This window comes from Dendrobates tinctorius, unplaced genomic scaffold, assembly GCF_039654945.1.
Source record: "Dendrobates tinctorius isolate UK_male_01 unplaced genomic scaffold, ASM3965494v1 ptg000133l, whole genome shotgun sequence".
Taxonomy (NCBI): domain Eukaryota; kingdom Metazoa; phylum Chordata; class Amphibia; order Anura; family Dendrobatidae; genus Dendrobates; species Dendrobates tinctorius.
Window position 1 is genome coordinate 7,678,648 of NW_027361801.1, and position 72,089 is coordinate 7,750,736.

General features: G+C 44.5%; 1 protein-coding gene across 1 annotated transcript; it reads right to left on the reverse strand.

The window, feature by feature from the left end:
* Positions 1-6,072: 6,072 nt before the first annotated feature.
* Positions 6,073-50,249, reverse strand: IL13RA2 (interleukin 13 receptor subunit alpha 2). Its single transcript, XM_073543454.1, has 10 exons — positions 50,213-50,249; positions 46,420-46,575; positions 42,868-43,019; positions 31,710-31,863; positions 29,223-29,340; positions 25,105-25,289; positions 24,248-24,393; positions 23,821-23,968; positions 14,150-14,258; positions 6,073-9,788 (listed from the first exon to the last, which is right to left on the reverse strand). The coding sequence occupies exons 1-10, from the start codon at positions 50,232-50,234 to the stop codon at positions 9,710-9,712; spliced, it is 1,269 nt and encodes a 422-aa protein (XP_073399555.1). The 5' UTR covers positions 50,235-50,249; the 3' UTR covers positions 6,073-9,709.
* Between the last annotated feature and the right edge of the window lie 21,840 nt (positions 50,250-72,089).

Sequence of the window (72,089 nt, forward strand, 5' to 3'; positions counted from 1 at the left end):
GGGGGGGTGACTGGGGCCTGTATATGATGAAGGGGGGTGACTGGGGCCTGTATATGATGAAGGGGGGTGACTGGGGTTGTACAGGATGAAGGGGGTGAGTGGGGGCTTCACAGGATGAAGGGGGGATGAGTGGGGGCTTCACATGATGAAGGGGGGGTGAGTGGGGCTGCACATGATGAAGTGGGGGGTGAGTGGGGCTGCACATGATGAAGTGGGGGATAAGTGGGGCTGCACATGATGAAGTGGGGGATAAGTGGGGCTGCACATGATGAAGTGGGGGATAAGGGGGACTGCACATGATGAATTAAGGGGTAAGTGGGACTGCACATGATGAATTAAGGGGTAAGTGGGACTGCACATGATGAATTAAGGGGTAAGTGGGACTGCACATGATGAATTAAGGGGTAAGTGGGACTGCACATGATGAATTGGGGGTAAGGGGAACTGCACATGATGAATTAAGGGGTAAGTGGGACTGAACATGATGAATTGGGGGTAAGAGGGACTGAACATGATGAATTGGGGGTAAGGGGAACCGCACATGATGAATTAAGGGGTAAGTGGGACTGAACATGATGAATTGGGGGTAAGAGGGACTGAACATGATGAATTGGGGGTAAGGGGGACTGCACATGATGAATTGGGGGTAAGGGGCACTGCACATGAAGTGGGGGTAAGGGGGACTGCACATGATGTGGGGGTAAAATTAACTGCACATGATGATGGGGGAGTGGGGCTGCACATGAAGTTGGGGGGGAAGGGGACTGCACATGATGAAATGGAAGGGGGGATAAGGGGCTGCAAATGATGAAGCGGCACTGCAGATGAAGTGAGTGGGTGATAGGGGGCTGCAATGGATGAAGTAAGGGGACTTCAAATTAAAGTGGGGACATTAAAGTGGATCCCCTATGGCCAGGATCACGTTGGGCGATTTTGTGCGTATTGGCCGTAGGCCTACAGCTTATGTGCAACGTCTTTTTAGGCCATGTCCACACGTGGTGGAATGGTGGCGGGTTTTCCGTATGGACCCGCAGCAAACCAAGTGCTGCTGTCCGTACGGCTGTCAATTCCCGCACGGGGACCGCAGCGCTCAGGTGGGAAGGGGGGTACAGGGGCCCAGGTTTTATGAACAGCCCCGGGCCCATAGTCCACTTAATCCGCCACTGATTCCTTTGATCAGCTTCTGGACCTGAAGACGGAGCTCCTCTGTTGGATCTTTATCCAGGGTCTGGGCATCAGCCTCCACAGGGATGGAAGGAAAGGATGTAGCTTCCTGATGGTAGGTGATCGCTGGGCGCCTAGGGGGCACTGGACGGCTGTCTGAGGATTCCTGCAGTACCCGAATAGCCCTGTCCTTGAAATTAGCAAAGTCCAGATCAGGGTCTTGCAGGGTTAGAATACGTAACTGCCCTCTGTGGGTATTGGACAGGAACCCTTCAATGAACTGCTCCTTTAACAGTTGATCTTCTTCCTTTACACTGTCAGGGTCAACTTGTTTAACTGCTCACAGCGCCTCCTGCAGGTTGAGAGCATAGTCTCTGATACTGTCCTGTGCCCTCTGTTTACAGCCAAAGAACCTCATCTTGATTTCAGCTGCAGTGTGGGTGTCAAAAGTACTCTTCAGCTTGGCCAGGACCTTTGCAACAGTCTCTTTATCGGTGTCCTGCCAGGCTTTCACCTCCCTCAGTGCTGCACCCGTTAGCTGTTCAATCAGGATATTCACTTTCTGGCTTTCAGACAGGGGGAAAACTTTAAACAAGCTGCACAGTCTTTCTTTAAATTCACTCAGGGTATGTGACTCACCCGAGTACTGCGGTAGCCAGGCCGCTCCCGGTATGTAGGGCATGGATAGCGGCATTATGGGGACCGCTGCGGCGGGTGCTCCGCCTGGCGGTACCGCGGGGGTGGCAGCGGCGTCCGCTGCTGCATTGGCTTGTGGTGCAGACATTCTCTCCCCCCCAGTTAACGTTAGCCAGGGCCGGGGGTTGCGGGAGCTCACCGGCAGCCGCATTGCAGGCCCGGCGCTTCAGGCTGTAGGCATCAGCTCCTCCTCCTCTCGCGCGCTGTCCTCTCTTCCCGCGCGGCACTTCACTTCTTCGCGCTCTGAGGCAGGCTCCGCCCATGAAGGCCCGCCTCTTTCTTCCCACGCGTGCCAAGCAGCGTGGTAATGGCGGCAAATGGTGCTAAATTCACACAGTTCACAAACACAGTCTATGGCACACAGTACCCAGGGATACCGGGCTCCGTAATCCTGTTCGTGACACCAAATTGGGTCACCCTCCCAGGGTTGTGGGGTACTCGGTACCAGGCCGGTGTCAGGGGAATGTGTCATAGCAGCGGTGACCCGGTCTGTGGCCCTGGGCGCCCAAGCAATGGGGAGATGTAGTTAATGGTAGAATAGTTTGTGATGCCACCCGTGGTGTTTGGCAAGTATGGTGTTAGGCCAACGCTGAATACAGATCTGCTGGGACTGATGGTGTGGTGTAGCAAAGATGGTGTAGCTCCCACAGGCGGAGCTGTAGTCTCAGGGCAGTGTAGATGTAGCCAGCATGGGGATGTAGCAGTGCCGAAAGTGTAAGGAACAGACAAGACACAGCGGTTTCTGTACCTTTACTGAGTATATGCAGTCCAGGGTCCTGATCACAGATGGTATTGGGGCTGGTTAGCCTGGAAGCAGATCAGGATTCTCTCTCAGCAGAAGGGCTGTGCAGTCTCCTTAGCGCCTTGTGGTGTTAAACACTCCAGTACTTAGTTACTCTGAAATGCCTCTCTTCAGATGTTCCTAGAACTATACTTGTATGACAGACAGCTGTAGCCTCTCTCGGGGACTCCTCTCTTGAGTCCTGGCTCTCTATTCAATTGCTGTTGTGTCCCAAGTCTTTACAGCCTCCTACTCCTCTGGTATCGGTGGCAGGACCGTCAGTATCCTTACCACCGTGGAGACCAGACTCCAGTTACGTGCGCTCTCAAGCTGAGGGAGCTCGCCTTCTGCACCTCAGCCTCTCAGCTTCGTTCCTCCCATCTGCACACTTCACCCTCCGCAGACTATCTGACCCTTCTTCCTCCTGGCCCTCAGAGGACACTCCTCTCCAGAATCCTGGTTCAGAGTTCCCCCTGCTGGCCTGGAGTGGAACTGTGCTGCATGCATTAACTGCTGGAGAGACCCATCACTGCTTCAAAGCCTGGCATTTACCCTCCCCTGGAGGAAGGCAAAGCCAGTGTGGTGACCATACCCCTGGGGGCGCCACACTCCACTGTTGCTGCCCCATGGTAAACTACTATAAATTCAGACTATAAGACAGACCCTTATTTAATTAAAATACAATTTCTTTCTATTCTCCTCCCCAAAACTTGGGGTGCGTCTTATGGTCCGATGTGTCTTATAATCCGCAAAATGTAGTATATATGTAACAAGGTGGCATGGGGTCGTAGTCATGGCTGAGTTCACTAAGACACAGTCAGTGAGCACCCCAGCCCCTTGCACATAAACAACCAAGTGAAGACCCAGTCCTGCGGTACAGTCAGTTACCTCCATCACACGCTTACTCCAGCCGCTGGGGATGAGCACTCAGCAAGCCACCACAGGTCACAGTTCTGCTTCAATGGGAAAACTTTACTGCAACAATACAATGCTTCCTGCTCTGTCCCTGCAAATTCCTGAGACTGCACAGTTTCAATAGTTCCCATCCAGGTTTGGGAACCATAAAAACCCATCTGGAGGCAGTCCCACAACACCAGGGCCCGTCCACACTGCACGACAGTCCGTGGCAGCTTTTGTCTCCCCCGACCGGGGTACTTTTTGTCCCTGGTTGTGAAGAGCGTCCTGCCTCGGGCAAGCCTGCCCAGGCTCTGCTGCAGAAACAGGAAATCCCTTCCCTGTCAGCTTGTTGGGTCGCCTTTTAACTTCTTCTGTCCCTGAACTAACTTTAGACAAATACAGTCACATGGCAGGTACAGCACATTACACATTACACTTTTTACATTACACATAAAACATGAGGGAACCATTAGGGTGCCACATGGACTCAGTGTGTAGGAGAGAGGAGGCAATTGAGGTTCTCCCACCTCCTTACATATATACAGTGGATATGGAAAGTATTCAGACCCCTTAAAATGTTTCACTCTTTATTTCATTGCAGCCATTTGGTAAATTCAAAAAAGTTTTTTTTTCTCATTAATTTGCACCCCATCTTCACTGAAAAAACAGAAATGTAGAAATTTTGACAAATTTATTAAAAAACAAAACCTGAAATATCACATGGTCATAGGTTTTCAGACCCTTTGCTCAGACACTCATATTTAAGTCACATATCCATTTCCTTGTAATCCTCCTTGAGATGGTTCTACTCCTTCATTGGAGTCCAGCAGTGTGTAATTAAACTGATAGGACTTAATTTGTAAAGGCACACACCTGTCTATTAAGACCTTACAGCTCACAGTGCATGTCAGACCAAATGAGAATCATGAGGTCAAAGGAACTGACCAAGGAGCTCAGAGACAGAATTGTGGCAAGGCACAGATCTGGTCAAGGTTCCAAAATAATTTCTGCAGTACTCAGGGTTCCTAAGAGCACAGTGGCCTCCATAATCCTTAAATGAAAAAAAGTTTGGGACCACCAGAAGTCTTCCTTGACCTGGCCGTCCAGCCAAACTGAGTAATCATAGGAGAAGAGCCTTGGTGAAAGAGGTAAAGAAGAACCCCAAGATCACTGTGGCTGCTCCACAGATGTAGTATGGAGATGGGAGAAAGTTCCACAAAGTCAACTATCACTGCATCCCTCCACCAGTCGGTCCTTTATAGCAGAGTGGCTCGACGGAAGCCTCTCCTCAGTGCCAGACATATGAAAGCCTGCATAGAGTTTGCGAAAAACACATGAAGGACTCCCAGACAATGAGAAATAAGATTCTCCGGTATGATGAGATGCAGATAGAACTTTTTAGTGATAATTCTAAGTGGTATGTGTGGAGAAAACCAGGCACTGCCCATTGTAATCCCAACAGTGAAACATGGTGGTGGCAGCATCATGCTAAGGAGGTGTTTTTCAGCTGCAGGGACAGGACGGCTGGTTGCAATTGAAGGAAACATGAGTGTGACCAAGTACAGACATATCCTGGATGAAAACCTCTTCCAGAGTGCTCTGGACCTCAAACTTGGCCAAAGGTTCATCTTCAAACAATACATTGACCCTAAGTACACAGCTAAAATAACAAAGGAGTGGCTTCAGAACAACTCTGTGACCATTCTTGACTGGCCCAGCCAGAACCCTGACCTAAACCCAATTGAGCATCTCTGGAGAGACCTGAAAATGGCTGTCCACCAACGTACACCATCCAACCTGACGGTACTGGAGAGGATATGCAAGGAAGAATGACAGTGGATCCCCAAATCCAGGTGTGAAAAACTTGTTGCATCATTCCCAAAACGACTCATGGCAGTACTAGCTCAAAAGGTTGCTTCTACTCAATACTGAGCAAAGGGTTTGAATACTTATGACCATGTTATGACCAGTTTTTCATTTTTAATAAATTTGCACATTTATGTTTTTTCAGTCAAGATGGGATGCAGAGTGTACATTAATGAGAAAAAAAAGAACTTTTTTGAATTTATCAAATGGCTGCAATGAAACAGAGTGAAAAATTTAAAGGGGTCTGAGTACTTTCTGTACCCACTGTATATATGTTTAAGGTGAGAACTATGTTTATCTTTAAAATCAACATTTTCTATGGGATACAAAACTACAAAATACTGGAAAACAAAACATGATTTGTTATTTTGCACACCCAAAATGTAATTTCCTTCACAAATTCATTCAAGACCATGTTGCAAACAGGAGTACACCCCAATGAAATTCTTAGTAGCAAAGCTAAAGTTTGGACTACAAAATACTAATTAACAAGAATTAAACCACAGGTAAGTCTCATTATTCATTAAACAGTTGTCCACAGACAGATGACCATAAAAGGGCAACGCTTAACAAAGAAAATCCCTTCCCATTTAATGCTGCCTGTCAGCAATGGCACCCCATGATGAGAAATGTCACAAGACCTGAAAAGAAATATGCACACGAGAGAGTTGTAGATTGGAAGATCAGCAAAACTTTATTTACATATGAGAATACTGTAGAAAAATTTGTACAATAATTTAACAGAGATAGAACTGCAACCAGCTCACATAGAGGTCCAGGCCACAGAAATTAAAACCTAAATAGGAGCATCTTCTCATAAGAATTGTTAAAGAAAAGTGAAATGCAAGTTCACTGCAATAAGCTAAAAAACTAGAAGGCCAAACCAATCAGCATGAGTGTTTCCCATCACACAATAAAGCATACACTGCAGAAGAATGATATGCATGGAGTGTCAGTCACGAAGGAAGTCTCTCCAAAACCCATACACAAAAAAGCCACCTTCTATTTAAATCATAGAATCATAGAATCGTAGAGTTGGAAGGGACCTCCTGGGCCATCTGGTCCAACCCCCTGCTCAAAGCAGGATTCGCTAAATCATCCCAGACAGATATCTGTCCAGCCTCTGTTTGAAGACTTCTATTGAAGGAGAACTCACCACCTCTCGTGGCAGCCTGTTCCACTCATTGATCACTCTAAGTGTCAAAAAGTTTCATCCCATTGCTTCTAGTCTTTCCTTTTGCAAATGAGAATAAAGTTGATCCTTCTGCAGTGTGACAGCCCTTGAGATATTTGTAGACAGCTATTAAGTCTCCTCTCAGTCTTCTCTTTTGCAAACTAAACATTCCCAAATCCTGCAACCTTTCCTCATAAGACAGGGTTTGCAGACCGGTCACTATTCTGGTCGCTCTTTTCTGAACTTGCTCCAGTTTGTTGATGTCTTTTTTAAAATGTGGCGCCCAAAACTGGACACAGTATTCCAGATGAGGTCTGACCAAAGAGGTGTAGAGGGCAATAATGACTTCACGTGATCTAGACTGTATGCCTCTGTTAATACATCCTAGAATTGCATTTGCCTTTTTTGCTGATGCATCACACTGTTGACTCATATTCAGTCTGTGATCTATTAGTATACCCAAGTCTTTTTAACATGTGCTGTTGCTTAGCCCTATTCCTCCCATTCTGTATATGCTTTTTTCATTTTTATTACACAGATGTAGTACTTTGTATTTTTCCCTGTTAAAAAACATTCAGTTAGTTGCTGCCCACTGCTCCAGTTTATTTATATCTTTTTGAATCCTCTCTCTCTTCTCTAGTATTAGCTATCCCTCCTAGCTTTGTGTCATCAGCAAATTTAATCAGTTTACCCTCAATTCCTTCATCTAAATCGTTGATAAAGATGTTGAACAATACAGGGCCCAGGACAGAGCCCTGTTGTACCCCACTTGAGACATTCTTCCAACTGGATGTGCAGCCATTTACGACCACTCTTTGGGTCTGATCACTAAGCCAGTTATGAATCCACCTAACAGTTGCCTCTCCATTCCATACTTAGTCATTTTTTCAATAAGGATTGTGTGAGATACTTTGTCAAATGCTTTGCTGAAGTCAAGATATACTATATCTACAGCATTTCCCTGATCCACCCAATCAGTGAGTCTGTCATAGAAGGAAATTAAGTTAGTCTGATATGACTTATTAATTACAAACCCATGCTGACTCTGTTTAATCACTTCATTCTTACCCAGGTACCGAAATACATGTTGTTTAATAATTTGTTCAAAGATCTTTCCTGGTATAGAAGTCAGACTCACTGGCCTATAGTTGCCTGGGTCCACCTTCTTCCCTTTTTTGAAGATAGGAACAACATTTGCTCTTCTCCAGTCTTCTGGGACATCTCCGGTTCTCCACGAATTTTCAAAGATTATGGAGAGCGGTTCAAAAATGTCTTCTGCTATCTCCTTCAATACTCTGGGGTGTAATTCATTTGGACCTGGAGACTTGAATTCATTTAGGTTAGCTAAGTGTTTCCTCACTATATTCCTGTTTATAGATATCCTGGATTCTTCTATTCCCTTAATAGGACAGTGAATATTTGCCAGAACCAATGCTGAAAAATATGAATACTGCTGAGACTTTATACTCTGGATTGATGATACCAAGATAAATATTTTTGGAACTGATAGCTTCAAAACTATGTGGCGTCACAAAGGTGAGAAAAATACAATGTGCCTATAGTGAAACATGGTGGTGGCAGTGTCCTTATGTGGGGCTGCATGAGTGCTGTTGGTGTCAAGACCTACATTTCATTGTTTGTATCATTAATTCACAGTTGTACTGCAATATATTGAAAGAGAATATGCTACCATCACTTCATGCCCTTGATAGATGTACTTTTCCAACATAACAATGATCCAAAACACATATGTAAGGCCATTATTGCAGTTTTGAAGAAGAACAGGATGAAAGTGATTCAGTGGCAAAGTATCTCCTGATCTGAACTCAACTGAAAAACTTTTAGGAATTCTGAAGAGACAAGTTGTCATCACTTCTCCATCCAGCATTCAGGATCTAAAAGAGGTTGTTCTTGACAAATAGAAAATGATAGATTTCGCAATATGTCGCCATCTTGTTCATTCCATGCCGAGAAGACTTAGTGCTGTCCTTAATAATCATCAAGGGCAATCAAAATACTAGATGTAGTTGTTTCTGATGTGGTAAAATTGAAGATTTCATGAAAGTTATATTATGAACCCTACTTTCATGTTATGAGTTAAAAAAAGTTCTATAAAACACAGTCAAGTAAAAATTTGGTAAATTGTTCTTGTGGTCAGTGAGATATTGATTAAAGTCTTAATTTTCAAAGGAGGTGTACTCATTTATGCTGAGCTATATAACATACATATACATTGTACTTTGCAATTGTTTTGTTCGGATATGGGAAAAATGCAGCAATTTATGAACACTTCTGATCACCCATTGCCTCCCAACCATCAGTGATATTGAAATCGAGGCTCTGTAGGGTTCACATCATCACTTGCAAAACTCCTTGTTCTTCATTAACGATGTCCTCAATGGTGAGAAATACAGGCAGATATTTATCCATCATGCAATACTATAAGGGAGGGTTCTGAGCTCCAAATTTATTCACAAGCAGTACAATACTCTCAAACATACAGCCAAAGTTATTAAGAACAATCTAAAGTGTAAAGAACAAAGAGTCCTGGGAGTGATGATCCAGCCCCCACAGAGCCCTGATCTCATCATCCAGTCTATGTGAGATCACATAAAGAGACAGAAGGATTTGCTCAAGCCTCATACACAGAAGATCTGTGGTTAGTTCTCCAAGATGTTTGGAACAATCTACCCGCCGAGTTCCTTCAAAAACTGTGTGCATGTATATCTAGAAAAAATTATGCATTGTTGTTGTTTGGAAGGCAACAGGCAATCACACCAAATCTTCATCTTATTTAGAATTCTATTTTGTTCATTCACTATTAACATTCAGTTTTTTTAAATCATTTTTGAAAATTTGCAACATGTTTTCCCCATTTGCCTATAACTTTAGCACAGTAGTGAATATATTTAGATTGCAATTTTACATTTGAACTTGATGACCTGAACCAGCTGTTAAACCCAACCAGTAATGTGTGCTCCTCATTATAAGTGTCATGTTAAAAAAAAAAAAGTCTTCTGGACATTTATAGAAACCAGTTTTTTTCAGTGCAGTTTAAAAAATAAAAGAACTTTTCTCTGAAAAGAACTGTTCTCCTACTCTCAGGACACCTATAATCCAGAAAAGTGAGATCAACACTTAAGGTTATGTCCGGAATCAATTTCATATACCAGCTCTTTTGCCTTGCATTGCAATTTCTTCGACCACTGTCTAAAAGAAAAAAAATATAGAAACATTAAAAATACATATCATTATCATTGCAATGGCTAAAGGAAACCTGACATTAGATTCATACAGCTACAACCAAAGGGAGCATGATTCAGACACTGACTGCGCTATTTTATCTATGTATATTTTACTCATGTTGAGACATTTAATAATTTAATAAAAAATATACTGTGAAAAGTCAGTCAAGGATTATGCATCTCAGATGACTAGTCCAAGGGAAGTCCCTGATAGCGTCTCATCACATAGCTCCCCTAGATTGACTGGTCTCTCCCCATACACACACATACGGGTGGCACGGTGGCTCAGTGGTTAGCACTGTAGCCTTGGAGTCCTGGGTTCAAATCCCACCAAGGACAACATCTGCTAGGAGTTTGTATGTTCTCCCTGTGTTTGCGTGGGTTTCCTCCGGGTTCTCCGGTTTCCTCCCACACTCCAAAAAACATACTGATAGGGAATCTAGATTGTGAGCCCCATCGGGGACAGTGATGATAATGTGTGCAAAACTATAAAACGCTGCGGAATATGTTAGCGCTAAATAAAGATTATTATTATTATTATTATTGGGAAAGACCTGTCAGTTTAAGGATGGGTAAAAGTCATAGGGGACCTGGCTCAGACATCCTGTGAGACACATAGTCCCCAGATGGCTTTTCAGTGTTTTATCTAAGGCCAGAGTCATCCAATTACCTGGGACTAGAGGTGGGCAAACCCAAACAAAATGTTTGGCGTTCGTACCAGACATTGACTGTTTGGGCCTGAACACGAAACACAGACTTTATGTGGAAGTCCGATGCAGTGTTTGGGTAAGTCCACTGAAGTCCGATGCAGAAGGAGAGAGAGAGTTTTTCTTTTCTTACCAGTTTGGGTAACCATATGTTCAATGGGGTTCAAGTTCTGGTGGAAGTTTGGGTACTGTTCTGCTACCTGAACCAAACATTCTAAAAAGTTTGGGTCAGGTATCAGAGTCCAAACTTACACTGGTCTGCCCATCCCTACCCATGATTGCTCCGTTCGAAGGTTGTGTTGCCCACTGAGATAACCCTCTCAATGTTCCCATTTATGACATGTGGGGATAATTGTAGAAATGAGCGCATCAGGCAAAATCCGAATTCGCCCATTCACACAATTTTTCCTCTACAATTCGAGTTATGGAGAAATTTACATAATATGTAAGAAGTGAGGTAGAATGAAATAAAAGCCTTATATTCACCTTACTGCTTATCTCTCCAACCCCACTGCATCTAACCATCACCCATTCCGAACTCAAAGGCTCTTCTGTTACAAGCCACTTGTGATGACACTCTTCAAGCCTCTCACATATAGCTGTGACTTCCAGTTCTGACAAGGCCTGGGAAGGTTCAGTGCAATTACGATGTTACTATGTGCAAGGTGACAATGTTATGATGTCACGACCATGCAAAACCAACCCGGGCGTCATCAGAGCCGGAAGTTCTGGGTTAGGCCGGGGTCACACTGGCGAGGAATACGGACGAGTGCGAGGCGCTAAAAGCACGCATTAGACACGGACCAATGATTCTCTATGGGGTACCTCGCGCCAGCCGTATATTTCTCGTGCGTATTCTACGGTCCGTGCCAATCGCCACATGCTGCGATTGTCAGCGTACTACGGCTATAGTATGCCAATGCAAGTCTATGGGTGTGCAAAAAATACGGATTACACACGGACCACATGTGTGACCTGCGAGAAATACGCAGGTCTTTTGGCTGGTGACAGGAAATGGGCCAATCCATCATCAGGAAGCCTAGACATGCAAATGAGCTCAAAAAGTGCTCCAGACATCCAGGAAGTACACCTCCACGGAGTACAGCAGCATCATGGCGTCCACTTACATTAATGTGGAAATGTTAATAGTCCTGGTGCAGGAGCGTCCCGAACTATGGGACCAACGTGATGCCCATTATGCCAACCAGGCAAGAAAGGAGGAGTCATGGAGGCGTATATGTAGGCAAATGTTCTATGACTTTGGTGATCGGCCACGTGAGGAGCAGCAGAAAATTCGTAAGTACAAGCCAATAAATGAGTAAAAGTACCGCACAACAAAAAATGAATATAGAATCAGCACTCCCCTTCCTGTGCTTGTACTTTTTTCCTCATGAGGCTGTTAGATTTGGATGTGACACGTGGTTTCACACAGTCATAATTTGGGTTTAGGCCACAAGCTCCTCATCCTCCTAGACAAACAAATTATTAAGTGTAGCTACTTGATACATCAACTAAAGAGACCCTGTGTATCTGCCCAATTAGATATGCCACCATGGACTTTTCTGTGTGTGTGTTAATTTCTTTTGACTACATCAACCACTGCACCAGGGCAATTGGAAAGAGCAGAGGCTAAGCTGAGGGCTAGAGTTATTAGTCTGGAAAGTGGCCAAAAACCATCGTCCTGCTCAGCCTATTAATATCAGCCAACAGCTGTCTATTTAGCTTTTGCTGGTTATTAAAAAGAGGAGGGACCCCACATCATTTTTTGGGGGGTTCTCTTTTTTAATAACCAGTAAAGGTAAAGCATGCAACTGGGGGCTGATAATAATAGGTTGGGAAGCTCCATTTTTATTGGCTGCTTGCCAGACTACTTCGACCAGCTCACAGCTGTCTGCTTTCCCTTAGCTGGTTATTAAAAATAAGGGGGTTCCACACAATTTTTTCATTTATTGATTTATTATCTAAATACATGTACAGTAAACTACACACAAAAATTAATGATTATATATCTCACTGACATATTTCTGTTTACCGTATATACTCATGTATAAGCCGACACATGTATAAGCCGACACCCCTAAATTTGCCACAAAAAAAAAAAACTGGGAAAACTTAATGACTCACGTATAAGCCTAGGGTGGAAAATGCAGCAGCTACTGGTAAATTTCAAAAATAAAAATAGATACCAATAAAAGTAAAATTGAGACATCAGTAGGTTAAATGTTTTTGAATATCCATATTGAATCAGGAGCCCCATATAATGCTCTATACAGTCCATTATTGCCCCATAAGATGCTCTGTACAAAATACGCCACATATAATGCTGCACAAAGGTTAATAATGCCCCATATGCTGCCCCATAAAGGTTATGGCCCCATAAGATAGTCCATAGATTATGCTCCATAGATTATGCCCCCATAAAATGCTCCATAGATTATGCCCCCATAAAGTGCTCCATAGATTATGCCCCCATAAGATGCTCCATAAATTATGCCCCATATGCTTCCACATAAGATGCTCCATAGATTATGCCCCCATAAGATGCTCCATAGTTTATGCCCCATATGCTGCTCCATAGATTACGCCCCCATATGCTGCTCCATAGATTATGCCCCATATGCTGCTCCATAGATTACGCCCCATATGCTGCTCCATAGATTATGCCCCCATATCCATATGCTGCTCCATAGATTAAGCCCCATATGCTGCTCCATAATTATGCCCCCATATGCTGCTCCATAGATTATGCCCCCATATGCTGCTCAATAGATTATGCCCCCATATGCTGCTCCATAGATTACGTCCCCATATGCTGCTCCATAGATTATGCTCCCATATGCTGCTCCATAATTATGCCCCATATGCTGCTCCATAATTATGACCCCATATGCTGCTCCATAGATTATGCCCCCATATGCTGCTCCATAGTTTATGCCCCCATATGCTGCTCCATAATTATGCCCTAAAAGGCTGCTCCATAGTTTATGCCCCAATATATTGCTGCTGCCGCTGCAAATAAAAAAAAATGACATACTCACCTCTCATTGCTGGGGGCCCGGTGCCAGGGCCCTGAGCAGGCGGTGACAGGTTCTGATGTCACCACTGGCTCAGGACCCCGGCAATGGCGATAGTTACCGATCCCCGCTCCATGGCTGCGCATCGCTCTGTCTGCCGGGTCCCTCTATCAGTGACATTCAGGCAGAGGGCATGGCGCGCACTAACTATGTCACCGTACCCTCTGACCTGAACATCACAGACAGAGGATGCGGAGGACAGAGCAGTGTGCAGCGATGGACCGGGGACAGGTGAATATAGCTTATACTTACCCCCTCCTGGTGCGGTCTCTGCAGCCCCTCTGCTTCTCCCCCACCGATATTTTAGCCCAATTGGAATTTTTTTCTCGTTTTTCAGCACATTGTATGATAAAGCGGATTGTGCCATTCTAACTACAACTCATCCTGCAAATAACATGCCCTCATATTGTTATGTCGATTAAAAAATCATAAACTTATAGCTCTTTGAACACGGAGAGGGAAAAATGGAAACATAAAAATTAAAATTGTCCACGGAGGCAATGGATTAAAGAAATAAAAGAAACAGTTGACGTTTCGGGACTTACCTCTTCTTTCTAACTGTGTATACACATGCAACAACACATAAACCTGTGAATACTGAGATCACCGCTGCAATACTGTATAGCCACTTGAGATCAAGCTCTGAAGGAGGTCCTGTAAGGGAAACCAAAACCAAAAAGAATTATTGATAATTGGGGTTTTGCAAGGAGATAAAATAAAACCATTGGCATCTAAGATTACTGTAAATAACAATATTCACACTTTATCATATTTTTAAAATTGGGAATTTTTTAAGAGGGTGTCCCATGTTCTTAATCGGGCACACACTGTTACCTGGCCTCCAGGCTTCCTTCTTGCTAAGGAGTGGTACACTCCTGATTGATTGACAGTTTGGTTTAGTGGCATGGTTGCACCTCTGGCCTGAACTGTGCACTTTCCAATGCTGCGAGCTTTGTTCCAACATCAGCGGAGCTGACTGGATCAAGAGATCTGACCAGCTTTCAAGCAGTTGTTACAAAATGGAACAAAGCTTCTAAGCCCTGTCAGAATGCAGAAGTGGCCAGGAATCTAGGCAATGAGCAGTAAACTATAAAATTTAAAATTCCTCCATTCGAAAGAATAAACAGATAAACAGATAAATTGCAAAGTTGGTTACTTTTACAAGATTTTGCAATTCTAACCATACAAGAATTTGAGACAACCTCATAATTTACTTTGATTAACCAGTTCAGAACTGGGCATTTAACACCCATCTCGTCCTCATGCACTTTCTGGCCAGGCATATTATCAGTTTGTATTGTACATGCACTTTCAACATTCAAAAGCTCTAAAAAAAAAGATCAGATGTTCAAATAATTTTTAACTCTTTTTTGTGATACATTGGGCTTAATTTTTATGTCATTTTTATATTTTATTTTTTTATGTTCATATCAAGAAAAATTGGAAATTTCTATTTGTTTGTTTGCTTTTTGCTTTTTTTATGACCACAAAGGACCATTAAAAACAATTTAAATTGTGTTTTTGTGAAAAATAATTTTTTATGTTTAACATGTGTTGTTTTTTTTTCCCAGTTAAAGGCAGGACTATAAACAGCTATTCAGACTGGTGGGATTTTTTACAGTTTTTTTTATCTTGCTTTTTTCATTTTTTTTTTCATTTATTTTACAATCCCGCCCTAGTGCAGTCTTAGAAGACTCATCGGGTGGCACTTGAACAAATTAATACATTTTTGTCATTGCTGATGTACCTTGTAACTGGGGCTGGTATAGGAGATCCAGTTCCAGGGGAAATTTAGCTTCTGACTGCATATCATAGCTGATAAGGTCTCCAAGGACACAGCAGCTCCTGTTCCTTCCCTACACCCAGCAATCACATGATCACTGGGTTCAGAGGAGGAAGTACTGTCAGTACAGAATGATCAGATAGGTAAACATGATAATAAATAATGTCTGTCTTCTCTGTGGGGAGTCAGCTTCCTGCCCCTACAGCTGCACATATTTGTGAAAGACTAATTGGAGAAGAAGCAAGTAATGAGTGCTAATAATGAAAACTATCTAAATTTTATTAAATATCAAAAGAGGTAAAAAGTGTATAAAACAGTACCAAAACATGGGGTCGCACATCCTGATGGGGGTCACCTGCTCCATTCTTGTAACTTACATGGTAAGCCTTCCTTGATTAGTGTTACATACTTGTATTAGGTATTTTTGATTTAGAGCGTTTGGTGAGGCATCCCAGGGGGTTCTTTGTATTATGTCATTGTCTTGACAAATTGCTTTCTTACTATGGAGGGGTTCTCCCCACCCATTGTGCTATCATCTTGTTCCCTCTATTATCATGTTTTGGTACTGGTTTATACACGTTTTACCTCTTTTGATATTTAATAAAATGTAAATATTTTTCATTATTAGCACTCGTTACTTGTTTCTTCTCCAATTAGTCGATGCATTATAGAGTGAGTGCAGCATATTAGGGGTGTTTCTTTGCCACTAGGCTCTTCACCCCCTATTGTTACTACTATGAAACTGGATTGATGTTTAAACATATTTGTGAAAGCTGCTTAATCAGCATTAACATTTTAGAATGTCATAGCATGAATCATAGAATCATGGAATGGTAGAGTTGGAAGGGACCTCCTGGGTCATGTGATCCAACCCCCTGCTCAAAGCATGATTTACTAAATCATCCCAGACAAATGATAATGATAAAGTGTAGTCTGCCCAGACATATATAGCCTTTGGATGGTCCAGAAGAAATGTTTAAATTCTTTTATTTTTTTAGCTTTTGTCTAAATATAGTTCTTTCAGTATACAAAAGTTTATTTATCTTAAGTGTGTGATATTTATTTAACTAGTTAACAAATTATGAAGACTGACTTATCAACACATAGCTATCTATGAAACCTCAAAAATGCATGACTATAAGTATTATGGATAAATAGGTAAACTAGGAGTTAACAAATTAAAGAGGTTTTCTCAAGTTCTTAAATGGTTAAAATTGCAAAGTGATTGTAAAAGCAAGCAACTCTGACATTTACCTCTTACTATTATTTTTAACTCTATTGGGTACAGCTAGTGCCTTACCAACCACCTCTGTAGCCTTAGAATGGCCAATTACCTGGGTAACTAAGTAGGGGGCAGATGTGTTGCAGATGTGGTAATCGCAGGTATGTGGGATGCAGTGACGAGACGGGAGCCGGAGTGAACTTAGAATATAACTTATATACTGTATATATATATTTGTATCTATACGGGCTATCTCGAGTAACTGGCAAGCTAACAACAGTTATCCTCGCAGGGATCAGAACAATAATATACAGGTAACACGTTAACGAACATCCAGTCGGAATCGGTAACTATGAGGCCATGGTAAGTCCTACTACGGATCCAGGAACTACGAGTTATCAACTATAATATGTCACTTATCCTCCTCTGATGTCCGGCAGAGTTGTGGTCGGTGTCTCTTTGGCGTCTCAGTCGCTGGGCCCAGCCGACGAAGAGTTGGCGCAAGCTTCTGGCGTTCCTATGCCCAGGTGAAGTGTGGGCACAACAGGCCCCTGAAGAGTTCCTCTGCATTGCACCTCTGCGGAGGCGGGATGGCGATAGCTGGGGCCCGGGGTGTATAGGCCGCAGCCGCAGGCTGGGGTCGGTCAGGCACTGGAGGACACGGGTGGCGGCGGGCAGGCCACAGCTGCGAGCTGGAGTCGGGAGGCGGCGGGCAGCCCGCAACTGCGGGCTGGAGTCAGGCAGCAGCGGCGACCGCGGGTGGCGGCAGACAGGCCGTAACCACGGGCTGGAGTGACAGGCACGGGAACGCGGTCGTGGGGTCGGTGTCCCTCTGCTGGGTGACTCGGTGCTGTCTCCTCCCTGACCGTGGTGAGTCTCTCTCCAATCCCTCTGGTCGTCGCTCACTCCTTCTGGCTATGGCTCTCTGGCGCCCCCTAGTCTACCTGCTCCTTCTCTCCCGCTCTGTCGAGTGCCCCCTGCTGGCATTCTCAGCCCTTTTTATACCTGCTCAGCCCCCTCTCCTTCTAGAACTGTCTCTGGTCCTTCCTCTAATTATGTCCCCCGGAATCAGTCTCTAGGAACCTTGGTGACAGTCTCCTTGGTACCGGTCCGGTTACACAGCGGGGACTCTCCTTTCTACACTCCCCCATCCTGTAAGCTCACCAGTCCTCGAGCGAGGGCTTGGAGGGGTCTGGCTCTGCCTTTTCATGTATAAGTCTTTTCTGCCACATGAACTGGTCATGTTCATAGCGTTCGGGGAGTTTGCCAGCTGTGGACCACTCGGAGCGCCATGGTTCGACTGTGGTGGAATCTTCTGGGGTGGTGGAAGATGGTGGATTGATTAGGGGTGTTGGTGTATTGGTTTTTGAAGTGTCCGTTTATACTGCTGGAAGGTCTTCCTCATCGTCTTCATTCCATACTGTTGGCGGAGGTTCTGAGGCCTGAGGAGGGTCTCAGGTCATTCAGGGTCTGTGGAAGTACAGGGTCTCAACATATTGTGATGTACTGTTCGGGCAGGGTGATCCCCCTCTTTTTCAGATTGTATTTCGTACACTGGCCCATCTGGGCTCACTCGTCACAGTACTCGGTAGGGATTTTCTTCCCATCGGTGTCCCAATTTGTTTTGGGGGCGCTGATGTCATACGAGTACATGATCTCCTGCCTGGAATTCGGTGGGTTGGGACGGAGTCTTCCCCGGATGTTCCAGGTCCTGTATGAACAATCCAGTGCAGGGTTTGTAGCCGATACCGGTGATTCCGGACCCACGAGGAAACTCCCGTCCATGGTTGCTCCTCCTCCGGATTCAACTCCATTTCGGTGATCCCCTTGCCTTCCCGCCGAACTGTAGCAAATACAGGGTATAGCCAGTGACTCGGTGTACCCGGTTGTTATATACCCAGACCAATTTGGGGATGTATTCGGGCCAGCGGGCTTTTCAGTCGTTTTCCAGGGTACATAGCATTTGGATTAGTGTCCAGTTAAATCGCTCGCAGGCCCCATTCCCTTGGGGATGGTATGGTGTGGTTCGGGATTTATCGATACCGTATAAGCGATGTAGTTCTTCCATTACTTTTCCCAAGAAGCACGTCCCTTGGTCTGAATGGATTCACTGGGGGCAGCCGTATACTTGGATAACGTTTTTACATATTGAAAATGCGGCCGATTCTGCTGTTAGATCTTGAGTAGGGGTCACCACGGCGAATTTAGTAAAATGGTCCACCATGACTAGACAATGCTCGTACCCCTGGTGAGCAGGGCCGAAGGTTAAATAGTCTATCATCAGGAGTTCGAGGGATGCCGCTGTCACTATTGTTTGTACGGGAGCCTGTTGCTCAAGTGGTTTAGTTAGCTCACACAGGCGGCATGTGCGACAAACTCCTTCCACTTCGGCTTGTAAACGGGGGTGGTAGGCTATTTGTTGTAACCACTGAAAAGTCTTTTGTGCCCCAAAATGAGCCCCTTTTTCGTGAGCCTCGCGAGCAAGTTCAGTGAGCCGGGCTCCCGGTACTACCACCTGCCAGGCTGTTGTTGATGTTGTGCGCAGCACGGCCTTTCGGTACAATAGTCCTCCTTTTATTACCAGTTTCTCCCACTGGCACAGCATTAGCAGAGTGTCTCGAGTCAATGTCTTTCTTTGGGAGTCATTGGGTAGCTGTCTTGCAGCTACCCATTGACGCAGAGGGCCAATCTCTCCATCTTCCTGCTGCTGTTGGATCCATTTATCTCGGGATTGTTCTAACATGCCCCTAGAGGGTCCTGTATGGGATTGCTCTCTGGTTACGGCTGTGATTCCAGCTCTTTGTCCCGGCTTTGCCCAGGGGCCGTACGTCGAATTCTAGAGAGGGCATTCTCTGCTCGCCGTTTGTAGATGATTTTATATTTGAATTTGGCCATCCGGGCCACCCACCGTTGTTCTAGGGCTCCCAATTTGGCATTGTCGAGGTGGGCCAGCGGGTTGTTGTCAGTCCGTACCACTACCTCAGAGCCTGCCAGGTACTCCACGAACTGCTCCGCCATCGCCCACACTACCGCGAGAAGCTCAAGCTTAAAGGAGCTGTAATTGTCGGGATTGCGTTCGGAGTCGTAGAGCGATCGGCTACCATAAGCCATCTTGGACTTGTGACAATACAGCTCCCAGCCTGTATAAGCTCCCGTCAGTGTGCAGTATGGATAGCTGCGAGAAATCCACATAGGCCAACACTGGGGCTTCCGAAAGCGTGGTTTTGAGATCTTGGAAGGCCTCTTCCTGTGGCTCTTGCCACTGGATTTTCCAACCATTGGCCCCAGCAGGGGCCCCCTTCAACAAGTCCTCCAGGGCTCAGGCCCGGCGGGCGAAGTTTTTTACGAAGCGCTGGTAATATCCGGCCAACCCAAGAAAGGCTCATACATCTTTTACCGTCTAGGGAGTAGGGCACCCCTGTATTGCGGCAACCTTCTCCATAGACGGCCTTATGCTGTTGGCGGAGATGGTATGCCCTAGGTATTCGATCTGCATACGGAACAGGTGGCATTTCTGGGGTTTTACCTTCAACCCGTACTTTTGCAGCCGACCGAGCACCTGCCCCAACCGCTGCAAGTGGTCTTCAAATGTGGGAGTGTAGATGATGATGTCGTCCAGGGATATCAACGTGGCCTTGAAGTTGAGATATCCCAGACATCGCTCCATTAGCTATTGGAAGGTCCCAGGGGCGTTGGCTAGCCCAAACGGCATACGATTAAATTTGAACAGTTCCATGGGCAAGATGAACGCGTTCTTGGCATGGTCTTCCTCCCACATTGGCACCTGACAGTACCCGCTGGCCAGATCCAGGGTAGAAAAGTACGTCACCTTCCCCAGGGCTGATAGGGACTCCTCTATACGGGGTAGCGGTTATGAGTCTTTGATGGTACAGGCGCTCAACTTTCGGTAATCCGCACAGAACCGCAAGGTGCCATCTTTCTTTCTGACCAACACAATGGGGGCCGCCCAATGACTTTGGCTTTACCGGATAACCCCTTTTCGCAGCATTTGGCCCAGTAGTGTTTTTACCTCTTGATATAGCTGCGGAGGAATTTGTCGGTGTCGCTTCCTGATAAGGGCCGTTCCTTCGGTGGGAATGCTGTGCGTGATGGCCAGGGTGCACCCAAAGTCGTCTTCGTGATCGGCAAATACCTCTCGATACTGGCCCAGGAGTGCTTCTACTTGTTGTATTTGGGCAGAGGTTAGGCCAGAGAGTTCTGCCCGCACTTTCGCTAGGATGGCTTGGCCCTTCTCTTCGGGCGAGGACCCGGCGGTTTGGATGGAACGAATAGTCACTGCCCATGGGTCTCCCGCCTTTACTTTTAGCTGTAATGCCGGGGTTGGAAGCACTTCCTCCAGAGGTTTCACCAACTTCGCCAGTTCAGCGCGTGGTTTTAGGATGATGTCTTGATCTTCTAGGTTGACACAGCGCACGAGAACTGTCCCCTTCCTCACAGTGGCCAAGGCGCGAGCCACTAGGACTCCAGGGAGTAGGTGCTCTGAGAAGCACGGCTCCACCTGCACTTCTACTCCCTCCAAAGGTACATGGGCCTGAACGGGTAGGGCTACCATGGTCTGCCCTGGCGGCAGCACGAGCTGAGGGGCCGCCAGTGTGATCACTCTCCCCAGCACCTCTCCCTCCTGGCAGTTCTGTAGGACCTGTGCCCCCCGCACCAGTTGTTGGAAGACCTGCCCTTTGGGAGTGCGGGAGCCCCATTGCTTCAGGGTCTCTTGTGTAGGCTCACTAAGGAGTAGACTGCCAAACTCCCTCAACATGTTCATACCCAGGGTGACAGGTGTTTTTTGCTTGCATCTCCCTGGGTCAGAACCACACCTCGGCGGCTGAGTTGCTTGCCGCACAACGAAATTTGCATCCAGGCTATTCTGACGACAGGGACTGCTAGCTGGTTAGCGGCTAGTAGCCTTATCACGGACCCCCACTGGGGCCTCACAGCCTCGGGAAAGTGCTGCCGGAAATAGGTCTCCAGCATGGTCGTGACTTGTGACCCCATGTCCACCAGACAGCGCACTGCATGTCCTTCAAACTCTGCCCATATCAACAGACACTTTGCAATCAGATCTTCAGGACTTCCACCACCCTGCGTCGAGGGTTCTGGCTCCGAGTGGCATCCCCCCAGCTCAGAGCCCTTTAGTTTAATGGCCACCGGGGTGTGTTGTGAGTTCATTTTCCCCTTCACTACTGAGGCCCGAGGAACTCCCTCTTCTGGTAAAGAAAGGTAGTGAACCTGATTATCAAACACCTGAGGCTGATGATGATGACTGGCTGAGTGGAGTTACTGACTGGATATAAGGCTACCGACGCCCTTCTGCCCTGCGGGTGATTTCTCTGTGGGATCCTTGGAGACCAGTCTGAATTCCTGCTCCTCTAAAGCTAAGTTTGCTGCTCGGCTTTTTGCATTTGTGCTTTGACTTTGTTTTGCTTTGTTTTTCTGGATTTCTGCCATTCCCTGCTGGGGTGTGCTGAATTCCTTTAGCTCTGTCTTCTGAAAATACCTGAGTGCTGATTTAGTTTTTGAAGCCTAGCTGCTTCAGGGTCTTTTTCATATCAGCTTGTTGGCTTATGTCTTTGATAGGGTTTTTGAAGATTGCAGACAGCAGCCTTCCTGTCCTTTCCTATCTAGGTAGTTTTGGGCCCCGATTTTGCTCAGTCTATCTTTCTGTCTGTGTTAGTGTTTTCATCTTGCTTCACCGTCATTATATGTTCGGGGCTGCCTATTGCTTTGGGGTCTGCTCTGGGGCAGTTTAGATTTCCCCTTTCTTTCTTTAGGCCTATTTAATTCTCCGGCTGTGATCGAGGGGTCTAGGGCATCGTAGGAACCCCCCACGGCTACTGCTAGTTGTGTTGATAGGTTCAGGGGTCTGCAATCTGATAGTTGCCAACTTCTCTGGTTTTCTGGACTTAGCTTGTATTTCTGTTTTTGCCTCCTACGGTCACTCAATCATAACAGGGGTGGGTATCTCCCACATCGCGGGCACTCTCTGGCAAAGTGGCCCAGTTTGCCACATTCAAAGCATTCCCGAGGTCACAGGGACTGACCACCCATAGGATTGCAAGGGCCGGGCCGTCCCAGGCGGACCACTTGTGGTCTCGGCCCTTCTCTTCACCTCGGCCAGCTCGCCCCTGATGTTCTTCAAGTCTTGTTTAATTTCTTCCACCCATTGGGGCTCTCCAATGGCGTTCAAGGAGACTTCAGTGCTCCAGACTTTTCCCACGGGGACTGTCAGCCCTTGTTCTTGTTCCCGTGCGTGCACTTGACTCCCTCCCTCTGAGAAAGCCATACGCAGGTTTACCCGGACTCGATCCCGCAATGCCTGTTTAGTCAGGGGGTCTCGGAGCCCAATCACTAAGAGATCACGTAGGGTTATGTCAATAGGTCCTACGCCTACACCATCCTTTCACTCAATAGCCGTGTATAGCTCCTGAAGGAAGTTCATGTATTGGGTGACCGTCTCCCCTTCCCCTTGCATACGACTGAACAACCGGGTTCTTAATTCTCCCACGTCTGTCGGGTCCCCATGAGTCTCCTCCAGTATCTGTAAGACCCTGATAAAGGTGTTTCGCTGTCCCGGGGGCCTCAAGATCACGGAATCCCAGGCCTCCCCGTCCAACGCCATTAGGGCCACTTCTGCTTCTAGGTCAGGGATCATTTTTTTTTCATGTGTTAGAAAAAGAGGAGCATAATGGAAATTATAACAGCAAGGGATCCAGGCTAGGGAACATTATACAAGGAAAGGGCACAAAATGGAGGCTATTATACAAGAAAGGGGTCAAGGATTGGGGGGAATCACTGTATACCAGGTAGGATCTCAGGATGGGGGACATTAGACCACTAAGGGGTCCAGGATGTGGAACATTATTACAGAAAGAGGCCCAAAATGCGTGACACTATTACCGAAAGGGCCCAGGATTGGGGACATTACAGAAAGGAGTCAGGAATGGGGAATATGATTGCAGGAAGGGGGTAGGATGTGGGACATTATTACAGGAAGGTGCCATGATGGGGACATTATTACATGTAAATGGAGGGTGGACACGTATGTCTTTATAGGATCTAGAATGCTACAAAGGCCCATACATCTGACCGACATGGAGGTGGGGGGCCCAGGTCCAAATTTGACACCATGGCCCATTAGACTCAAATTATGCCACTGGCTGCTACAAACCCTCATTGCACTGTTCAAATATTACCTGTCCAACACAATTCTGGGCTCCAGTCGCTCCAATATCCATCATCAGCACAATATATGTTAGCTTTTCCTCGGACACGTAGACAGGAGTTTGATATCTCAGATCTTTTAACACTATATTGACTGCTTTCCTTTTGATTAGCAACAGTCTGGAAAAAATTTATATACAATGTTATAACTAAAATTTCAAACAAAGATATAATAATCCAACCTAATTTTCTTGGCCTTCCAAAATGAGTGAAAGTTTACAAAATTGGTTATTTAGGGATTCTCTAGACAGGTGCACAGTATTTTTGGGACTCATTGGCTACTCTGCTATGTAAGAGAATGGCAGTACTATAAATGGAGATGTAATAGTTGGCAAAGTGTAATATAGGCTGTGTATTGGGGCCAAGAAGCAGTTTTTAGAAATTACAAGTAATACGAACCTGCCACATATCCATTTGGTTTTTGGACTGGATCTCATATTGGAAACAATGAGCAGGAAGTTTTCCCTTGGGTTCTTTCCAGCTCAGGACTAATTCATCAGATATGTCCATGGTCAAATTTAGATTTTCTGGTATACCAGGTTTACCTATCAAACACATGACAAATTGGAATTTGTAGTTTTCCATGAATTTTCTACTGTTCAAAATAAAACATATTTCTATACATTTTCCACAGACGTATCTGTAGGAATATTTGTGCTGATCAACCATAATATTAGAGGGGTTTTCCGGGCTTCTTGTAAAAGTCTGCAATGTGATTGCACACTTTTGGATCCTGATAGTGTGTGGTGTGTACACTGCTAGGATTCACCAACATTGCCAGTGAGAGCGGCTGGTCACATAATTGCAAGTATGTGATTTGCATACATGCAAAATCCTGGATTTATAAATGGGTAGTCCTAGACTGGTTTTGAAAGTGGCTGATAATTATGTATGCCTTTGGAATGTTATAACAAAATTGCCTCTGTGTTCATAACTTAGAGGGATTCTCTCTTGAATCAGTGATTGTAACTTGTACCTGAAGAAGAGGTGACAAGAGTTGGTGTTACAATTTGCTTTCTGACCCAGCTAATTCAGTTGGGTCAAGAGTTGGAGATTTCCCATTGAAATGCCCTAACAGGATGGCTTTAAATATGTAATTATCAAGGAATTGTGACTGTCTATTCCTTCACCACTCTATACTAACCGCCATGCGGACTTGTGTTGGCCTACAGACACGTAAATATTTGTCTTGCTATTCTTGTCCAATAGAAAGTTATTTTATCACAATTAATAATACTTAATTATTTTTATCTTACCTATATTCTGTGCCTGTAAAATAAAGTATGATGGTCTTATTGGGTCCATGCCTGGAATTCCAGTGACACAAATAAACAGGTCAGAAAACATCTCGAATACCTCACGTCCAAAATCACATCCTGTGTTCATTTCATTCCGTGTCATGTACTTTTTACACTTCTTCTTCTGAGACATTCCATCTTGCCTTCAAAATAACAGATTGGAGGAAGTGTTCACAAGTAGACCACATATGCGCCAATATCTATCAATTTCATTATTTACTGTGCTGAATTGGTCATCTCAAGGGATACTCAGATCCTTACAGACCACAACTTTGAGAACTTTTCATGAGTCCAACACATTAACTTCAATATATGGCTGTTATCGATGAGTGAGCGTGCTTAAATAATGTCTTATCTGAGCATTCTCGGTTGTTATCCGAGTATCTGAACATGCTTGTATATTATGTTCAAGTCCCTTTGGCTGGATGATTTGTGGCTGTTAGACAGCCTCAACAGATGTGGGGATTACCTGCTTGTATGGTGAGTGTAGAAAACGAACAAATGTTACTAAGCATAGAAAGTAGAAAGGAAAGAAATCTAAATTTTCAAGCAAAGAATAGACAAATTTGTAAAACCTATTGACCACATGATCTATTGCACATTCTAAAAGAATGAAATAATCTTATGGCAAATAGTGATTAGCGAATCTTTTGAAATATTCAGAAAAATTCAGAAAACACTCAGACCGAAGGAAAAGGGATCCTAACAACTAGGAAAAGGTCAGACTGGACACCTCCACCTGGACGCAACCCTCATTTGGATAAATATATAGACTCCTTCAGACATTTGATAAAATCCAAAATCATAGACACTAACAGGAGACAAGCATCCAACATCAGTGCCCAGGAGAGAAAGGCCATACGGTCTTTAAAAACCAACAAAGAAAACGTCAGACTACATGAAGGAAGCAAAAAGGCAACTTATGGACACACACTACTATAGAAAATTGGAGTCGGATCCTACACAGTACTATTACAAGGAACTAAACAAGTTGGTATCTTGTCTGCCTGACCAGTCCATAAGAGCCGGTGATGACCTGATACCAGAGAGTCCAAGAATAGGGATATTCTACATGCTTCCCAAAATCCACAAATCTGGAAATCCAGGAAGACCAATTATTTAATGTGTGGGCACCCTCACTGAGCAGGTATCTGGATGGGTAGAGGGTATTCTTAAACCACTGGTGAAGGATACACCTAGCTACATTCAGGACACAACTGACCTATTGAATAAACAAGCAGCAATAGGTTCTCTACCAGAAGCAACCATCCTGGCCACCATGGATGTGGAATCTTTGTACTCTAATATCCCACACCAAGATGGATTAAATGCCTGCAAATTCTTCGTGGAAAACACAGGGACTGATGCTGATGCTGTGGTGAAACTTATAAAATTCATCCTCACCCACAATTACTTTGAATTTGACAACAAAATCTATCTACAGGAGACTGGCACAGCTATGGGAAGTAAAATGGCTCCACAGTATGCAAATCTTTTCATGGCCAAGCTTGAAAGCGACTTTTTGTCCTCATGCCCCATCAGGCCCCTGGCCTACTACCGCTTCATTGATGATATTTTAATCATCTGGACGGAGTCTGAGCAACAGCTAAAGACGTTTCACGAAGAGTTTAATCAATTTCATCCCACCATCAATTTAACACTCAAACTACTCCAGCACTGAGATTAACTTTCTGGACACCATCATTAAGCTAAAAAAACAATGAAATAGAGACATCCCTGTATCAGAAGCCAATCGACCGTCCAACATACCTTAAATGGGACAGTTTCCATCCAAAACACATAAAGAACTCTATTATCTATAGCCAAGACATCAGATACAATCGTATATGTTCCAACCCCATGGATAGAGACAAACACCTTGGTCGCCTCAAAAAGACCTTTTTGAATCAGGGCTACCATCCAAGAACAATTGAAAACCAAATTACAAGAGCCACCACAATGTCAAGGAATCACCTGCTACATTACAAAGCTAAAGAAGAAAATAACCGGGTGCCTCTAGTAGTCACCTACAACCCAAATCTGTAAGTGCTAAGGGGAGCTGCACGGAAATTACAACCTTTACTACAAAAAGATGCCCGATTACAATCCATTTTTCCAGACCCCCCCACTACTGTGCTTTAGGCAGCCCCCAAATCTAAGAAGCATCATTGTCAGAAGCTCCCTGTCCTCTTCAACAGCTGGAGGAACCTTTCCTTGCAACCAGAAAAAATGTAAAACCTGGCCATCTATAATGACCACGGACAAGATAAAGATCCCCAATTCACATCAGGACTACAAGATCCCAGGTACTTTCAGCTGCATTACATCTAATGTGGTGTACTTAATTATTTGTACTAAATGTCCAACAGGGGGTCTGTATGTGGGGGAGACAGGGCAAAAGCTTAGAACAAGGATGAATGCTCATCGTCACACAATAAGAGAAAAAAGAATGGATCTACCTGTGGCAAAACATTTTTGTACGCCTCATCACAGCAACATGGATATGAAATTACTGGTATTGAAAGGTAACTTCACATCTCAGAGAGAGAGAAGAGTATAAATTTATGACGACCTTTGACACTTTCAATGATGGAATGGATGTGCCGCATGGATTTATGTCTTTTTACATCAATTAAGGAATATGCTCCTAAGACCTTGTGGGGGCATCACAACACATTAGAAGACCCCAATCAGAGGACAATAAAACATCCGGACTCCTTATCTATGAACTGGAGCAATATTTATGTTTCTCCTTCTCCCATAATGATAGTTCTGCTTCACGTCACTTGTCTCATCTATTGCATTTTTTCTGTGCTGTATTGTGCATAAATATGTGACTCTTCAGATTTTGAATTAGTCTATGCCTGATGAAGAGACCTGAGTAGTCTGCTTGCAATGTGTTACCATCTTTTCAGTTAGCCATTAAAAGGTATCAACCACTGAGGACTCTCAATTCTGAATATTTTTCTTTTGAAATATAAATTTTGACCAAAATCTGATTAACCACTAACTGAAAGTACTCCAAAAGCTTTCAATCACCATGAAAAGACATCTATGACTCTTCTACCTCTCTCTCTCAATATTAAGGAAGTCTTCACTGTTGTGCTTTCTCAGATTATTTGAACAGTTTATTTTAGTGTTTTATTGCTTTCTAACTCTATTGCTAAGATGTGAGCAATGGCGTTATCTCACTATGCAGATTCAAACCCAATTTAGCTGCTGCATTTCCTGCCTCTGCTTTTATACTGTTTTACTTTCGTGAAAGCTGCAAGGCATAATTGAAAAGCCTGAACAGACATGCTGGGGTTATGTGAGCTTTGTGCTATGTCTAAAATTGCTGTGGCAAATTTATGTGACTTGCAAATTGTGCACATTAAGTAAAGTCCTAAAAACGTAACATAAGTTATATTCACATCAATCGATTTGCTCATCATCTCTAATGGTTAGAAATGTTAGTTATGGACAGAATACTGTTGTGACACATCTGTATACTAGCTGTGAGTAGCTATGTGGCTCCTTATTTATAGCGGCAAACTTTTAGACATGCAAGTTTCACCATAAATTCAATGCTCATCTCTAGAAACATTTTTAAGAAAATGATTTATAAATTTATAAATCCCTAGTTCTGCCTGCATTGTCATTTTGACCTAACCTGAGTCTGCCCTAACTTTTTAATCAGGAGCATAGCACCAGCTTGCTAACTCTAATTACAGAAAGGGGACAGTATGGGTTAAATTATTGCAAGTAGTGACTAGGATGGGGGGACATTAATACAAGAAGGGGCCAGGATGGGGACAACATTACATGAAGCACAACTGTCTTTATAGGAACTAGAATGCTATAAATGCCCATGTATCTAACTAATATGGAGGTATTGGACCAGGTCCAAATTTTGCCTTGAGGTCCATCGGACTCTAATTACACCACTGGTACTGACTATTAATAATAACTAGCAAAGATATTGAAAATCAAAGAACTAATATAAGAATCATATTGTAAATGTATATAGTCAATAAACTTTATTTGCTGAAATTAGAATACCCCTTCAATTCAAATTAAAGATGACAAGTGCTTACCAGTATAGTAGCTCATAGTTGTCAATGCTACCGAGTACACCAGCTTTCCATTCACATTTTAGGTTTTCATATTTATGATTGATGCACCTGAAGTCTTTCACTTTTGTTTCAGGAGCTCCTGCAGAATAAGAGATTGCCAAATTTTTTGTCTGTTATACATATCAGTATTAGGCAAAACCAAATCAAAACCATTCCCTTACAATTAGGGGTGTTGTCTCATTGTCTTCGACAGGAGTGCACTGCTCCACAGCCCCCAGTTACAGTTGTGGCCAAAAGTATTGACACCCCTGCAATTTTGTCAGATAATACTCAGTTTCTTCCTGAAAATTATTGCAAACACAAATTCTTTGTTATTATTATCTTCATTTAATTTGTCTTAAATGAAAAAACACAAAAAGAATTGTCCTAAAGCCAAATTGGATATAATTCCACACCAAACATAAAAAAGTGGGTGGACAAAAGTATTGGCACTGTTCAAAAAATCATGTGAGGCTTCTCTAATTTGTGTAATTAACAGCACCTGTAACTTACCTGTGGCACCTAACAGGTGTTGGCAATAACTAAATCACACTTGCAGCCAGCTGACATGGATTAAAGTTGACTCAACCTCTGTCCTGTGTCTTTGTGTGTACCACATTGAGCATGGAGAAAAGAAAGAAGACCAAAGAACTGTCTGAGGACTTGAGAAACCAAATTGTGAGGAAGCATGAGCAATCTCAAGGCTACAAGTTCATCTCCAAAGACCTGAATGTTCCTGTTTCTACCGTGCGCAGTGTCATCAAGAAGTTTAAAGCCCATGGCACTGTGGCTAACCTCCCTAGATGTGGACGGAAAAGAAAAATTCACAAGAGATTTCAACTCAAGATTGTGTGGATGTTGGATAAAGAACCTCGACTAACATCCAAACAAGTTCAAGCTGCTCTGCAGTCTGAGGGTACAACAATGTCAACCCGTACCATCCGTCGGCGTCTGACTGAAAAGGGACTGTATGGTAGGAGACCCAGGAAGACCCCACTTCTTACCCCGAGACATAAAAAAGCCAGGCTGGAGTTTGCCAAAACTTACCTGAAAAAGCCTAAAACATTTTGGAAGAATGTTCTCTGGTCAGATGAGACAAAAGTAGAGCTTTTTGGGCAAAGGCATCAACATAGAGTTTACAGGAGAAAAAAGAGGCATTCAAAGAAAAAAACACGGTCCCTACAGTCAAACATGGCGGAGGTTCCCTGATGTTTTGGGGTTGCTTTGCTGCCTCTGGCACTGGACTGCTTGATTGTGTGCATGGCATTATGAAGTCTGAAGACTACCAACAAATTTTGCAGCATAATGTAGGGCCCTGTGTGAGAAAGTTGGGTCTCCCTCGGAGGTCATGGGTCTTCCAGCAGGACAATGACCCAAAACACACTTCAAAAAGCACTAGAAAATGGTTTGAGAGAAAGCACTGGAGACTTCTAAGGTGGCCAGCAATGAGTCCAGACCTGAATCCCATAGAACACCTGTGGAGAGATCTAAAAATGGCAGTTTGGAGAAGGCACCCTTCAAATATCAGGGACCTGGAGCAGTTTGCCAAAGAAGAATGGTCTAAAATTCCAGCAGAGCATTGTAAGAAACTCATTGATGGTTACCGGAAGCGGTTGGTCGCAGTTATTTTGGCTAAAGGTTGTGTAACCAAGTATTAGGCTGAGGGTGCCAATACTTTTGTCTGGCCCATTTTTGGAGTTTTGTGTGAAATGATCAATGTTTTGCTTTTTGCTTCATTCTCTTTTGTGTTTTTTTAATTTAAGACAAATTAAATGAAGATAATAATACCAAAGAATTTGTGATTGCAATAATTTTCAGGAAGAAACTGAGTATATCTGATAAAATTGCAGGGGTGTCAATACTTTTGGCCACAACTGTATTTGCTTGCTGGGATTCGGTGTACTTATGCTTGACTTACGGTTGTGACAAGCGGCATTGTCCCAATTCTGGCCCAAGTTGTGTGCTCTCTCCAATACTACTGTATGAGCCACCATTGGCTCTGCAGCATCACAGAAGCTGGCTGGATCAGGAACTAACATCAGGAACCAACAATTTAGCTTCAGAGCAGCATTTACAAGCTTTATTCGGAACATCTTGTAAGCATTTTTCAGCCACTGTTGCTATGTCGGAGAGGAGGTCAGTAACTCATGCAATAATAAAATTAAAAATCACTCCATTCTTGAGAACAGAGGGTATTTTTAATGAAAAAATATATTGCTCAGTTGATCGTTTTTTTGAGGATTTTTTTATTTTACCTATAAAAGATCGTAACCATTGCAACTTGTTACATGCAATGGGGCTAAATTAATTATTAAAAGTAAATTCCCATAGATAACATAACATTCGTCTATAGCTGTAAATGGGAATTACCTGTAATTAGAGTATTAACAGAACTTTTAAAGATCCTCTTTATTTAGGATACAACTATGATATTGATATGAGATTCCCTTTTTTTTCTCATCTTTTTACCTTGTAAAGAAACCTGGTAGTTGGCTTCCACCCATTCACTCCATACTTCGTTTCCTTCTGTACATTGGCCTTTCAAATATGTTCTTATTTTTATGGTGGCATTCTTCTCAAGATTAAAGGCTCCTCTGTATGTCAGCTGCTTAATCCTAACTGACTTTGTAAAAATAAATAAAAATATATAAAAGGAATGAGCATTTTACTGAAACTTTTTACCAACACAAAGAAGCACTGTTCTATTGAGTGAAGCGGATGGGTCACCAAATTTCACAATACAAGCGGCATACATTGTGATAGAGAGCTGATGTCAAAATAACTGTATAAATCTATATTAGGGTTTAGACTTAATCTCTGCTGCATAGCTGTATTGAGAGCTCCTCAATGTACCTCCTTCCTGCTGCTGCTGAAAGGGATAACATAACTCAGTACAAGCCACAGTTTTCAGTCAGCCTGGGTGAGTGGGGCGAGACTGAAGTCATCTGGACTTATGAGCTCTCACAATTTATAGCTGGACTCATAAAATGCTACATTTATATAAATTGATTTTTACAGTAAGTACACCAGTCAATACCAGTACACCACCATTTTGAGATTTATTTAATTATGTATTTCTGCTCATATTTTTACATTTGGTGACAGATCTGCCTTTTGTAAAAAAAAATTGCACAGTTTTCTTAGATTCTCATATATCTATGTGACACTTTTCACTTCAGCAGTTCGTGTTGTACATTTCTCTATAATAATTTATATTTACAGTGGAGATGTGTGCTAATAATGAGCTCTGTCTCTACTAACATGCTAGCAAAAATTACACTTGATGTTTTTTCCCCTACTCTTTCCTTTCTTAGTACATTGCAAGACACTGCTTAATATCAGTTCCAAGGCTGCTGTAATGACAAATCAAATCAGTGTCGAGGCTGCTATAATCACAGGTCAATTCACTGTCAAGGCTGCTGTAATCACAGGAGAAATCAGTGTGAAGGCTGCTGTAATCACAGGAGAAATCAGTGTCAAGGCTGCTTTAATCACAGTTCAAATAAATGTCAAGGCTGCTTTAATCACAAATCAAATTAGTGTCAATTCTGCTGTAATCACAGGAGAAATCAGTGTCAAGGCTGCTGTAATCACAGGTCAAATCCATGTCAAGGCTGCTGTAATTACAGGAGAAATCAGTGCCAGGGCTGCTGTAATCACAGATAAAATTAGTGTCAAGGCTGCTGTAATCAAAGGTCAAATCAATGTCCAGGCTGCTGCAATCACAGATCAAATCAGTGTCAAGGCTGCTGTAATCAGAGGTCAAATCAATGTCAAGGCTGCTGTAATCACAGGTCAAATCAATGTCAAGGCTGCTGTAATCACAGGAGAAATCAGTGTCAAGGCTGCTTTAATCACAGTTCAAATAAATGTCAAGGCTGCTTTAATCACAAATCAAATTAGTGTCAAGGCTGCTGTAATCACAGGAGAAATCAGTGTCAGGGCTGCTGTAATCATAGGTCAAATCAATGTCAAGGCTGCTGTAATCACAGGAGAAATCAGTGCCAGGGCTGCTGTAATCACAGATCAAATTAGTGTCAAGGCTGCTGTAATCACATGTCAAATCACTGTAAAGGCTGCTGTAATCACAGGTCAAATCAGTGTCAAGGCTGCTGTAATCACAGGTCAAGTCAGTGTCAAGGATGCTGTACTCACAGGAGAAATCAGTGTCAAGGCTGCTTTAATCACAGTTCAAATAAATGTCAAGGCTGCTTTAATCACAAATCAAATTAGTATCAAGGCTGCTGTACTCACAGGAGAAATCAGTGTCAGGGCTGCTGTAATCATAGGTCAAATCAATGTCAAGGCTGCTGTAATCACAGGAGAAATCAGTGCCAGGGCTGCTGTAATCACAGATCAAATTACTGGCAAGGCTGCTGTAATCACAGGTCAAATCAATGCCAAGGCTTCTGTAATCACAGGAGAAATCAGTGCCAGGGCTGCTGTAATCACAGATCAAATTGGTGTCAAGGCTGCTGTAATCACTTGTCAAATCAATGGCAAGGCTGCTGTAATCACAGGTCAAATCAATGTCAAGGCTGCTGTGATCACATGTCAAATCACTGTCAAGGCTGCTGTAATCACAGGTCAAATCAGTGTCAAGGCTGCTGTAATCACAGGTCAAGTCAGTGTCAAGGATGCTGTATCACAGGTCAAATAAATGTCAAGGCTGCTGCAATCACAGGTCAAATCAGTGTCAAGGCTGCTGTAATCACAGGTCAAATCACTGTCAAGTCTGCTGTAATCACAGGTCCAATCAATGTCAAGGCTGCTGTAATCACAGGAGAAATCAGTGCCTGGGCTGCTGTAATCACAGATCAAATTAGTGTCAAGGCTGCTGTAATCACAGGTCAAATCAATGTCAAGGCTGCTGTAATCACAGGTCAAATCAATGCTAAGGCTGCTGTAATCACAGATCAAATCAGTGTCCAGGCTGCTATTCTCACAGTTCACTACCACTACAATTTTTTTTAGCTTACATCATGCTTGACACTTCCTCCCTTCTTATGAATACACTAGCTTGACCCGTGCGAAATTTTCGCACATTGGTAGTCAGGGGCGCAGGTAATTTCAGAAAAGGCAAGCTGGTCAAATGTAAATGTATTTCATGAGTTGATGAACATAGACAGGTATTTATATATGTAGATTAGTAATACAATAAATTGTTTTGATAAGTAAAGGCCAAAAAATGTTTTCTGGTTGAGGTGCCACCTGCAGGTCATTGTGTATTTCTGCAGTTTTATGAAAATGAATTTTTAAACTGTATTTAGTGATAAAATCGTGGATGTGTGGTTTGTTTGGCTGTTTTCTTGCTTAAGGGAGCAAGTTTACCTTTCAAATGGTGTATCATGTGTGTGTGGGGCGAAGTAATCATTGATAAAGCAGTGCATGTTTACACATGTGTTGGTAGTGTGCTTTGGGGTACTGTGCTGCCACCTGCAGGTCGTTTTTCCTTACTGCAGGTTCATGAAAATTAATGTTTAAACTGTATGTTGTAATCAAATTGTGGATGTGTGGTTTGTTTGGCTATTTTCTTGCTTAAGGGGGCAAGTTTACCTTTCAAATGGTGTATCATTTGTGTGTGTGGGTGCAGTATGAATGGGGATACAAAGGAATCACCAAAAAGCAGTGTTTAGAAATAATAGAATAGATTGCAATTATCAGCTAGAATCAGTGCCTAGCCTATTGTAATTACAGGACTTTATTAAGTCTAGCATACAAACACCTTGTCATATATTTGATTAACATATTCAGATTATTTTATCTTTAATGTCCCTCTTTTTGTTTCTTTCCCAACATCAACAGGGAGATGTCACAATTAGAGTTGAGAGAAACGGGTCGAAAAAATTCAAAAGTCGCCGACTTTTGGCAAAGTCGGGTTTCATGAAATGAAACCCGACCCTAGGATGAGGTCGGCCACGAGGTCGGCGACTTACGCGCCAAAGTCGCGTTTCAAAAGTTTGTTTTGTGCTCTTTTTCAGCCAATCAGGATCCACGGACACTGTGGGCAACGTGATGACCTAGGCACGGGTCACCACCATCTTTCAGAAGGGCATGCAAGTGATTGGCTTGCTTTGGTGGGCGTCACAGGGGGTATAAAAGGGCGTGCACGCCGACCGCCATCTTACTTCTGCCGATCTTAGTATAGGGAGAGGTTGCTGCTGATTCTGTAGGGAGAGCGTTAGGCAGGGAAGAAGACAAAAAAACTGCTTCTGCTGCTAGCGATTTGGCCTGCACAACACACAAGTCACTGTGTGTGCAGTGCAAGGGGAGGCTATATTGTGGTGTATCAGTGGTGTTGGTTGTTGGGCTGCCTTTTAAGGCTTCCTGACACGCTGGCATTGCTGTTTACCCACTGCTCCGCAAACTGCTTTTTTAAAAGCAATCCAATCTCCCTTATCCTCTAGTCACTTTTGTCACAGCTGTGCCATCGAGCCTGTCACATAGCGCTCAGATATCAGTGGGCCTCACACAATCCACAAGTGTCCAGTGTCCAAAAGTGTGCGCAGAGATTCAAAATCTCCATTATCCTCTCGTCACTTTGGTCACAGGCAGCTGTGCCATCGAGCGTGTCACATAGCGCTCAGATATCAGTGGGCCTCACACAATCCACAAGTGTCCAGTGTCCAAAAGTGTGCGCAGAGATTCAAAATCTCCATTATCCTCTCGTCACTTTTGTCACAGGCAGCTGTGCCATCGAGCGTGTCACATAGCGCTCAGATATCAGTGGGCCTCACACAATCCACAAGTGTCCAGTGTCCAAAAGTGTGCGCAGAGATTCAAAATCTCCATTATCCTCTCGTCACTTTGGTCACAGGCAGCTGTGCCATCGAGCGTGTCACATAGTGCTCAGATATCAGTGGGCCTCACACAATCCACAAGTGTCCAGTGTCCAAAAGTGTGCGCAGAGATTCAAAATCTCCATTATCCTCTCGTCACTTTGGTCACAGGCAGCTGTGCCATCGAGCGTGTCACATAGCGCTCAGATATCAGTGGGCCTCACACAATCCACAAGTGTCCAGTGTCCAAAAGTGTGCGCAGAGATTCAAAATCTCCATTATCCTCTCGTCACTTTGGTCACAGGCAGCTGTGCCATCGAGCCTGTCACATAGCGCTCAGATATCAGTGGGCCTCACACAATCCACAAGTGTCCAGTGTCCAAAAGTGTGCGCAGAGATTCAAAATCTCCATTATCCTCTCGTCACTTTGGTCACAGGCAGCTGTGCCATCGAGCGTGTCACATAGCGCTCAGATATCAGTGGGCCTCACACAATCCACAAGTGTCCAGTGTCCAAAAGTGTGCGCAGAGATTCAAAATCTCCATTATCCTCTCGTCACTTTGGTCACAGGCAGCTGTGCCATCGAGCCTGTCACATAGCGCTCAGATATCAGTGGGCCTCACACAATCCACAAGTGTCCAGTGTCCAAAAGTGTGCGCAGAGATTCAAAATCTCCATTATCCTCTCATCACTTTGGTCACAGGCAGCTGTGCCATCGAGCGTGTCACATAGCGCTCAGATATCAGTGGGCCTCACACAATCCACAAGTGTCCAGTGTCCAAAAGTGTGCGCAGAGATTCAAAATCTCCATTATCCTCTCGTCACTTTGGTCACAGGCAGCTGTGCCATCGAGCCTGTCACATAGCGCTCAGATATCAGTGGGCCTCACACAATCCACAAGTGTCCAGTGTCCAAAAGTGTGCGCAGAGATTCAAAATCTCCATTATCCTCTCGTCACTTTGGTCACAGGCAGCTGTGCCATCGAGCCTGTCACATAGCGCTCAGATATCAGTGGGCCTCACACAATCCAAAAGTGTCCACTGTCCACAAGTGTGTGCAGAAATTCTAAATCTCCCCTGTCCTATAGACACCTTGTACCTTGTTTTACATTACTATATAGTTTGTTGGATTTTGTCTACATTTCTACCAAAAATGAGGAAGGCTGGTGGAAGAGGCCGTGGAATTGGGCGGGGGTTGGCAGCTGGTAATGATGGTGTTGGTGGTGGATCTGATGGTAGTGGCAAGAGCAAAATAGGACCGAATGCAGGAGGTGCTGACCCTGCGTCATCGTCTGGCTACATAAGGCCTCGAACGCTTAGTTTTCTAGGAGTTGGCAAACCGCTTTTAAAGGCAGAGCATCAGGAAAAAGTTTTGTCTTACATTGCTGACTCCAGCTCTATCGCCTCCTCTTCTTCAGTTGTAAAAAGTAAAAGCACTGAGTCGTCATTGGAGGCTCATGTTCATGAACCACACCTTTCCTTGTGTCCTTCACCCCAACCAAGATTGAAGGATGACGCAGGCCATACTACTGATTACTCCATGGAGCTGTTTTCACATACCATGCCTGGATTATCAAGTCAAATGGTGAATTACCCAGGCCAAGATGAATCTGACATGGAGTGCACTGATGCACAGCCACTGATGGATGATTCTGCTGGTACATTCACTCAGAGCACTACATTGTCCTCGCAGTGTACAGAGCCAGATTTTGACCCTGATGAGACTCAGGTGCCCCTTCCCGCACACTATACCACCATACACGGTGACACAGAGAAAGGTGCACATGACATAGAAGAGGAGGTGATGGATGACCCAGTTGTTGACCCAGATTGGCATCCATTGGGGTAAGAGGGTGCTGCTTCCAATAGCTCAGATGAGGAGCATCCACAGCAGACATCGACATCGCAACAGCTGTTATCTGGCAGGCCCGGAGCACTCCAAAGACAGGTTCCAAACATCAAAAGAGTTGCTGGACAGCTTGTCCAGAGGGTCAAAAGATCACAGCGTGCTAGGCCGCAAAATGTCTGCCAAAGTAGGAAGAGTGCAGTGTGGCACTTTTTTGAACAAAATCCTCATGATCAGGCCAAGGTTATCTGTAATAAGTGCGCAAAGACCTTTAGCCGAGGGAAAAATCTGAAAAATTTGAATACCAGTTGCATGCTTAGACATTTAACCAGCATGCACTTGCAAGCATGGACACAACACCAAACCTCAAGTGCCACATGTGCAACTCATCACAACGAAGGTAGTCAGCAACGCTACATTGTTTCCCCCACTGTAAGCCCACCAGTTAGCACAGCAGCAAATGTTGAGGTGTCGTTGCAATGCCACAGCAGTCAGGGAATCCCACTGTTATATCAACGAAAGACTGATTCTAGGCCATCAGAAAGAACAACAACTCCATCACCATCATCAACCCTCTCTCAGTCCGCCCTGTCCACCGCTACTTCCACCATATGCAGCTCTCAAGTCCAGCTCACCCTCCCAGACACTATGAGTAGGTCAAGAAAGTACTCAGTCTCTCATCCGCGTACACTGGGTTTGAACGCCCACATTGCCAAACTAATCTTGTTTGAGATGATGCCCTTTCGGTTGGTGGAAAGCGCAGCTTTCCGCGAACTCATGGCCTATGCAGTACCACGCTATGACCTACCCAGTCGCCACTTCTTCTCTCGCAAAGCCATCCCAGCCCTCCACCATCATGTGAAAGACCGCATTGTCCATGCACTCAAGCAGTCAGTGAGCGGAAAGGTGCACCTCACAACTGATGCATGGTCCAGTCGGCATGGCCAGGGCCGTTACGTGTCCATCACTGCGCACTGGGTTAATGTGGTGGATGCAGGGTCCACAGGGGACAGCGGTGGTGGGACAGTGCTGCCTAGCCCACGGTATAGGAAACAGTTGGCTGTAGGCGTTCGACCCTCCTCCTCCTCCTCCTCCTCCAGAAGCGAAAGCTCGTCCACAGAGCGCAGTCGTACGAGCACTCCATCTGCAGCTGCCACTGTTGCACACGATGTGTCCCCCTATCGAGCAGCTAGTGGAAAGCGTCAGCAGGCTGTGTTGCAGATGATGTGTTTGGGCGACAGACACACCGCCGAGGTGCTGGCCGAGTACTTGAAGCGACAAACTGAGTCATGGCTGGGCAGTGTACATCTTGAGGCAGGCAAGGTAGTTAGTGATAACGGCCGTAATTTTGTGGCAGCCATAGCCCTTTCAAAACTCAGCCACATACCTTGCTTGGCTCACACCTTGAACCTGGTGGTGCAGTGCTTCCTCAAAAATTATCCGGAGTTAACAGCCCTGCTCCAGAAGGTGCGAAGACTGTGCGCGCACATCCGCCGGTCGCCTGTACACTCCGTTCGTATGCAGAAGCTGCAGCGATTGCTCCACCTTCCCAACCACCGCCTCATTATCGACATTGCAACAAGGTGGAACTCCACCCTGCACATGGTGGAGCGGCTGTGCGAGCAGAGGCAGGCCATAATGCATTTGTGGGAGGATACACGGCCAGGCACTTTGAGAGCAGACATGGAGTTGACAGGCGTGCAGTGGTCGAAGCTGAAAGACCTTTGTAAAGTCCTTCAGTGTTTTGAGGAATGCACACGGCTGGTAAGCGCAGACGACGCCATCCTAAGCATGAGCATCCCACTTATGCTTCTGCTCATGCAAACTTTGACGCACCTTAAGGAGCAGGCGTCTGCAGCCAATGTTGATGAGGAGGAAGAGGAGGAGGGAATCCTTGATGACATTCAGCCATTGTCTGCTCAGGGACCTCTCCTGGACGAGGTAGAGGAAGAAGAGGAGGAGGAGGAGGATGATGGGGATGATTACTTAGGGGAGGAGGATGCATCTCATGGGGCAAGTGAAAATATTGGCGTGGCAAGGTCTGGTACAGGGTTTGTGCGTGACTGGAGGGATGTGGATTTGCCAGAAAGTGCTCCTCCACCCAGCACTCGCAGTGCATCATTGACACCGGGAACATTGGCCCACATGTCAGATTATGCCTTGCGGATCCTAAAAAGGGACCCCCACATTGCCAAAATGATGAACGATGACGACTACTGGTTGGCCAGCATCCTGGATCCACGCTATAAAGGCAAATTACAAAACATCATGCCACAGGAGAACCTTGACCTAATATTGGCTAATAAACAAGCAACTCTGGTAAATCGGTTGCTTGAGGCATTCCCAGCACACAGCAGCGGTGATGGTTCTCACACGAGCCGTACGGGCCGGGGGCAGCTTGGCAGAGGTGTTCGTGGTGCACACAGCAGAAGTGGCATTGGAGACAGGGGTTTCATGACAATGTTGTGGACTGATTTTTCAAATACCGCTCACACAACTGGTAATACTGCATCGATGGAAAGTGACAGGAGACAGCAGTTGTCAACTATGGTTACAAACTACTTTTCCTCCCATATCGATGTTCTTCCACACAGGTCATTCCCCTTTGACTATTGGGCCGCTAAACTGGACACCTGGCCTGAATTGGCCCAATATGCCTTACAGGAGCTCACTTGCCCAGCTGCAAGTGTGCTATCGGAAAGAGTCTTCAGTGCAGCTGGATCAATCCTGACAGAAAAAAGGACCCGTCTGTCAACCCAAAATGTGGATGATCTAACCTTCATTAAAATGAACCACGCATGGGTTTCCAAGGATTTTGTCCCACCTTCCCCTGATGACACATAGGGTGACAGAAAAATGGCTTGCTTTGGTCCACCTCTTCCTGGTACTTCACCTATTTCGCCTTTTGCATCAGCTGAATGTCCAACATCAACATATGCCACTTTCTAAAACTCCCTAACTGTGCTGCCTCCCCTCCCATGGCCGGGGTCACCACCTACCGCACGACACCGTGCGAGTGCCGTTGCCCTGGACAGGTGGGTAGGCCGACTCTTGGGCGCGGGCACTGGCACAGGGTCCCTCATAGTGCAATCAAGTGTCTCTGACGGTGGTGGTGCACACCCGCCGTCAGACACACCGCTGTACTATGAGGGGCCCAGTGCCAGTACCGACGCCCACGAGTGGGCCCCCCTTGCTTGGGCAGGGCCCCAGCATTTGCAATCTTTACCTCTCCCTGCTCCTCCGCTGTGTAATCTGGGCCATCAAATCCATACTGTGCCTGACACCGTCTGAGCCTGCCTCCTGAGACATATATTTTGAATGTGTACGCTATCCATACATGTTATCCGGGGATACGGTACCCTTTCTAACCTTTGTGCAATCACGTGCAATCCATACTGGGCCTAACACCGTCTGAGCCTGCCTCCTGAGACATATATTTTGAATGTGTACGCTATCCATACATGTTATCCTGGGATACGGTACCCTTTCTAACCTTTGTGCAATCACGTGCAATCCATACTGTGCCTGACACCGTCTGAGCCTGCCTCCTGAGACATATATTTTGAATGTGTACGCTATCCATACATGTTATCCGGGGATACGGTACCCTTTCTAACCTTTGTGCAATCACGTGCAATCCATACTGGGCCTAACACCGTCTGAGCCTGCCTCCTGAGACATATATTTTGAATGTGTACGCTATCCATACATGTTATCCAGGGATACGGTACCCTTTCTAACCTTTGTGCAATCACGTGCAATCCATACTGGGCCTAACACCATCTGAGCCTGCCTCATGCTGTATAGACATATATTTTGAATGTGTACGCTATCCATACATGTTATCCGGGGATACGGTACCCCTTCTAACCTTTGTGCAATGACGTGCAATCCATACTGGGCCTAACACCGTCTGAGCCTGCCTCATGCTGTATAGACATATATTTTGAATGTGTACGCTATCCATACATGTTATCCAGGGATACGGTACCCTTTCTAACCTTTGTGCAATCACGTGCAATCCATACTGGGCGTGAGAACGGCTGGCGAGCTGTTAAGCAAGCTACAGCACCTGTCCAGACAAGTACAGGGATTCCCTAGCGAGGAGACTTATTTGATTGTTTTCTATGTTGGGACAGCAATTTTTGGGGAGCACTGTACTCTGGAGAATGATATATGGGGCCCACCATACACTGGAACATTCCAAAGGTGGACATCAGACACTGGAGCAGCATTTACAGGGCCCATTATACACTAGAGCAGTAGAAATGGGGCCCATTATGTTTGGAGCATTATTTGGGCCCATAAGACAGTGGAGCTTCATCCATGGGGACCAACATATACTGTAGCATTATGTGGAGCTCATCATATACTGTTTCAAACATTATATGGGACCAATGATTTTGTATGGAGAAAAAGATGGGCCTCGTCATGAGATGTAAAAAGTGAGGTATTTTTCAATGTACTATACCGCTATTTCTCTGCCGTATCGGAGCATGATGAGTTGTGGTATGTGTTAAAGGGGCGCTCTTTCGCCCAGGGCACATGAAAACCTGCAGCCAGCCCTCCCCCCCCACAAATTTAGCCAAATAACCCCCATTTTTCAGTGCGTAACTTGTATTATGAAGTTAATTAAGGTTGACAAGCTTAAGTAAGAAGAATTGATGCTTTTGGCATTCAAATGGGCACTGTAGGTGTGTTTCCTGTCCTCCTCTCACTGCCGACTTTTATTCCCCATTGACTTACATTGGGTTTCGTGTTTCGGGACGACCCCGACTTTTCCCTATAATCGGACGATCTTGCTCGACCCGACTTTTGGAAAAGTCGGGTTTCACGAAACGAAACGCGACCCTAAAAAAGCAAAAGTCGCTCAACTCTAGCATTGATGAAAAAATACAAAATGCTTGGTCCTAACGGTCCAAAACTAGACTTTAAGAGGTTAACAGTAGCTTATGTGTATAAACAGAATACATTGCTCTGGTGGTCTATATTTGTTACCTTACCTTCCATCTTTGTTCATTGACGACTTGGTGGGTTATTTCATACCGTACAGAACACTCACTTGTGCTATTTATGAAAGCTGGAGGCTGCCACGTCATTTCTAAAATTCCCAAATTCCCAAGGTCTTTAATATGTACGTTATTAGGTGGATGAACTGGAAGGAAGAATCATTAAAAAGTTATTGTCAATCATTTTTTCTGCCCTACTAATATTTGTTTTTAATATTATATTTTAGCATTTCTGAAGGATAAATCCAAGAGGAGAATGGGCCTTTTTTCACCCTTGAGAAAAAAAAGAAGTTAAATGCTTCAAACTGTAATTCAAAAAAAGGATCTATAGGTGGATCTGATGTGGCTTCCAGGTATTGCTTGACTCGTCCAATTACTTTATGCCTTGCAGGTTGGACTTTCTCATACAAATATTACATTACCAGAATGTAGTTGATGCTGGAGACCATGATCGTTTTGCTTTTTTTTTGTGCAAAAGGTAAATTGTCAACATTCTTTGTGACATGTGATAGCACCTTTTGACTTAGGATAGAGAGCGTTGTTGAGGCACTTAAAAATGTTTCTTCTTGGCATGGTGGTGGTAAAAATAGAATAATTATATCTAAAGTCGAATAAATCAACGTTAAAATTCATTTTAACCCTCTAATGATTATGCCTGAAAGCGTTTTCCAGGCTACACCATCAATATCTGATGCGACACCCGACACCCCCTCTGATCACCTGTTCCCCGTGCCAATAGAAGCGCTCAGTTGCGGAGCTTCACAGCATATCTTCGTCAACTGTATAGTAGCCGTAGACAGGTACTGCACATCTGAACCGTAGTGATTTGAATGGGGGCCGGATTTGCAGTACCCAGCCGCGGCCACTATACAGTTGATGGAGCTGTGCAGAATCTGAGCATTTCTGCCTGGGACTGAAGACAGCTGATCGGTGATCAGCCAACCATCAGATTTTAATGACACGCCATCAATGTAAAAGTCCTGGGCAACCTCTTAAACGACCAGCCAATTTTATTTTTGCTTTTTTCTTTTCACATTTCAGTAACTATAACATTTTTTATTTACCGTACTTATTTATTCTTTCTTTTTTTTTTTTTTTTACTTCCATGGCTGTATGAAACTTTTTTTTATGTTGGGAGAAATTGTATCATTGTTTCGCCAACGTTTTGGATAAAACATAAATGACTAAAAATGTATTTTATTTATTTTATTTGCTACACACTCTATTTATTTCTTTTTTATTGTTCATGTATTATTCAGGTTATTATGGATACCTAATTTATGTAATTTTTTTTCTTATATATTTGTACTTAAATATATTTTGCATGGGAACCAATCTGATTTTATTTTTATTTTTTTCCCAGAGAGATTTTAAATGTTTTACTGATTTATTAATTAACTAGCTGAAGAGCCCGGCATTGCCTGGGCATAGTAACCAACTGTGGTTAGTTATAACAAATTCTAATGATTATATTGCACAGAAAAACCGTGCATCTAATCCTATCCTGTGTGATACTGACTGCTGAGCCGTGTATCTAATCCTATTCTGTGTGATACTGTCTGCTGAGCCATGTATCTAATACTATTCTGTGTGATACTGTGTGCTGAGCTGTGTATCTAATCCTATGTGATACTGACTGCTGAGCTGTGTATCTAACCCTATCCTATGTGATACTGACTTCTGAGCTGTGTATCTAATCCTATCCTGTATGATACTGCCTGTTGAGCCATGTGTCTAATCCTATCCTGTGTGATACTGACTGCTGAGCTGTCTATCTAATCCTATCCTGTGTGATACTGACTGCTGAGCCGTGTATCTAATCCTATCCTGTGTGGTACTGACTGCTGAGCTGTGTATCTAATCCTATCCTGTGTGATACTGCCTGCTGAGCCATGTGTATAATCCTCTCCTGCGTGATACTGACTGCTGAGCTGTGTATCTATTCCTATCCTGTGTGACACTGGGCTCCCCCTGCAGTCTGTGTCAGAGGGTGGTCTGTGTTGGCACGGTAATAAATTGTGTTATTTCCAGCTTTACAGAAGGATGATAACACCATAGAAATGATAAGAATAATAGGCCTCAGTTACCACAACTGTCTACAAAGAAAACTGTTGCTGATAGCAACCAATCACAACTCATTTTTCATCTTTTAAACAGCTCTGGGACAGCGTGGCGAGTTTTGAGTGGCGACTTTTGTGTTTCGACTTTTATGTGGCGAGGTTGGTGTATGTGTGGTGAAATATGTGCTGAGGGTGGTATATGTGTTGAAGCACGTGGTAGTGTGTGGCGCATTTTGTGTGTGTGTTCATATCCCCATGTGTGGTGAGTATCCCACGTCAGGGCCCCACCTTAGCAACTGTACGGTATATACTCTTTGGCGCCATCGCTCTCATTCTTTAAGTTCCCCTTGTTCACATCTGGCAGCTGTCAATTTGCCTCCAAAACTTTTCCTTTCACTTTTTCCCCATTATGTAGATAGGGGCAAAATTGTTTGGTGAATTGGAACGCGCGGGGTTAAAATTTCGCCTCACAACATAGTCTATGACGCTCTCGGGGTCCAGACGTGTGACTTTGCCAAATTTTGTGGCTGTAGCTGCGACGGTGCGAATGCCAGTCCCAGACATACACACACACATACATACACACACACACATACATACACACACACACACACACATACACACATACACACCCACATTGAACTTTATATATTAGATTTACTGATTAATACTTAACTGATATTTTAATGTGATTTTTTAACATAACTTTTTTCCTTTATTTTTCTTCTTTTCACTGTAACCAGGGAACATCTATAGGCCCAGTTCCAGAGGAAAGCAGACCATTACAGTGACATATCACTAGATAAACTAGATCTAGGGGGTCTTCTATGCTAGAAGACACCTGTCGACATTGCCCATGCATCTATTCACTGCACAAAGCTCAATATTCACTATATAGACATCAAAAAGTGGTAATAAACCACTTCTGTCACCTCCCAATGGTACTCAGCTGTGTGTGACAGACATGGACCTGACCTGTTCCTCCTAGATTACATTACCTTTAATCCCATCCGTAAATTTACAATAATGCAGTCTTAAATCACAGATGTCTGCTGTTTTTTCGTAAAGCAGCGCTTCTCTTTTTTATGGGCTATGTCTGGTATTTCAGTTCAGACTCACTTGATATGGACTGGACTGCTGTTTCAAGCAAAACTTATAGACTATAGAAGCAATTTCCCTGGAGGAAGAAAAAAAAAACTTTTTTTTCTAATAACAGACAATGATTTTACAGTATTGCAACATTAGCAAACTAAAATTACAAATCTTTATTGTCGAATATTCTAAAAAAAACACCCACTAATCTGGCAGGTGTCCAAGCTGAGACATAGAAGTAACAAACCAGCGGGAAGTTTGGATTCCTGGAAGTATTTCTCATTTCTCTACATTATTTAGAAATTTAGTGCCAACAATCTGGTGGGTTTGTGACTCTGAGGATACAAATTGTTGAGTAATAATGAATAGACACATAAAAAAAGCTAATTTTTACCCGCCATCTGTAGTGTTGATGTGTACGGGATAGGAAGGGTTAAGTATAGCATAAATCTTGATATCCACTGAAGGCTTACGCTTTTCATATTGTTACACAAGGAGGTTCCGTTCAGGTCCCACATTTCTTTTCCTTTAACAACACACAAAAAGATCCCTGAGAACAGAAAGCAAACAGTGATAATTAATGCAAGTACTAAAATAAAATTTGTGAGGGTTTTCAGTTGCTTTCCTTTTTGGTCTTCTTGCAATAGTTACTGTTTTTGACACCAAATTCTTCAAAATTGTGCATGCAGATGATGAATTTAGTGCAAAGTTAAAAATCGTCTCTCTCTGTCTTGAATTGTTTTTGCAGCTCATTAGTGTCATAAGTTGAACGTTTTGCAAAATGATTCAAAAATTGCAGCAAAATAACTGCATACTCAAAAGTAAACCTGGTGGGGGACTGAACTGGAGTTGCACCAAATTTTGTGACTTTTTATGAAGTATGTTGAAGTGATATGCCACTGATTCATAAAGAGGTACATGGAGTAAGATTTGCAGCATAAAGTAAGCCAAAGCTCAGTATGAATTTGACGAGGGGACATTGCCATGCCTGTCTCAACTACATCCCTCCTCAGCTCTAACCATTTTGGCAAAGCTGGCCAAAACTAGTATAGAAAAAAAGTTGGTGAATTTGTGTGCAATCGGTTTCTTTCTCCATTTATGAACCCCTTCTTTTCCTCCTACCTCCTGATTTTATCCTTCACACTTAAAAACGGCAGCAAACTCACTTATACATCATATTTCAACTGATATTTTTTTAGTTTGTGGTGAGGAGGAAAAGGAGGGGAGGGACAAAATAAAACAGTCAATGAAACAACACTTCAAGTTTTTAGTAACTATATTAAATCATGTTAGTGCTATATTCACAGCTACACTGCTCAGTACCGGTGTATAATGTCCTCCATGTGTATGTTGCTTCTAACCATGTACTACGTAGAGACAGAAGAAAAGGAAACTCTCATGCCTCTGTGTTCTGTGCATGGGAGACATCATTGGAGCTAGTCTCCACCCACTAGCTCAGTGATAACTATTAAATCCATGTATATTCAACTGTATTCGTAACTGGTCTTTATTGAAACAACTTTGCAGAATTACAACTTTTACACAACCATGCCACATATAGTGGCACCAAGAGTATTATTCTGTTCCTTACTGTCAGGCAGTAAAGAACATGGAGCAGGTAGACAATAGGAATATTAATGGCATGGATGTGACACAAGATGTCTTAAAGGGGTTATCCAGGACTATATAATTTTTTAATGCGGGCCTAAGAAGTAACAGATAGGTAATTGCTTTTCTGCTGTCTTCACATCAACAAAGCAGCTGCTTCTTTTCTGCTCTGCCCTATTTATGGGGCATGACTGCCGATGTCACTCTGATTGATGCCAGCTCCCCATTGCCTAACTGCGGGGAGCTGGCTGTCAATTAGCATGATTTTCGGCAGTTATGCTCTGTCGATAAAACATCCCGGAAGAGGAAGAGCTGCTCTGATGACGTGGAGCAGTTGATGACATCTTTGGCCTCTTACACACTTCAGTTTTTTGCATCAGTCAAAATCCGCCAAAAGGATGGATGGCGGATCCGTTTTAGTACTGATGACAACGGATGCCACCCGTCCGTTTTTTTGATGGATCCGACAAATGAAGAATTTTAAAGGAATCGCAGCCTGGAAAGGAGAGAGAGAGAGAGAGAGAGAATATTTTTTTGGTCCGGCACCCAGAAAGAATTTCGGGTTAAATGAGTGTCTGGAGGATCCGCCAGAGGAAAAAACGTTGCAAGCTCTGTTTTGAAATCTTTGAGGATGGTGTCGGACAGCAACTTTTGGCGGATCCGCAAAAAAAACAGATGCAACGGACGGCAATCCGTCACAATCCGCCATTAATGGAAGTCAATGGGGAAAAAAACGGATCCTCAAAAGAAAATTGCGGATCCGTTTTTTTCAAAACCTGGCGGATTGTGACTGATTGTAAAAAACTGAAGTGTGAAAGAGGCCTTTGAGCCGGCAACGGGTAGAACAGGCAGGTAGTTACCTCTTTTAGCAACTTGCCTGTTAGTTTGTAGGCCTATAGTAAAAAAAATAATATAATAGTCCAGGACAATCCCTTTATGAGTAAGCAGGAGATTTAATGGGTAAAAAATAGAAAATTTTTATTTCTAAGATAATTATTTTTTTATATGTTAACACTTTCTGTTCTTATGTTACTTTATTATAATACTGGAGAACTCCTTTAATTATAGTTATAATAATAGTCTAGTTATCGCCACTGCCAGATGTCTGCAGGAGCATTGTGTTTCAGCAGCGTCAGCCACCTGCGGTGCCAAAATTGCTGCCAATTTCAGCACTGCCTAACAAGAACAGCATCCAAAAAGCCACTCATTAAACACTCTCCAATAATAAGTTACAAAGACCCAATATTCGCTTGTCAACAGACTGTAGTGGCCATCGCTGCAGGACTGTGCTGTTGGTGTGCACGCAACAACCTGCCTCAACAAAAGTACTACATGTTCTAAACATACAATACACCGCTGTATATAAGGGGAGGATGCATAGATAGCATAGCAGCCCTACTGTATGTGTGCAACAGACCAGATACATTTATACAAAAAGGTCATTTAGGACCCGACCTGGTGTCCAAAAATATAACAGTGTTAGTGGTCAGTACAACAAATCAAATATTACTTCCAATGCAAATTTTGCTATTGATATTGTATTTAATATTAATTCACCCATATTAGTGGGTTTGGTATGAATACAATCAGCAAAAGTATTTCACCCCCATTCAGAACATAAAAATGATGAAAGTATGTATTCATAAATATGACATATTATCTTGTAAGCCTTTGAGATGCTCATGCCCAAAAGGTGAAGCTGACACATGAAAGGAAATGTTATAACAAATGTGTCCTTTCTTATCATATATCACATTTTATACAATAGGTAGGTAGATAGATAGATAGATATGGGATAGATAATATATGATAGATAGATAGATAGATAGATAGATAGATAGATAGATAGATAGATAGATAGATAGATAGATAGATATGGGATAGATAATATATTATAGATAGATAGATAGATAGATATGGGATAGATAATATATGATAGATAGATAGATAGATAGATATGGGATAGATAATATATTATAGATAGATATGGGATAGATAGATAGATAGATAGATAGATAGATAGATATGGGATAGATAATATATTATAGATAGATAGATAGATAGATAGATAGATAGATAGATAGATAGATAGATAGATAGATATGGGATAGATAGATAGATAGATAGATAGATATGGGATAGATAGATAATATATTATTGATAGATAGATCGATAGATAGATAAATATATAGATAGATAATAGATACTATAGATCATATAAAGATAGATAGATACAGTAGATAGATAGATAATATATTATAGATAGATAGATAAATAATAAATAGATAGATAGATCTAAAGATAATATATAGATAATAGATAGATGACAGATAGATAACAGATAGATAGATAGATAGATCTATAGATAGATAGATAGTGAGAGAGACCAAGACATATAGGTAGACAGCACCACTACTCTATATGTTTGATATTTTTAATGTTAAAAATATACAGAGAAGCAAAAGAAAAGCATAAACAAGCTAATCTAAATTAATCTGATCACATAGTAACATTTTTTGCTAATTTAAAAATATATTTTCCATAAGTATAATTCTCACAAAACATCCCTGGGCACTTACCAAATCCTTCTTCTGGAATCATCAGCAGCTCGGTGCTTTTGTGTCCCAATAGCACAGCGCAGAATAAATATTGGCACTGAGAGGTGTGGTCAGAGGAGGGCAGCACCGGCCTGAGTCACACAGAGAGCAATGGGCTGTCATTCATTACACTGGGAACCAGAACAGGCAATATTTTGTCAATTCTGTTACTTCTACAGAAGTTTCACCAATTTAGTGCACATGTATAATTGTGTAATAAAGGGATTGCCTGGGACATGTATCTATTTATCTATTTTAGTTATATAGACAGTAAAAAATAGAAGCACAATCCACATCTGCAGGTGCAAATCTGTACTCAGCATAACTCCCAGTACTAAAGTGAAAAAGGATGGGAATTTATTCCACACTGATACAATTTTTGGCATACACAATGAAGCCATTTAGAAGAAGCTTCAGAAAGGCCTCATTGCGTAACTTGAAATGTCGCATCCTGGGTGAATAAACTCACATCCTTTTCCATTTATAGCTTTTGAAGTGCTGCCTTTGTCTATCTATCTATCTATCTATCTATATATCATCTATCTATCTATCTATCTATCATCTCTATATTATATCTATCTATCATCTCTCTATCTATTGTAAGATGGCCACCAGACAGGTCCTTGAGGGGAGATATGTGTCATTGCGGTTATTAGCTACGGTGACGTGAGCTCGGAAGCATGCTCCAGCACATATAGTGCTGAGAGAGTTGTTAGGCCATTCCAGTGCCAGGTTTTACGAGCAGTCATAAGAGATGGTTGGGAATGACTGCTCACATATCCCTACCCCAGGGGTGTGCTTTGGCCAATAAAATGGAGACTGAGTGCCTCATTTGGTGTCTGGATCTGGAGATGTGTGGCTTTCCTGTGTATTGGTCTGTGCTAAGGGCCAAAGAACCGTACACTATCCTGAGCGAGTGGACCCGCTATATGGTGTATTGACTTTTTGTTTTGTGTTTTCACTTTGTACCAGAAAAGGCTGTTCTTTTGTTTGCTATCCTGAGCAGTTTATGAAGTTTAAATAAACTTGCCTGGACATTTCAGCAACACCGCTTCCCGTGCCTACCTCAACCACAGCTGAATGAGTACAAAACCCTACGATTGGTGCTTCGAATGCAGGCAGAAATCCACAAGGACAGGTGATTGGTCAAGGCAGCCAGAGCCATGCAAGCGCAAGCAAGGCGTTGGTGATGAAAATAAGGCAGCTGTAAGATAGCAGGTATTGAAAACACCAAAGAAAAAAAGGAGTACTAAACCTCAGATCAATAAAAATATAGTATTTTTATTAAATCAATCATTAAAAATCCCTATATAAAAATTACATCATGTAAACAAATTGTAGAAGGACATAGACAGACATAAATCTGAGGCTACAGCATAATATGTATATGGACTTGGTAGAAGGACCTCTCCATTTATATTTACAAACCATCACTTTTATTTATTAATTTAATTTCCCATGATATATATATATATATCTATGACTATAACACCAGATGTACTCTCAAATATATCATATCTTGCACCGTTAGTGTAACAACCAGAGTATACATCATATAAAAATGTCCATATATTAAAGCCAGGAAATAAATAAATAAAAAAGTAAAAAAGTAAAAGGGGTCATACCACAATGAGTTCGCTGTGCTGTCAGAAATTACCGCAGCCCCAATGCGCGTTTCGCGTGGGCTTCCTCAGGGGGCTGTAATACCATTTGTGTATGTTCCCTTATATATATATATGTCCCCCGCAGCTGATCTTATCACGAACATAATGAGCGGCACATGTTCAAACAGCGTGCGCCCCCAGTATGACATCACATCCGGCCTCCAGTGTGACGCGCGGAGGAAGACGCCGCCGCCATGGCAACCCTCCACAACACGCGCCACACAAAGAGGAGACCCGACCCGATGCCCCGGAAGCTGCGCGATGCGGACATGCGCACATGTCCGTGATCGTCATAACAGTGCCATGGCAACCAAATGCCGCAGTCTCAGAAACACAGCAGGGAGACATACCCGTACAACGGATCTGAATAATAGCATTACTCTCACCAAACCATGTGAATTGGCCAAATAAATAAAAGATAGCAGGTATGCAGGATGCAGTGATGAGCAGGAGGCAGAGCAAGAGTTAATGGGTTTATTACAGGGTTACTAGGGAGTAAAATTGAATAATATACCGGGGTAAGAACAATTGTTCATGAAACGGGTAAACTTATCAGTCTGCTAGTTTCCAGACTGTGAAGGTTTGAAATCCCACGGTGGCGCCCATGCAAGTGAAGCGTGAGGTCTGAAGAAAGTATCCTGGCTCTCCTAAGCGAGGTCCTGCGTTCCCGGGTCGACGTACATGATGTGGCAAAGTCTGTGGTACTGCCGGAGCGTGACTCAGTTCAGCGGCGAAGACTGGGGTGAACCTATCCGGCTCTGTATGAATCACCAGGTCAGTCTTAGGTTGATTGACCACGGCAATCAGTGGAACGGTGCGATATGGCTTCTCGGTGACAGGGGTGAGCATACAGCTACTGATTGCTCACAGTCAGTGTGCGCATAAGCCAGGGAACTACAGCATGGGCCTGAGCTATCACGTAGTTCCAAGGAGAGTGAACCAACCCAAGTGTCTCGCTTTCCCGCGCACCGTCCCTTTTGTCCCTGACACTCCCCCTACTGTCAATTGCAAAGGTCTATCTGGGTCAGAAAGCTTTCCCCCCGGCAACAATGGTGACAGCCCTGACAGTTCCGGAAACAGCACAAGAGAGGTACCACCGGCCCGGTCCATCTTGCTACACAGCATCCCCAGAGGATAACATCCCTGAGCTGGAGGTGTCCGGGGGAAACTTTGGAACCGCCCAACTCAGGGATTTAACTCTAAAAGGGGCGTTTGATAATGTGACGGTATTAATGGTGTTGCTCAAGAGCAGGAGACTGACACCTGATACTCATATTTTGTCATGAATGGGGAGTTAATATATCGGGTCAACAAGCTGAGAGGGGAGGGAACAGAGCAGCTACTAGTACAAGGACCATACAGACACAAGGTCTGGCCCATACCCATGTGTTAGGGGGTCATCTAGGGTAGAGAAAACCCAGGAATGGAACCTCCAGACGTTCTACTGCCCCATATGTCAATGTGATATTGTGAATTTCTATAGGTTCTGTCCCACATGCCAGCTGAACTTCCCAGTGACTCACTTCCATAACCCTTTAGTGCCATTGCCCATCATTGCAGTTCCATTTGATCGCATAGCTATAGATCTAGTGGAACCCCTGGTTAAGTCTGCCAGAGAGCAGCAGTATATCTTGGTGCTTCTGGACTATGCTACATGGTGACCAGTGGCCTTTCCATGACTTAGCTCCTCCGCCACGTGCATAACCTGAAAGTTGGTCCATATCTTTTCTAGAATGGGGATGCCTAAAGAGATCCTGACAGATCAAGGGACCCCGATTATGTCAAAGGTAATGAAGTAGTTGTGCAAAAGTCTTCAAATCACACAACTCCGGACCTCAGTCTACCAATCACAGACGGATGGCTTTCTAAAAAGTTCAATAAAATCTTGAAGGCCATGTTAAAGAAGGTCATAGAGAAGGATGGCTGGGACTGGGACTGTCTGTAGTGCCTGCATCTCTGCCTTCAGTGCCTCTCTACCTGCAGAGACATCAGCATACTCACCACCAAGGCTCCCGTCCTGCCCCTTCCAAGTCTGCTGCTGCCCGGGGTGCGTGCACTCCTAGCAGGACTCCAGGCATTGTGATTAGGCACCCGTCCTCTTTCTTAAAGGGGCAACGCACATGTTCCTCTAAAGTGTCCCTAGCCAATAGCTGGAGGTCTCTTACAATTTAAACCACCTCCTCCAACATGGAGGTGCCTGTTGAATGTTGTGAGTTTGCTCCTAACACGCTTGTCAGTTCTCAGGTCCCTGTACTTGCATCCGAGTCTGCTGTGCCCGCCAGTGCTTCCTTCAATGATAACTGAGTCTTACCTCAACAGCAGCTGTGCCAGCTGCACCCGCCAGTGTTCAACTCAATGGCTGCAGAGCCAGCGGCACCCACCAGTGAGCATCTCTCCATCAGACTGTCCTGTCTGCACCTGCAGTTCCTGTCATCATCTCTGTCTGCCTGCATCTGTTGGACATTCCCCCGAGCCATTCCAGCTATCCGCTCCTAGGGCTCAGCCTCCATCTACCCAAGGTCAGGCCTGGAGTTGCACCTGGATCATCTAGCTTGTCTCTCCACAGACTGCAGTGTCGTTAGCTGCTGTGTATCCATGGTTGGATTGGGTGAGTCTCTTAGTCACGTCCCTCCAGGTCTTCCTTGGGCTTTGACACAGTGATTCCACCACCCAGCCAGTTACTTTGTCTACTACCGTACCTTCTATTCTCCCTCTGAGAAGTCCCACAGGACTTTACTGGATTCTTCTCTTTTGAATGTTTTTATGACCAACACCCCCATGGGCTCTTCTACATAGCAAATGAGACATGGGAAGCGGAGTCTACAGTCTACTGGAATGTAATTGAGCATGTAGACCAGATGCAAGATAGGATTGCCAAGGTTATGCCCATCGTGAGAGAACACCTCCACAAGAGGCACAGTTGAGGGTGCACAATAGGTCAGTGAGGGTGAGACACTTCAACCCTGTGGATCGAGTACTAGTTCTGGTACCTACGGTGGAGAGCAAATTCCTGGCCAAGTGGCAGGGCCCCTACCAAATAGTTGAAAAGGTTGGGGATGTAAACTATAAAGTCCACCAATCAGGAAGAAGAATGCCCTATCAGGTATACCACGTCAAGCTGATTAATCCATGTCGAGATAGGGAGCCTGTGAAAGCTACATGTTTGGGGGCCAAGCCTGACATGGAAGAGGTTAAAATGGCACACATGCTGTCACGTGCCCAAAAGCAGCTATGGCGAGAGTTGCTACAGTGGAACAGTGACCTGTTCTTAGAACTGCCAGGTTGTACAAAGGTCATAAAGCATGAGGTTATGACGAAGCCTCATGTCCAGGTTAACTTAAAGCCATATTGGAATCCTGAAGCCTGCTGAGAGATGATAGAGGTAAAGCAGATGCTGAGCCTGGGAGACATTGAAGAGTCCAAAAGTAACTGGTTCAGTCCTATAGTTTTAGTACTGAAACCAGATGGAGAATTGTGGTTGTGTAATGACTATAGGTAGCTGAATGAGGTCTCTAAGTTCGATACACACTCAATGCCCTGTGTCGATGAATTAATTGAGAGGCTAGGGCTGGCTCGGTACATTACTACCATTGACTTCACAAAAGGGTATTGGCAAATTCCCATGTCTCAAGAAGCCAAGGAGAAGACTGCCTTTTCAATGCCAGATGGATGTTTCCAGTACACTAGGATGCCGTTTTTACAAGGCACTCCAGCCACATTCCAGACATCCATGGACCGGATGCTAGCTCCCCACAAGAGGTATGCAGCGGCTTACCTGGATAACATTTTGATCTTCACGAAGGACTGGGGAAGCCATCTGAACAAGGTCCAGGTGGTACTTGATGCTTTATGGAAGGAGGTGTTTTTCATAAACCCGAAGAAATGTGCTTTGAGAATGGAGGAAGCTAAATACTTGGGCTATGTTGTAGGCAGTGACAAAATAAAGCCCCATATAAATAAAGTTGAGACCATCCAGAGTTGGCCTCAACCCTTCTCGGAGATGCAGGTCTGAGTGTTTCTGGGCATTGTGAGATATTACCACTGGTTTATCCCAAACTTCACCATGATAGCCGCCTCTGTGACAGATCTCCATAAAGGGACAAAGTTGGCTTTGGCTAAGTGGTCTCCAGAAGCTGAGATGGCTTTTCAGGAACTGAAGCTAGCCCTGTGTAAAAAGCCAGTGCTGGTGGCACTGGATTTCTCCAATGAGTTTGTGGTCCAATGGGATGCATCAGATTTCGGGCTGGGCGCTGTCTTATCACAAGAGGTGAATAAGGCAGAGCACTCCATGGTGTATCTGAATCGGACGTTGCCATCCTGCGAGAATTACTCCATAGTGGAGAAGGAATGATTGGCCATCAAGTGGGCATTGGACACTCTAAGGTACTACCTCTTAGGCAGGAAGTTCAGACTAGTGTCAGACGATGCCCTCATTGAAGTGGATGAGGGAGAAGAAGCGGAACAATGTCCGAGTGACCAGGCGATTCCTAGCACTTCAGGATTTTAGCTTCCATGTAGAGCATAGGCCAGGGAAACTACCTGGCAATGCTGGCGCTCTGTCAAGATTCTACTGTTTGGTGACAGAAGGTGCCAAGCCCCCCGGCTTTGAGCATGGGAGGTAGGTAAGATAGCTGCCAGACGGGTCCTTGAGGGGATATATGTGTCACTGCAGTTATTAGCTGCAGTGATTTGAGCTGGGAAGCATGCTCCAGCACATATAGTGCTGAGAGATTTATTAGGCCATTCCAGGGCTGGGTTTTACGAGCAGTCCTAAGATATGGGTGGGAATGACTGCTCACAAATCCCTACCCCGGGGGCGTGGTTTGGCAGATAAAATGGAGACGAAGTGTCTCACTCAGTGTTTGGATCTGGAGTTGTGTGGATTTCCTGTTTGTTAGTTTGTGCTAAGACCTAAAGGACCATACACTATCCTGAGAGAGTGGACTCGCTATATGGTGTATTGACTTTTTACTGTCATGGTCTGTATTTGAATTCTGGTTTAGTGCTGTAGGAGTTAATGCGTTTGACCTCTCTCTGGTTCTGGGAGGGATTTAAATAGCCTCATTTGGGCTCTGTCCGTTGTCAGTGATACTTTTGACCTCGGCTTAGTTCCTGACCCCTTTGTATCTGTGGATGCTGTCTGCCTGTGTTCGTTTGCTCGTGTATGACCTGGTTCGTTCCTTTTTCTGATATTGCTGCCTGACTCTGTACTTGTTTTGCCTCTCTGTTATGACCTTTGCCTGTCCCTGACCTTCCGTTCCATTGCTCCTGCCTGTACTGCACTGCTATCTCAGGTTTCCAAACTTTGCTTTGTGACTGACCACGTCCCTGTCTTGCCTCTCCTGTACCGTGCCATCTCCTGGCTTAGACCCGCGCCTGCCCGACAACTCTCTGAGCATCTTTAGCCCAAGCGCCGGTCTCCGGAGCGCCGGGGCTTGTCTCCGCCCCCAGATGCTCCCCCAGCAGTCATGTGCTTCAGGTCCTGTTTCACTGAAACACGCATCTCCACCGCTGCCGCCCCGCTCCACAGGTATCTTTGAGCATACAGTCATGGCCAAAAGTTTTGAGAATGACACAAATATTAATTTTTACAAACTCTACTGCTTCATTTTTTCTAATGGCAATTTGCATATACTCCAGAATCTTATAAAGAGTGATCAGCTTAACAGCAATTACTTGCAAAGTCAATATTTGCCTAGAAAATTAACTTTATCCCCCAAAACACATTTCAACATCATTGCAGCCCTGCCTTAAAAGGACCAGCTAACATCGTTTCAGTGATTGCTCCATTAACACAGGTGTGGGTGTTGATGAGGACAGGGCTGGAGATCAATCTGTCATGATTAAGTAAGAATGACACCACTGGACACTTTAAAAGGAGGCTGGTGCTTGGCATCATTGTTTCTCTTCTGTTAACCATGGTTATCTCTAAAGAAACACGTGCAGTCATCATTACACTGCACAAAAATGGCCTAACAGGGAAGAGTATCGCAGCTAGAAAGATTGCACCTCAGTCAACAATCTATCGCATCATCAAGAACTTCAAGGAGAGAGGTTCCCTTGTTGCCAAAAAGGCTCCAGGGCGCCCAAGAAAGACCAGCAAGCGCCAGGACCGTCTCTTAAAAGTGTTTCAGCTGCGGATCGGGCTACCAGCAGTGCAGAGCTTCCTCAGGAATGGCAGCAGGCAGGTGTGAGTGCATCTGCACGCACTGTGAGGCGGAGACTCTTGGAGCAAGGCCTGGTGTCAAGGAGGGCAGCAAAGAAGCCACTTCTCTCCAGAAAAAACATCATGGACAGACTGATATTCTGCAAGAGGTACAGGGAGTGGACTGCTGAGGACTGGGGAAAAGTCATTTTCTCTGATGAATCCCCTTTTCGATTGTTTGGGACATCTGGAAAACGGCTTATTCGGAGAAGACCAGGTGAGCGCTACCACCAGACTTGTCTCATGCCAACTGTCAAGCATCCTGAAACCATTCATGTGTGGGGTTGCTTCTCAGCCAAGGGAATGGGCTCTCTCTCAGTCTTGCCTAAAAACACAGCCATGAATAAAGAATGGTACCAGAATGTCCTCCAAGAGCAACTTCTCCCAACCATCCAAGAGCAGTTTGGCGATCAACAATGCCTTTTTCAACATGATGGAGCACCTTGCCATAAAGCAAAGGTGATAACTAAATGGCTCAGGGAACAAAGCATAGAGATTTTGGGACCATGGCCTGGAAACTCCCCAGATCTTAATCCCATTGAGAACTTGTGGTCAATCATCAAGAGACGGGTGGACAAACAAAAACCTTCAAATTCAGACAAAATAAAAGCATTGATTTTGCAAGAATGGACTGCTATCAGTCAGGATTTGATCCAGAAGTTGATTGAGAGCATGCCAGGGAGAATTGCTGAGGTCCTGAAGAAGAAGGGTCAACACTGCAAATATTGACTTGCTGCATTAACTCTTTCTAACTGTCAATATAACCTTTTGTTACTCATAATATGATTGCAATTATATTTCTGTATGTGATAAAAACATCTGACAAACACACATAAAAACCAGAGGGCAGCAGATCATGTGAAAATATAATATTTGTGTCATTCTCAAAACTTTTGGCCATGACTGTAGTTTGTTCAACTCAGGACACGCACACTGGCTCAGTGAGCAAACGCAGTGCAGTGTTCCTCACATTTACTTTGTGCTTTCATGTTGTGCAGGAAAAGGCTGTTCTTTTGCTTGCTATCCTGAGCAGTTTATGAAGGTTAAATAAACTTGCCTGGACATTTCAGCAACACCGCTTCCCTTGCCTACCTCAACTGCAGTTGAGTGAGTACAAAACCCTACATTATCTATCTATCTACCTACTGTAGAAAATATGATAAGAAAGGACACATTTGTTATAACATTTTCTTTCATGTATCAGTTTCACCTTTTGGGCATGAGCATCTCAAAGTCTTACAAGATAATTATTATTTATCTGTTATCTATCTATAGTTCTAACTAATCTATTATATTTCATCTATCATCTATCTATCTATGTATCTATCTATCATCTTCTGAGCATCTTCTGCACCTATCATCTATTTAGAAATAGAAATAAAATAGCAACATCTTTCCATTCAAAGATGGCTGCAAAGCTTCCAATGTTGTCACAAAAACCTCTTTTTAACAAAACAACAAAAAATGAGGTCAACTCTTAACTGATTTCATAGAATCATAGAATCATAGAATCGTAGAGTTGGAAGGGACCTCCTGGGCCATCTGGTCCAACCCCCTGCTCAAAGCAGGATTCGCTAAATCATCCCAGACAGATGTCTGTCCAGACTCTGTTTGAAGACTTCCATTGAAGGAGAACTCACCACTTCTCGTGGCAGCCTGTTCCACTCATTGATCACTCTAACTGTCAAAAAGTTTTTAATCAGCCCATGCTATCTATCTATCTTGTAGAAAAAATAGCCAAAATCCAGGCACAAAAAGTGATAATGCCTTTATAAAGATAATAGATTGCGCTTTTGATCTTTATTGACTCAGCCTTCATTACACATCAGGTTCTTCCCAAGAACCTGTGATGTTGTAATATATCGGTGAGCACATCTGAGCAGAGCTGCTTTCTGCAGTTGGCTAATGGTGATTATGTCAACATTCAGTTGTTGTGTTTCCTGAGGATTTGGGAACAGCACCCAATGTGCCAATCACAATATTTTGACAAGTTCAATTTAGACCACATTTTCCTCTGTGTGCCCCTACCAGTGCTTCTTAGTGGGCAGTTGGTAATTTTCACAAATGTTTCAATAAATACTTTTTGCCACTGTGTTATGTCATTGTAATAAGTCTGTGCAATTTTTTTTTACATTAACTGAGCATATAGTAACATAGTAACATAGCATTTAAGGTTCAAGGAAGACTTTAAGTCCATCTTGTTCAACCCATAGCTTAACATGTTGATCCAGATTAAGGCAAAAAAAAATCAATCGGCAAACACTAAGCTCTAGTGATGAGCGAATGTGCTCGCCACTACTCGTTACTTGCCCGAGTATCACAGTACCGAGCATTTCCGGGATTACTCGGGTCTCCACCCTTCTTTTTTGGTGGACTTTAGAGACCCAATCATGATGCAGGGAATCCCTGCCAGGCAATGAAACGCCGCAGGCATCTTTGTTGTGGTCGTGCAGTGATTGGTTAGCTGCAGAGCATCATCAGGGTTATAAGAGACGCCGCCCTGCTCGGCGCATTCAGCTCCAGATTTAGATAGTGTAGGGAGAGCTACTGCCGTGATAGGGTCAGAATTGGGGATTTATTAGTCAATGTGGGGTCTACCATCGTAAACTACTCAAATCCAGATAAACCAACAGTCCTTCTAAGAATGAATTCCGGAGTATATAGATTCCAATGTTAGTGTACGCCACTCTATTCACATCAGTGCAAGGCCTGCAGGCACTGTATGTGTGTATAAACATATCATTGCATACATCAAGAGGGTCCATTCCCTTCCTGTGCTCTGGCGCTGCTGCTACCTGTAGGATATATTGGTCGTACTGTACGTATATACCTAGCCCCAGATGTAATTGGCTTTGAAAATTTTTTTGGGTTAATAGAGCTTTTTTTTATTGCAAAGTAATCCAGAGCCCTTTTTTTCCTCCATTAGCTTTTTGACAGTGCACAATACAGCCAGATCCTTTTCCTAGCACAGCGTGAAAATCCAGCAATTTTAAAGGGGTCCCAAAAATCCCTTTCGAGTGCGCAGAGAAATATTTAATTTTTATGTGGTACAGTAGAGAAGATTTTTTTTTGAGTGTCTTACACAATTTCTTCACACTATTTTGCTGAACCCCCCAAAAAAATACATACAGGCCACATATTCTACAGTGTGGTATATCTGTGACATGCCTCATCCATCCGTCTGCTAAAAATTTTGGTCTTTTTAGCCCTAAATTCATTTTTTCTGTTGTCTGTCATTGTACTTATATACAGCACTAATTAGCCAAAAAATAAAAAAATAGACCAAACATTTGTCTTAGTGGTATCTTCGTGCCAGCTGATATCTGTGCGTGCCCAAAGTTTGGCCAGTTTAGCCCGGTTTTCTTTTTTTTGTCCTGGTGTCACAGTACTTATATACAGCACTAGTTAGCCAAAAAATAAAAAAAACAGGTCACATATTTGTCGTAGTGGTATCGCTGTGCCAGATAATATCTGTGTATGCTCAAAATTTGGCCAGTTTAGGCCGGCTTTCCTTTTTTGTCCTGGGTGTCACAGTTCTTATATACAGGACTAGTTATCCAAAAAATAAAAAAAAACAGGCCACACATTTGTCGTAGTCGTATCTCTGTGCCAGCTGATATCTGTGCGTGCTCAAAGTTTTGCCAGTTTTCCTTTTTTGTCCTGGGTGTCACTGGACTTATATACAGCACTATTTAGTCAAAAAATAAAAAAATACAGGCCACACATTTGTCATAGTGGTATCTCCGTGCCAGCTGTTATCTGTGCGTGCCAAAATTTGGCCAGTTTAGGCCCGTTTTCCTTTTTTTGTCTTGGGTGTCACAGTACTTATGTACAGCACTAGTTAGCCAAAAAATAAAAAAATACAGTCCACATATTTGTTGTAGTGGTATCGCCGTGCCAGCTGATATCTATGCATGCTCAAAGTTTGTCCAGTTTAGGCCGGTTTTCCTTTTTTGTCCTGGGTGTCACAGTACTTATACACAGCATTAGTAGTGGTATCGCCGTGCCAGCTGATATCTGTGCATGCTCAAAGTTTGGCAAGTTTAGGATGGTTTTCCTTTTTTGCCCAGGGTGTCACACATGTTTCGTTGTGGTATCTCCCTAGCAGGCGTCATTTATTTGTGCCAAAAATTTGGCCATTTTAGGCCTACACATTGTATTTTTTTTGCAGTCTGTTAACGTACTTATTAAATCTGATAAGGCAAAACACATTTTTACCTCAAGTCCAGATAGGTAAAAGTGTGGTTTTCCAGCACACATATCACATACAAGTTGCCTCCCAAATCACCCTTTAGTAGTGAACGTGTATAAAATTCTAGTCCATTTACAATGGGCAAGGCTCATGACAAGGGACGGGGAAGTGGACGTGATGGTGATGTTGCAGGCCAAGGCCAAGGCCGTGGGCAAGCTGAAATTGGTCCATCAAAAACACCCACATCTTCTCGCTGGACCTTAGTGTCCGAAGTCCTAGGGGACTGCGGCAAGACAGCACTATTGAAGCCTGAGCAGTGTAAAAAGGTTGTTGGTTGGATAGCGGGTAATACTTCCAGTTACTTATCCACCACCAGCAGCACCCTGTCTTTAACACGGTCAAGTCAGAGTAGCCGTGAATCTGGACTGCATAATCCTTACCCTCATCCTCCTTCCTCCCACCATGCTGAATGCCCTGAGACAACTGATCCCACACTCGGACACTCCGAAGAGCTGTTCAGTTTTCCATTTGGAGATTCGTGCCTCTCGCCCGGTCCACTTGAAGCAGGGCTAAATGATATTCCATGTAGTGATGCACAAATCTTTGAGCAGCCACGGTCATAAGAGGTGGACGATGATGAGACACAATTGCCGGAAAGTCAGGAGGAGGACCAGGGTGGGGAAGTGGAAGATGAGGTGGTGGATGATCTAGTAACAAACCCAACCTGTCAGAAGGACATGCAGAGCAAGGACAGCAGCACTCAGGGGGAGGTAGGCATCGCCCCACTTCAGGCAGGAAGCAGCAGTGTGGTGGCTGCAGATCGAAGGCGTGCAACTGCTCCCCTTAACACCAGCCTGACGGAAGTTGCCAGTCCAACTGTTAGGTCTTCCTGAGTCTGGTTATTTTTTAAAGACTCCGCATAACCCCAAACAGGCCATTTGCAACACCTGTCATGCCAGCATCAGCAGAGGTAGCAAAGCTACCAGCCTTACCATCACCAGCATGATCAGGCACATGGCAGCAAAGCACCCGAATTTGTGGGCCCAACCCCATGCTGCAGGAACAGTGTCTGCAGGTGACACCACTGCTTCTTCCACTGTTGTGTGTGCAAGCCAATCCGCTGTCCACGGTGCATGCAAAGATGCTTCCTTCCCTGCACCTGCTGTTGCCCACAGTCAAATAGCACCATCATCAAGCACGTCCAGCGCAACCTTCAGTTGACCATACCCCAGTCAATAGAACGTAAGCAAAAATAAGCAGCCAACGCCCCACAGACCACAGTATTCAATTCTCATATTTCTCGTCTGCTTGTGGTTGAAATGTTGCCTTTTAGGCTCATGGAGATGGAAGCTTTCTGCAACCTGATGGCGGCGGCCGTCCCAAGGTACTCGGTCCCCAGCCGTCACTATTTCTCCTACTGTGCCATCCCGACATTACACAAGCACGTGTCCCATAACATTACATGTGCTCTCAACAGTGCAGTTACTGGGAAAGTACACCTAACCACAGACACGTGGACACGTGCTTGTGGCCAGGGACGGTACATCATGCTGATGGCACACTGGGTTAACATAGTGGAAGCCGGGACCCAGTCAGACCTTGGGATGGAACACGTCCTCCCGACACCAAGGATTGTGGGCCCTACATCAATCAGGGTTGCCCCCACTGTGTACAACTCCTGCACCTCCTCCTCTTCAGCCTCCATGTCTGAAATGAGCACATCAGTCACAAGCTGGAAGCACTGCAGCACTGCTAAAGCCATGCGGCAACAGACAGTGTAGAAGCTAGTTTGCTTAAGTGACAAACTGCACAATGCTCTGAAAGAGCAGGCAGATGTGTGGCTGACACCACTGAATCTCCAGCCAGGCATGGTTGTGTGTGACAATGGCAGGAACCTGGTGGCAGCTCTGAGGCAAGGCGAATTGACACATACCATGCCTGGCCCATGTGCTGAACCTCGTTGTTCAACAATTTCTAAAAAGCTATCCAGAGCTGCCAGATCTGCTGGTGAAAGTACACCACCTGTGCGCACATTTTAGAAAGTCAGCTACAGCTTCAGCCGCCCTTGCCGTGCTTCAGCAGCGATTGCAGATTCAGTTTTGTCAGAGCGAGTTTTAAGTGTTGCTGGTGGCATTATCATAGATAAGCGCACTCGCCTTTCAACGGAAAATGCAGACAGGCTGACTCTTATAAAAATGAACAAGGGATGGATTGGGCCTGACTTCAGAACACCACCAAATGATGACAGCAAAGCATATACTCCAATGTAGTATTTTTTGGGGAGGTGTATTCCCATGCACCTCTTCACAACCAAACATGGGTATATGCTTCCTTATTTTGATTATTTGGTGTCCTCCTCCTCCTCCTCATCCTCAACGTCCACCACCACTTGAACACCAGGGTGAATGTATTCAGTCATGCTCCGGCTCCTCTGTGTTTTGGCAAGGGTGTTATGATGCCCGTCACCAAAATACAAAAAATATGCACACCCCCAAGGGGAAATGTTTATGAGATTCAAAGTCTATGAGACCCGCTCCTAGAAATTTGGTCTATTTTTTAATCAGGCCTACCTCCAAGTCTCATCATCCACCACCACTAGATCAAAAGGGTTTAAGTGTTCCATGCAGCTCCAGCCAGTGTTGAATTATTAACAGGGGGAGGGGGTTATGCTGTGTGTAAAATACATGTTCTGAAAAAGGTTGAGGTGTACCCACAGGGGAAATGTTTGACATGTTTGTCTATGAGACACGCTCCTAGAAATTGGGCCTATTTTTTAATCAGGCCTTCCTCCACGCCTCATCATCCACACCCACTAGAGCAACAGGGTTAATGTGTTCCATACTGCTATAGCCAGCGTCGAATTCCGAACAAGGGTGGGTTGTTTATGCTGTTTGACCTGCTCCTTTTTAATGGGACATTTCTGGTTAAGAGGCTCTCCTCCATGTTTCTTCCAAGGGGGATTGGGGTTATTGTGGTGCATATGACTTGGTAGCAGGGCAAGCCTTGCTGTCAATGCATAAGAAAACAGAATGGGAGGACAAAATGAATACTGTGAAGTTGATTTTCCTGGGCCCATCCAGTACCTGGGTTCAAAGGCATATTGGGGTGAATATGACTTGGCAGCAGGGCAGGCCTTGCAGTCAATGCATAAGAAAAGAGTTTGGGATTACAAAATAAATAATGTGAAGTGGATTTTCCGGTGGCCATCCAGTATGTGGCTTGAAAAGCTTATTGGGCTGCACGTATCTTTGGGGCTAGCCAGGCCTTGCATTCAGTGCAACATTTTTTCTGGAAGCCCTCCTGAACCTCTCGTGAAAAGGGTATTGAGGTGCGTGGTAATTCTTGGCAGCCCATCCACTCACTGCATAGGTGATAACAGTTTAGGAGACCCACTGTTTAATAATGGCCCTTTAAGAAGATTAATGCTGCCTGATGCCCTGGTAAAAAGAGGCTCTGTGATTTTAAGAGTCCCTCTTTCATAAATGAAACAAGATGGGTCTGCTTATGTGTTACACACCACATGGCCAGATAGGATTGTTAAATGTTAAAATGACATTTCCCAGTGAATCCATTTGTATTGGTTGAAAGCAATGTTAAAGTTGAAAAACGCTTCAAAAACTCTGTGTCTGATCATAGCCCAAGAGGTGGATGAACATTTTGGTCTGGGGTTATTTATTTTGCCTTATATACAAGTCATTAACCTGGGAAGGATGTACCTTAACATATTTCCCAGCAAAATCCGTTTTGGCTTTGTTTTGTTATGTTGTTTGGTGCACCGGATAAAATGGCATGAAACTCTGACAATATTGGTTAAAGCTGTGAACTAGGAGTCAGAAATGCTTCCATGGGCGATCCCTATAATGTCCCCATGTCATTTGAGCAGTGTTTCCATCATTTTCAGACGTTTTTAGACCTTAAAAGGACCCCTGGGGAGGATCAGGGTAAAAATGCTCTGGTCTCCCTTAGACTTACATTGGGCTCGTTGTTCTGTCCAAGTACCCGAGTATTCCAATTTGCTCGACCCAAGCAATAAGCACCCGAGCATTTTAGTGCTCGCTCATCAATACTAAGCTCCACATTGGGGGAAAAAATGCCTTCCTGACTCCACATACGGCAATCAGACTAGTTCCCTGGATCAACGCCCTATCAAGGAATCTAGTATATATACCCTGTAACATTATACTTTTCAAGAGAGGCATCCTGTCCCTTCTTAAATTTTAGTAGGGAATCACTCATTATAACATCATATGGCAGAGAGTTCAATAGTCTCACTGCTTTTGCAGTAAAGAACCCGCTTCTGTGATTATGCTTAAACCTTCTTTCCTCCAGATGTAGAGGATGCCCCCTTGTCCCCGTCTCAGGTCTAAGAGTAAAAAGATCATTAGAAAGGTCTTTGTACTGTCCCCTCATATATTTATACATTAAAATAAGATCACCCCTAAGCCTTCGTTTTTCCAAACTAAATAACCCCAAGTGTAATAACCTGTCTTGGTATTGCAGACCCCCCAGTTCTCTAATAACCTTGGTCGCTCTTCTCTGCACCCGCTCCAGTTCAGCTATGTCTTTCTTATACACCGGAGACCAGAACTGTACACAGTATTCTAAGTGTGGTCGTACTAGTGACTTATATAGAGGTAAAATTATGTTCTCCTCATGAGCATCTATGCCTCTTTTAATGCATCCCATTATTTTATTTGCCTTTGCAGCAGCTGCCTGACACTGGCCGCTAAATGTGAGTTTGTCGTCCACCCATACACCCAGGTCTTTTTCAGTGACAGTTTTGCCCAGTGTTCTACAATTAAGCACATAATTATACATCTTGTTGGTTGTACCCAAGTGCATGACCTTCCATTTATCCCCATTAAAGCTCATTTGCAATTTATCAGCCCAAGCTTCTAGTTTACATAAATCCTCCTGTAATATAAAATTGTCCTCCTCTGTATTGTCCCTGCAGATTTTAGTGTCATCTGCAAATATTTAAATTATACCCTGTATGCCCCCTACAAGGTCATTAATAAATAGGTTAAAAGAATCTGGCCCAACACCGACCCCTGCGGTACCCCACTGCTAACTGTGACCCAGTCCGAGTGTGCTCCATTAATAACCACCCTTTGTTTCCTATCCCTGAGCCAGCTCTTAACCCACTTACACATATTTGCCCATATGGTCTTCTGTTTTGTCTAATTCCTTGCACTTCCCAAAACCCTATCTGATGACAAATGCACATATAGCAGGATGCAGCAGGCCTCCACTAATATATTAGTGTTAGGGACCTGCAAATTATGAGGAGCCTTGATGTGGCTTGCATGCTCTATCTGTTTTGGCCAAAATATTAACCAATACCTCATTTAATGTACTCATTGTGTGCATTAATTTTTTGCACTTATCATATCATTTTTTGCAGGATGCAGCCGTGCCTCTTTTTGTTGGCTTGGTCTATTAGGGCGTCTGTCACTGTGTGTTGCATATTATAGTGCTGGAGCAGCCTGCCTGAGAATACTGTGGGCGTCACTAATAGGTTGCAAGCCAGAACCTTTGCATCACACTTACATGTGTGACTGGCGTCCTATGCAAGCCTTATCTGTGTGCATTTTTTCTATTAGGCAGCCAACCCTCCATGGTCTGGTAGGTGTGGGGTGGTTGTTTTTATCAGTAGTTTACACCTGAGCTGGCCCTTGCCTTTATTAGTGGAGGCCTGCTGCATCCTGCTATATGTGCATTTGTCATCAGACTGGGTTTTGGGAAGGCCATATCTTGTGGTATGAGTTTTCTTGAATTTTTTCTATGTTAGCCACTCTGCACTTGGCATCATTGACTTATCTGTTCTGGCTTTTATAGCATTTGTTTGAATGTTCTGTTTGTTAGAGCTGGCAGAACGCACCAAATTATAAAGTAGTAGTAGTAGGCGCGTTCGCAGCCCGGGGTCCACCATGCAGAGGTGGTACACTGCTGCTAGACAATAGCGGAAGAATAGAGCGGCGTGAAAACAGTCATACTTGGGTTTCGTCACCCAGTGTGAACAGGAGTGGACTCTGTTACTTCACAGAGCCACACAGCCACTGAACGTGGATGCCGGAGCCTGTCTAGCTCACAGAGCCTGGCCCAAGAGCGCACAGCAAACGGCCACAGAACTCTACCCAAAGGACACGGGGTTAGAGTCCCTCTAGGCCCGCCGAGCACACGGCGTCCGTCGTTACACGAACGCCGCTATAGACGCTGGCTATGGAGTGTGGAGCACTTGCACTGAGGCGTGCCGAGTCACTGATGATGACTACTGCCTGACTCAAACTCTGACCTTCCTACGCCTAAGCCTGGGTGCTAGCAGGCTAGGCTGCACAACACATGCGTACCAAGGGTAGGGGTTTCATAATGAGTCAGTCACCAGAGACATTCATATGTGCATACATCACTCACTCCTTATAGTCTGAAAATACAGTCTATCCTAGCGCATGGCCGTGTGGCCATGCGAACCTTTTATAACCACGAGTGTCCAGGACCTTCCTGGCTTCTCAGATGGGCCAATCCGAACAGGAGCAGGACCTGAGCACATGACCTTCGATCTCCAATGGGAGATCACTCCACAGGCATGCTCAGTGGCCTGACATGGAGACTTAGTTTCTGGAGAATCTTGCTGCTGAGCAGCATGTACTGCCATAGCTGTGCCAGAGGTGGCAGCAGCAAGCAAACCCACGGAGCTGGTCTGGGCAGAGTGCCGGGACCGTCGAGTTTGCTGAGCAGCCTCCTCTGCGGCTGGAGAGGAATGGGAGACCGCCGGAAGCAAGGCTCAGGATTCCCGCTGTGCAGCGACTGGAACCTGACTCCTAACATTACCCCCCCTCCTCTCTGAGCCTCGCTCCGCTCAAATTCCACAATGAGAAGAGGAGCGTGGATGTTCTCCACCGGCTCCCAGGGCCGAGCCTCTGGACCATGACCCTTCCAATCCACCAAATAAAATTTTTTGCCCTGCATCATCTTGCATCCCACGATGGCAGTGACCTCAAACTCATCTGATGTCCTGGCAGATGGCTCAGAAAACCGGGACATGTGAACCGGCTTAAGTAGAGACACATGAAATGTGTCCGAGATGGCCAAGTGTGGAGGAAGAGCCAGGCAATAGACCACAGGGTTGATCTGCTCGAGGACCTTGAAAGGACCAATATAGCGCGGTGCGAACTTAGCGGATTCCACCCGCAACCTGATGTTTCGAGTGGAGAGCCACACCAAGTCGCCAGGGGCAAAGGTCAGAGCCGGGCGCCGGCGAGTGTCAGCAGAGGACCTCATTCTCGCCTTGGAGGCCCAGATAGCATCCTGCGTGCGATCCCAAATGTCACTTGCCTCCACCGCCCAGTCTGCCACCCTAGAGTCGGTGGACGACACAGGCATGGGCACAGGGACGCGCGGATGCTGGCCGTAGTTTAAGAGGAAAGGGGTCTGACCGGTGGAGTCGGCCACAGCGTTGTTCAAGGCGAACTCCGCCCACGGCAGCAAGGGTGCCCAATCATCCTGTCTAGCTGAGCCAAAATGTCACAGATATGTCACCAGGGTCTGGTTGGCTCTCTCCACCAACCCGTTCGTCTCGGGATGATAGGTTGAGGAGAGATTTAGCTCAATGCTGAGCAGAGAACAGAGCTCTCTCCAGAACCGAGACGCAAACTGAGGACTCCGGTAGCTGACAATCTTATCCGGCATGCCGTGCAGGCGGAAAACATGTTTAATAAACAACGCTGCCAGACCCCGTGCCGATGGTAGCCGAGAGAGTGGTACTAGATGCACCATCTTGGAGAAATGATCGGTGACCACCCAAATGACCGTGCTGCCGACCCACCCTGGCAGACCCACCACAAAGTCCATACCGACCATCTCCCAGGGTCTGTCTGCAACCGGCAGAGGATAGAGTAACCCAGTGGGCCGCTGCCAAGAGGACCGATTCTGGGTGCAAGAGACGCACACCCGAATATAATCCCTGATGTCACGGGCCATATGCGGCCACCAGTACGTCCTCGCCAGGAGTTCAGAGGTCCGTTTGATCCTGAAATGGCCACCCACCCTGGACGAATGGGCTCAAGAGAGGAATGGAATCCGGAGAAGAACAAGGACCATTTGGCCTGGTGAGTATTCAGCTGAACACCTGGAATGGGTGGCGAGCCCCCTCCAGGAGGTGTCTCCACTCTAAGAAGGCCAGCTTCATTGCTAGCAACTCCCTGTCCCCGATGGAATAATTTCTCTCCGCCGGTGTTAAGTTCTTAGAGAAGAAGAAGCATGGGTGCTTCCGACCTTGCGAGTCCTTCTGAAAAAGGACCGCTCCAGCACCAACAGAGGAGGCATCCACCTCCAGGATGAAGGGCTTATCCACATCAGGGCAATGTAGAATGGGTTCGCTAGCGAAGTGGGACTTAATGGAGGCGAAGGCCTTGGAGACAGTCTCCGACCACAGTTTGGGATTTGTACCCTCTTGGTGAGGGCTACCAAGGGCGCGACCAAAGTTGAGAAATGGGGAATGAATTGGCGATAGTAATTTATGAACCCCATAAAGCGCTGCACCGCTTTGAGAGAATGGGGTTCCTGCTTATCCGTCACTGCCTGTAGCGTGGCAGGATCCATGGCCAAACCCTGGACTGAGATGATGTAGCCCAGGAAAGGCAAGGACTCCTGCTCAAACACACATTTCTCCAATTTGGCATAGAGAGAGTTGGCCCACAGGAGATCGAAAACTTTGCGAACATCTCTCCGGTGGGAGTCAATATCTGGAGAATAAATGAGAATATCGTCCAGATAGACTACTACCGAGGTGATAAGCATATCCCGGAAGATGTCGTTCACAAAGTGTTAGAAGACATCTGGAGCGTTACATAGCCTGAAGGGCATCACCAGATACTCATAGTGCCCGTCTCTGGTATTAAAAGCTGTCTTCCATTCGTCCCCCTCGCGGATGCGAATCAGATTATAGGCTCCCTGCAGATCGAGCTTAGTAAACAATCTCGCTCCCCGTAGCCTATCAAACAGTTCCGATATCAGGGGCAGAGGATACTTGTTCTTAACGGTTATGGCGTTAAGGCCCCTGTAATCGATGCGTGGACGTAATTCTCCATTCTTCATTTGGACAAAGAAGAATCCCGCTCCCGCCGGTGACACCGACTTCCTAATGAATCCTCTTGCTAGATTCTCCCTGATATACTGAGATATGGCCTCTGTCTCTGGGAGAGATAGGGGATATACTCGACCCCGGGGAGGCTCAGCACCGGGCAAGAGGTCAATAGGACAGTCGTAAGGGCGGTGCGGCGCAAGGGTTCTCTGCTGCCTTCTTGGAGAACACGTCTGCATACTGCTGATATGGCTTGGGAAGCGAGGAGAGATCTGCAGGAACCTCAGAAGTAGCGACCTGTACGCAGTCCCTCAGGCATCTACCCTCGCAGGACTTGCTCCAACCGAGGATTTTCCCCGAAGACCACTCTATGTGGGGAGAATGAGATCATAACCTGGGAAGCCCTAGGAGGACCTGGTCCATCCCTTCGGGCATAACAAGGAGAGACAGCATCTCCTGATGAGGAGACAAAGAGAGTCTCAGTGGAGCCATCTGGTTGGTGATTTGCACAAAAAAAAAAAAAAAATGTTCGTTATATTTAATTTTTGGTTTATATCTGCAACCCAAAAAAGGGGGGGAGCATTCGGTTATTATATTTCCCCTTCATGCACTGAAAAAACCGTTCTAATGCATATATAGAAAGATTATTATCATAGACTTTCCCAAATAAATGAAGTATTTCCTAAGTAACTGATCAACACAAAATTATGTCGAAT

What these genes read in the sequence shown, in the direction of transcription:
- IL13RA2 (XM_073543454.1), bottom strand. Translation starts at nt 50,234, where the DNA reads ATGATTCCAGAAGAAGGATTTG. An exon ending in TCAATGAACAAAGATGGAAG is followed by an intron (nt 31,864 to 42,867) that starts GTAAGGTAACAA and finishes ATTTTTACAAAG; the next exon opens with TCAGTTAGGATTAAGCAGCT. An exon ending in AACTATGAGCTACTATACTG is followed by an intron (nt 25,290 to 29,222) that starts GTAAGCACTTGT and finishes GTTATTTTGAAG; the next exon opens with GCAAGATGGAATGTCTCAGA.